This window comes from Apium graveolens, chromosome 3 (genome assembly GCF_009905375.1).
Source record: "Apium graveolens cultivar Ventura chromosome 3, ASM990537v1, whole genome shotgun sequence".
Lineage (NCBI taxonomy): Eukaryota > Viridiplantae > Streptophyta > Magnoliopsida > Apiales > Apiaceae > Apium > Apium graveolens.
In genome coordinates, this window is record NC_133649.1 from 289,988,406 (window position 1) to 290,060,494 (window position 72,089).

General features: G+C 33.9%; 2 protein-coding genes across 2 annotated transcripts; one reads left to right on the plus strand and one right to left on the minus strand.

The window, feature by feature from the left end:
* Nucleotides 1-20,454: 20,454 nt before the first annotated feature.
* LOC141715146 (secreted RxLR effector protein 161-like) lies at nucleotides 20,455-21,144 on the minus strand. The gene has a single exon (XM_074518627.1). The coding sequence runs from the start codon at nucleotides 21,142-21,144 to the stop codon at nucleotides 20,455-20,457; it is 690 nt and encodes a 229-aa protein (XP_074374728.1).
* Nucleotides 21,145-28,602: 7,458 nt separating this feature from the next.
* Nucleotides 28,603-29,724, plus strand: LOC141715147 (putative F-box protein At2g02030). Its single transcript, XM_074518628.1, has one exon. It carries the CDS (start codon nucleotides 28,603-28,605, stop codon nucleotides 29,722-29,724), a length of 1,122 nt encoding a protein of 373 aa, XP_074374729.1.
* Nucleotides 29,725-72,089: the final 42,365 nt, after the last annotated feature.

Here is a 72,089-nt window from a genome sequence, read left to right on the forward strand (position 1 = left end):
TTCACTGAGGGGCTTTAGCTTCATCCATGACCTCATAAATTAGGTCGAGGGCTAGCCTCATGCCTTCTTTGTTAGTATCTGGCTTGCAAGCTTCAACTTTTGGTTATACATATGTAATTTCCAGCAGCACCACTACCTTAGCTCCATAAGCCAGCATGACTGAGGTTGTTTCGGTCGTGAACTTGAAGGTAGTTCGGTAAGCCCATAAAATAGGCAACAATTCGTCCACCAACGTGTTCCTCGAGGGTTCGACCCTTAATAAGTTCGACCTATATGTAGTAAATCTTCAGATTTTGAGCATGCCAAGCTCGAGGTACTTCTTCTCCATCCATGGTTTCCAGCTTGTAATATCCTCTTTCTTGAATACTCTTAATCTTGTATGGTCCTTCTCGATTCGGGGCGAGCTTTCCTTTCTGCCCTATTGTGGCGCCTAGAAACCCGGGGTCAGGAGTCCCAGAAGCCACGCCATCTAAACTCACACAACTCACACTATAATATGTAAATACTCACGCTTCATGACCCCACACTTATCACACACACACTTACAGGTTATTGTCTTGGAAACGAACCATCATCACTAGAGAAATTTAATTACAACCCAAATATAATTAGTCTTACCGGGGATTGACCTTTAGGTAAGGTTAGTCCGCCGGCCAAATATACGTTTCTTGTTTCTTATCTTACATAAACCATACTTATAAATAAGCCGAACTATAAACAACTGAAAACTAATCCAGCTTATTCTGACTACCTGAGGTACAGCACCAAATAATCTACGGAACAGCTGGCCATTTCCTACCCGTTTCCTGGCCGTGGTTCTCATGGCAGGCATCTTGATTCACTGTTGTGTTGTGTCAATTTAAGAAAACAAGTGTGAGCTATAATGCTCAGCATAATAATGTACAGTATGGAAATGACTGTATGAAATCATCATATATTATATATATGTTTTATTCAAAAATAGTTTTCCTTGGTGTTACACACCTTCTTACGAAAACAATTCTTTAAGGGGGTTTTTATAACCTGCGAATACCTTGATAGTAATCTCAGCACCTAGGCTTGGGTTACGGTATTGCATCTCAATTCTAATTGGAAGAATTTGGACATTCACTGGAGCCACCGCATATGATGATCAGTCGTACTAAAGAAATAGTAACCTTTTCTACTAGTAGAAGGACGAAACCGTCATCTCTCGGGTATCACCTGGCCGCATATGGGCTATGTGTCCTCATTTCGGGTATACACACACTTCGCAGGTCCATAGGTACATATTGTACCGTCTCCTACGGTACCAGTAGCCTATCCAATACACGAAGTACTTGGATTCTACCCCTCCCTTGTCCTTTAGGAAATCCTATCATGTCTTGAGAACTCAAACCGCATCGAAGTTCCTCCAAGCGTTTTGCTTGTTGATAGGCATAGCTTTACTGTATATATATATATATGTACTTCCGAAAGTTTCAGAGGAAGTACTAAGGATGTGAGTTGACCGTTGTCAACAGATAATCAACAACGGGAAAAGTTTCTCCATGAAACTATATTCAAAATATTAATAAGTCGGGATAATATTCACCGACGATCTGAAATTATTTGAATGATACTTCTAAATCAGAAAGTATGTTTTATATCAGGATCTATGATTTTTAAATCAATAATAATCATTTAATAAATAATAACTAATTAGATAATAGTCTATAATTAATTAAATGATAATTGATATTAATCATACCTCGAATGAGTTTACTCTCTAAAAGATTTATTTAAATAATATTCCTCAACTAGTTTGTGTCTACATAATTAATAATCTATAACAATTAATCGGGTTTGAAATAAATCAACGTTGGAGTATACTACTCTTATAATAAAGGAATACGTATATAATATTTATTATCTGAACAATAAAATATAGTTGAGGGAATATGATCGTTGGAAAATCGTTTTAATAAAAGTTCGAGGTGTTTTAATGTTTCGTAAATGGACGATGAGTCCCTTTAAAATATACTATTATGGACTTATACCCATCCTATAATATCTCCGAAATGATTTTCGGGTTTTATCTTAAATCCCGACCGATCCTCGGTCTTATATAATACGTCACGCCTAAAGCGAAATAACATTTCACGATATATTCTTATCGTACAACATCGCTATATTATGCGAAAATTCAACAACTATGTATCATGGAAAACATGGTATTTAAGCGATGATAGTAAAACAATCCTTTCACAACACAGCAATAAAAATGGAGTTGGGTTTGTAATTTTGCCTGGGTATCTCGAGGTGGAGGATGCTCTAGGTTCCGCTCGGAAATCTATAACCATAAACACATTTCATTTTGTTAGGTTCCGTTCTAATTTACGGCAACTCGCACTCACGCGCTACTTATTATGCACCCTCTCAACTCATACTACCCCCAACATTTCTTTTAAGTCATAATCACATTATGGTTACTTCATTTTCCTAAGTATCTTGGGTTCATTCTCATTATCGTCGTCGGCTCCGCTTAAGGATTCTTGCGGTTTCTACTCGCACGGTCTCGGCTCCGACATTTTTATAAAATTGAGAAATCATTATTTTTACTTGAAATTTTTATTGCAGTTAGGAAACTCAATATTTTACTCTCTGTAAAAATTTCATGATTTATGAATATTTTTAAGTCTATACTTTATATTTTCAAAATTCGTAATTCGTAGCAGTTTTTGTCTCGTAAATCCTTTTTACTAAAACGACCATAATGTTTGATCCGTACATCGGAATCAAGCAATTCAAGCGCCTAAACGATCCTTATAACATTTTATATCCTAAAAAAGGTTATTTTTCAAGAATATACAGTTTACAACTTCGGGACTTTTTGCAGAAACTTAAAGTTATGGTTTGTTGGTTTAAACGAAGTTACGTTTACGATCGGGGTTTCGTTTACGCCCTAACTATCAACACAACCACCAAAAATCATCATATCATCATCAACACACAAAATCCTCTCAAGAACATCATGTTCTTGAGGCAACAACAACCAACCTTAAATCTACTTAACTTAATCATCAAGATTTCATCAATAACACTTAGTAAGCTAGGTTTACTACCTCATACTAAATGGATCTTAAAAATGAACCTTAAATAAAGTTGGGCCAAAGATTTTTACCTTTCTTTAAAGCTTGAGATGTGTTCTTGAGGATGGTTGAGGCTTGGAAGTGCTTGGTATGATTTTTAGAACCCAAAACCACCATTGAAATCAAGAAACCAAATAGGGGTTACTATTCACACTATTCACTAGTGACTTTCTTGAATTTATTCCACCCATCAAACCTTAATAAAAAGAGATGAAAGAATTTTCATACCTTAGTTTAGTTTCTAGGAGCCTTGGAAATTAATTGTGTGATTTTACAAGAGCTTGAACTTGGAGTTTTGAATTCCAATTCTCCCTTTTTCTTCAATATAGCCGAATGGAACAAAAATGGGGATGGGGGGTATTTATACTACTTGGTTGCTTCTCTTGGATGATTGGATAGGCTGCTTCTTGGAAGGTGACTTGATATCTTTGCAACTTGATTTTATTCTTCCTAGGATAGAATTCTAGGTTTATTCCTTGTTGCCAAATCCATGGACATATCTTTGTAGCTTGCTAGCTTACAAGCTAACTAAAAGGTTAGCTTCTTAGCACACTATTTGCTAGCTAGCTTGGTCATCCTATGGTTAGCTCACTATTTGATGAAGTAACCATGGTTACTTCCTTACCATGGTTTAGTTAGTGCGTTACGTTTATTTAATCGTTTACGCGTTCGCTCGGTTACTTAAACGTTCTCCGTAGTACTTACTCGTAATAGGTTCGCGATATAATTCCTTTCGTATTTATTCCTTATATTGTTATTTATCCTACTTGAATATAAATCCGTAAGATTTTAATCTCGTAATTATATTGTGATTCCCGTAATCCTCGATAAGTCGTAAATACGGTCGTTTTTCAAAGTTCATTTTCTTCGAAAACTAATAGCGTTTATATACACTCATTTGGTACGTATAGTCGTAATATAAATTCCGAAACTCATTTTCTCATGCACTACATATTGTGGGCTCAAAAGTTTTTCCCGTCTGTCAAGGTTACTATTCATTAAACGTTTTACAAGGTCTCAAAAATTTGAGTTATTACAGTCTTCCCCTCTAACAAGGATTTCGTCCCGGAATCAATTAGAAAATAAGTGGGGATATCTATTCCTCATTGTGTCTTCAAGTTCCCAAGTTGATTCCTCAACATTTTGATTTCTCCACAAGATCCTCACTAGCTTCACCATTTTGTTCCTCAGCACTTGTTCTTTCTGGTCCATTATCCTTACTGGCTGCTCGATGTAGGTCAGGTCTGGTTGTAAATCTACCTGCTCGTACTCTATTACATGTCGTGCATCGGCATGGTACTTTCTCAACATGGACACGTGGAATACATTGTGTACTTGTTGCAAATTAGGAGGCAAGGCGAGCTCATAAGCTAGAGGTCCTATTCTCCTCAAAATTTCAAAGGGTCCTATGAATCTGGGACTCAGCTTCCATTTCTTTCCAAATCTCATCACTCCTTTCCACGGGGATACCTTTAATAGCACAGAATCTCCTACTTCATATTCCCTATCCTTCCTGGTCTAGTCGGCGTACTTCTTTTGTCTGTCCTGGGCTGCTACCAATCTTTTCCTGATGAGTCCTGCCATTTCTCTGGTCTGCTGGACTAACTCTGGTCCTAATATCTTGTGTTCTCCGACTTCGTCCCAACACAGGGGAGAGCGACATCTTCTCCCGTAAAGAGCTTCATACGGGGGCATTCCTATGCTAACGTGATAGCTATTGTTATAAGCAAATTCGATCAGGGGTAAGTGGTCATCCCAATTTCCTTTGAAATCAATGGCACACACTCGTAGCATATCTTCTAGGGTCTGAATAGTCCTTTCGCTTTGTCCATCGGCCTGGGGGTGGTAAGCGATACTCATGTTTAGTCTGGTGCCTACACATTCCTGGAAGCTTCTCCAAAATCAGGAATTAAACCTCGGGTCTCTATCTGACACTATGGCTACAGGAACGCCATGTCTCACTACAATTTCCTTCAAGTAAATATCTACCAACTTGTCTACGGTGTACCTTTTGTTGGTTGGTAGGAAGTGTGCGGACTTGGTTAGTCTATCAATGATAACCCATATATCATCGTGATTGGTCTTTGTCCTTGGTAAGCCTGTCACAAAATCCATGGCTAGATGCTCCCATTTCCATTCCGGAATTTCAAGGGGTCGTAATAGTCCACTAGGTCGCTGATGTTCCGCCTTCACTCTCTGGCATGTCAAGCACTTGCTGACCCACTCTGCTACTTCTCTCTTCATGTTAGGCCACCAATAATATTCCTTAAGGTCACGGTACATTTTCGTACTTCCTGGGTGGATTGAATATCTAGAGCTGTGCCCTTCGTGCAGCAGCTCATCCTTCAATTCTTGCACATTCGGAATCCAAATCCGGGATGCATACCTCATGATTCCTTTCTTATCCTTCTCGCATCTCATTTCTTCACCGGTCAATGTCCCTTTTTCCTCACTCATCTTCTTTTCCTGACATATTCGTATCTTTTCAGTCAGTTCTGGTACTAGCTTAATCTCAAATAATCCTTCTGTTCCCTTATCGGTCACTCTCACGTCAATTTCCATCTTCTCAAATTCCTTAATCAACTCCTCCGATGTCATTATCATCTTGAGTCTTTCCTTCCTACTAAGGCGTCAGCCACCACATTGGCTTTACCCGGGTGATACAAAATTTCACAGTCGTAGTCTTTTATCAACTCTAACCATCTCCTCTGACTCATGTTCAGTTTCTTTTGAGTAAAAATATATTTGAGGCTTTTATGGTCAGTATAGATCTCGCATTTCTCACCGTATAGGGAGTGTCTCCAAATTTTTAGGGAAAACACTATGGTTGCTAATTCTAGATCATGCGTAGGGTATCTGCTCTCATATTCCTTCAATTGTCGAGAGGCATACGCTATAACTTTGTCGTGCTGCATTAGTACACATCCTAATCCTTTAAGCGATGCGTCGCTGTATATCACAAACTCTCCCTTTCCATTGGGAAGAGCGAGCACTGGTGCTGACACCAGTCTCCTTTTCAGTTCTTGAAAATTCTCCTCACATTTCTATGTCCATACAAACTTTTCTGCCTTCCGGGTAAGTCTAGTCAGTGGACCGGCTATCTTAGCAAAGTCTTGCACGAATCTTCGGTAATATCCTGCTAAACCCATAAAACTCCTAACCTCTGTTGGGGTAGTTGGTCTTTCCCATCTGGATATCGCCTCTATCTTGGTAGGGTCAACTAAAACTCCTTTGCTACTCACCACATGTCCTCAAAACTGAACTTCTCTCAACCAAAATTCGCACTTCGAAAACTTGGCATACAATTTCTCATTCCTCAAGATTTCTAAGACTATCCTCAAATATTCTGCGTGTTCTTGCTCTGTCTTTGAGTAGATCAGAATATCATTGATAAAAACTATCACACATATATACAGGTACTTTTTGAACACTCTGTTCATCAAATCCATAAAGGCTGCGGGTGCATTGGTTAACCCAAATGACATAACTAAGAACTCATAGTGTCCATACCTAATGCAAAAAGCAGTCTTCGGTATATCTTCCGGTTTGATTTTCAACTGGTGATATCATATTCTTAAATCTATTTTGGAAAAATGTACAGCTCCTTTGAGTTGGTCGAATAGGTCATCAATTCTGGGAAGAGGGTACCTATTCTTAATAGTCAGCTTATTCAGCTCTCGATAGTCTATGCATAATCTCATGCTACCGTCCTTTTTCTTTACGAACAGTACTGGCGCTCCCCATGGCGACACACTGGTCCTTATCATTCCATTGTCTAATAATTCTTTCAGTTGAGAAGCTAGTTCTTTCATCTCAACTGGGGCTAACCTATATGGGGCCTTGGATACTGGTGTCGTTCCTGGTGCTAACTCTATAGCGAACTCTATTTCTCGGTCAGGTGGTAATCCTGGTAAGTTTTCTGGAAATACATCCTCGAATTTGTTTACTATGGGTATGTCATGTATATTGGGGACTTCCTTCTTGGTATCTATCACATAAGCCATATAGGCCTCGTTACCTTTCCTTAACAATCTTTTTGCCTGAAGCATGGTCAGAAATTTATGGTTCTGTCATTGACCTTTAAACACTACTTCTTTTTCATTCTGCACTCTTATCTTTACTTTCTTTCGTTCACAATCTATTTGCGTTCCGTTACTGGATAACCAATCCATTCCTAAGATTACATCAAATTCTCCTAATGCGAATGGGATTAGGTCGACCTCGAAGATCTTCCCTTCTAATTTCAACTTGCATTTAGGGTGTACTTGATCTACAGGGATTATTTCTCTGTTTGCTATTTCCACTCGCAATGTCTCACGTAAGGGTATGACATTAAGTTTTAACTTTTTAGCAAAATCTTGAGATACAAAAGACTTGGTTGCTCCAGAATCAAATAGGACATTTGCATATTTGGAATTTAACAAAAGGGTACCTGCTATCACGTCAGTGTTTCGGACAGCATCTTGAACAGTCATGTTGAAGGTCCTAGTAGCTGGGGGTCGGTTGGATGCAGCTTTGCTCATCCCTGATGCTGGGGACTTCAACATTGGGCAATCCTTCTTCATGTATCCTACCGTTCCACATTGGAAACACGTTACAATAGACCGGGTGCAGCTGTTGGCAAGGTGTCCGATTTGGTCACACCGGTAACATCTCAGAGGGGCTCTTGTCTGGGTACACACTCCAAGGTGCCTCTTCTTACAGGTTTGACACTCTGGTATTGGGGCACGTGGTTGGATATGAAATGTTGCCCTAGATTGTCCGCCGCCTTGGCTAACGCTCTCACTCGGGGCCTTTCTGAATTCAAGGCCTTGTGCAGGTTGGGACACCGTCCGTGATGAACCTGCTTGGAATGCTCCTGTTCCCGGTTCCTATCCCTTGACTTCCTATCTTTCTTTTCCTATTTTCATTTTCTTTCACAATCTGCTCACTGTCAGCTTCAACAATCGAGTCTTTCTGTACTAAGGTGGCATAGTCTGTCAGCTCTACACTGCTACGCGGTTCTGTATCCACTGTTTCAGACCAAGCTGAAACCTTTGCGCTTTCTTTTCTTCGGTATTCACAAACTCAGGAACAAATCTAGACAACTCAGTAAATTTGGCCTTATATTCTGCCACAGTCATCTTATCATGTTTCAACTCCAGAAACCTAATTTCCATCCGGGTTTCCATAAACCTAGGGAAGTACTTGTCTAAGAACAGTCGGGTAAATCTATCCCATGGAATCACAGCATCTGTTTCTAGATTTCGTTTGGACTCCCACCAGTAGTTAGCTTCTCTTTTCAGCATGTAAGAAGCGAGAATGGTCTTATGTCGTTCCTCAACACCTAGTATCTCGAAGGATTTTTCTATTTCTTTGAGCCAGGCCCGTGCTTCAACGGGGTTGGCAGATGCTAGAAACTCTGGGGGTTTGAGAGATTTGAAGGCTCTAAAGGTAGTAGCTGCAGTCTGTTGGGCAGCATGGAGTTGTGGTGGAATAGGCTGTTGGTTCCGATTTGCTCTTAGCAGTTCCATAAATTCATTCATGGGGTTCCCTCCCTGATGGGTATCCTCAGCCTCTTCTTCTACATATTCTTCCTTATCATATTCATTATAGTCTAGGTCTTCTTCACTTTCCTCATTTACTACTGGGTCACCTCGTTGTTGGTTAACAGATTATGCGGGCTGTGCCCTGGTTCCTCTTCTACGGGGTGGCATTGTTCTGATAAAGAAAATTGGTCACATAATTATAACAGTTGGGTTATTTTGTTCATATGTAAGCATGTCATTTATTATCTAACAGGTTTTATAAGGTGCAATAATATAGACATCATTTCTTAATAATTGCTTAGATATATATTAATAAGATCTCCCATTTATATCTTGGGGGATGAAACAGCTAGCCGAGTTCATACATGCCTGATTATAATCTATCACTACTAGTTCTGAATACTGAAATGAAAATACATAAGTCGTGTACCCTGAAAGGCTAGGAATGCTATCTACTACTAGCAATCCTATCAAAATTGGTGACAAGTCACCCAGCCTTCTTCAAGGTCTAGATCTAGTCACTAGTCTCTCAGTCACTATCACTGGAGTGAGGTCATGCACCCTCCTCATCGCTCCTGCAATCATCATCTCTGCATCAACTACTGGGATGTATCCTCCCACTGATGTCATCCTCATCTGAACCCTGGTGCAGAGCTCGATCCCATCGATCTCTCTGCGGGCTATGGCTGGGGAAGCAGCTCTGAAATCTCCTGGGTATCCTAGTCGGGTGGCTCTCTCAGCTGTCAGTGCTTGGCGTAACTCCTCAATGCGAGCAGATGTCGCAATGATCTCAGCGTTAAGTTGACCCACTATCCAGTCGTGTACGGCTACATGCATGGTCGCCGGTGGTGGTAGAGGTGAATCTGGGTCGCTAGAGGATATGTCATGGACCTCATGGAACTGTGCGCATATCGCCTCCTCCTCATCATCATCAGTATAGGACATAGGACTATGGATCCCTGGGGGTACATCTCTACATCTCTCCATACTACGCCATTAGCTACGGGGACAGGTTGCTCAGTCTCCTCCTCTAGGACATCCTCAGTAGGGTCATCGTCTGAATCATCAATGGGTGGGCTCTCTGGCTCGGGAATAGGGTCACGCTCAGGAATCATGATATCATCAACAAGATCAACCTCCCTCCGAGGCTCCACTGGTACCTGACACAATAGGCAAGGTGTTACTAACTTAGAGTTGGAATTCCCTTGAGGGTAAAACAGTCAAGACTACCCGTGTAGCCCGACGACGAACTCGACTTAAGCTCTAATTGATTATTTTATTATTCTTAGGTCTACGTATTTTATATCCTATCATTTCCAAGATTTGATAACCTAAGGCTCTGATACCATTTCTGTGGTGGCCCAAAACCCGGGGTCAGGAGTCTTGGAAGCCACGCCATCTAAACTCACACAACTCACACTACAATATGTAAATACTCACGCTTCACGACCCCACAGTTATCACACACACACTTATAGGTTATTGTCTTGGAAACGAACCATCATCACTATAAAAATTTTATTACAACCCAAATATAATTAGTCTTACCGGGAGTGACCTTTAGGTAAGGTTAGTCCGCTGGCCAAATATACGTTTCTTGTTTCTTATCTTACATAAACCATACTTATAAATAAGCCGAACTATAAACAACTGAAAACTAATCCAGCTTATTCTGACTACCTGAGGTACAGCACCAAACAATCTACGGAACAGCTGGACATTTCCTACCCGTTTCCTGGATGTGGTTCTCATGGAAGGCATCTTGATTCACTGTTGTGTTGTATCAATTTAAGAAAACAAGTGTGAGCTATAATGCTCAGCATAATAATGTACAGTATGGAAATGACTGTATGAAATCATCATATATTATATATATATTTTATTCAAAAATAGTTTTCCTTGGTGTTACACACCTTCTTACGAAAATAATTCTTTAAGGGGGTTTTTATAACCTGCGAATATATGTACTTCCGAAAGTTTCGGAGAAAGTACTAAGGATGTGAGTTGACCGTTGTCAACAGATAATCAATAAGGGGAAAATTTTCTCCTTGAAACTATATTCAAAATATTAATAAATCGGGATAATATTCACCGATGATCTGAAATTATTCGAATGATACTTCTAAATCAGAAAGTATGTTTTATATCAGGATCTGTGATTTTTAAATCAATAATAATCCTTTAATAAATAATAACTAATTAAATAATAGTATATAATTAATTAAATGATAATTGATATTAATCATACCTCGAATGAGTTTACTCTCTAAAAGATTTATTTAAATAATATTCCTCAACTAGTTTGTGTCTACATAATTAATAATCTATAACGATTAATCGGGTTTGAAATAAATCAACGTTGGAGTATACTACTCCTATAATAAAGGAATGTGTATATAATATTTATTATCTGAACAATAAAATATAGTTGAGGGAATATGATCGTTGGAAAATCGTTTTAATAAAAGTTCGAGGTGTTTTAATGTTTCGTAAATGGACGATGTGTCCCTTTAAAACGTACTATTATGGACTTATACCCGTCCTATAATATCTCCGGAATGATTTCCGGGTTTTATCTTAAATCCCGACCGATCCTCGGTCTTATATAATACGTCACGCCTAAAGCAAAATAACATTTCACGATATATACTTATCGTACAACATCGCTATATTATGCGAAAATTCAACAACTACGTATCATGGCAAACATGGTATTTAAGCGATGATAGTAAAACAATCCTTTTACAACACAACAATAAAAATGGTGTTGGGTTTGTAAACTTGCCTGGGTATCTCGAGGTGGAGGATGCTCTAGGTTCCGCTCGGAAATCTATAACCATAAACACATTTCATTTTGTTAGGTTCCGTTCTCATTTACGGCAACTCGCACTCACGCGCTACTTATTATGCACCCTCTCAAATCATACTACCCTTAACATTTCTTTTAAGTCATAATCACATTATGGTTACTTCATTTTCCTAAGTATCTTGGGTTCATTCTCATTATCATCGTCGGCTTCGCTTAAGGATTCTTGCGGTTTCTACTCGCGCGGTCTCGGCTCCAACATTTTTATAAAATTGAGAAATCATTATTTTTACTTGAAATTTTTATTGCAGGTAGGAAAATCAATATTTTACTCTCTGTAAAAATTTCATGATTTATGAATACCTTTAAGTCTATCCTTTATATTTTCAAAGTTCGTAATTCGTAGCAGTTTTTGTCGCGTAAATCACTTTTACTAAAACGACCATAACTTTTGATCCTTAAATCGGAATCAAGCGATTCAAGCACCAAAACGATCCTTATAACATTTTCTATCCTAAAAAAAGGTTCTTTTTCAAGAATCCACAGTTTAAAACTTCGGGACTTTCTGCAGAAACTTAAAGTTACGGTTTGTTGGTTTAAACGAAGTTACGTTTACGATCGGAGTTTCGTTTACGCCCTAACTATCAACACAACCACCAAAAATCATCATATCATCATCAACACACAAACTTCTCTCAAGAAAATCATGTTCTTGATCCAACAACAACCAACCTTAAATCTACTTAACTTAATCATCAAGATTTCATCAATAACACTTAGTAAGCTAGGCTTACTACCTCATACTAAATGGATCTTAAAAATGAACCTTAAATAAAGTTGGGTCAAAGATTTTTACCTTTCTTGAAAGCTTGAGATGTGTTGTTGAGGATGGTGGAGGCTTGGAAGTGCTTGGTATGATTTTTAGAACCTAAAACCACCATTGAAATCAAGAAACCAAAGAGAGGTTACTATTCACACTATTCACTAGTGAGTTTCTTGAATTTATTTCACCCATCAAACCTTGATAAAAAGAGATGAAAGAATTTTCTTACCTTATTTTAGTTGCTAGGAGGCTTGGGAATTAATTAGGTGATTTCACAAGTGCTTGAACTTGGAGTTTTGAATTCCAATTCTCCCTTTTTCTTCAATATAGCCGAATGGAACAAAAATGGGGATGGGGGGTATTTATACTACTTGGTTGCTTCTCTTGGATGCTTGGATAGGTTTCTTCTTGGAAGGTGACTTAATATCTTTGCAACTTGATTTTATTCTTCCTAGGATAGCATTCTAGGTATATTCCTTATTGCCAAATCCATGGACATATCTTTGTAGCTTGCTAGCTTACAAGCTAACTACAAGGTTAGCTTCTTAGCACACTATTTACTAGCTAGCTTGGTCATCCTATGGTTAGCTCACTATTTGATGAAGTAACCATGGTTACTTCCTTACCATGGTTTAGTTAGTGCGTTACGTTTATTTAATCATTTACGCGTTCGCTCGGTTACTTAAACGTTCTCCGTAGTACTTACTCGTAATTGGTTCGCGATATAATTCCTTTCGTATTTCTTCCATATATTGTTATTTATCCTACTTGAATATATATCCGTAAGATTTTAATCTCGTAATTATATTGTGATTCCCGTAATCCTCGATAAGTCGTAAATACGGTCGTTTTTCAAAGTTCGTTTTCTTCGAAAACTAATAACGTTTACATACACTCATTTGGTACGTATAGTCATAATATCAATTCCGAAACTCATTTTCTTATGCACTACATAGTGTGGGCAAACAGCTTCAACAAGAAGGAGCAGAAAATGAGGAAGATGAAGAGTATCAAAAGTTTTTCCCATCTATCAGGGTTACTATTCATTAAACGTTTTACAAGGTCTCAAAAATTCGAGTTATTACACCTATACCAGAAAACCTTCCTTAGGACAAAATCTTCTTGCTTGAAGAATCTCTCTTTTACCCTTAGGTTGTAGTAGAACGAAGTATTTTTCTGATATTCCACTATCTTCGCATGTGCCTCATCCCGCACTTCATCAATTAGATCCAGGGCTAACCTTCGCCCTTCCTCATTTTCCTCAACATTGAAAGCTTGAATCCTAGGGGAGGAATGTGATATCTCTACAGGAACAACTGCTTCTGCCCCATATGCTAACATGAAGGGAGTTGCTCCTGTCGTGACTCTATAGGTAGTCCTATAGGCCCATAGTATTGGGAGTGTTTCATCCATCCGGTTATTTCTCAACTTTTCGATCCTCTTCTTTAGTCCATCCAGGATTATTCGATTAGCCACTTCCGCTTGCCCATTGGCTTGCGGGTGAGCCACAGAGGTGAATCGTAATTCAATTTTATTCTCTTCACAATACTTCTTAAATTCCTCATTGTTGAACTGTGTTCCATTGTCAGTGACTAGGATGCGGGGAATTTCATACCGGCACATGATATTTTACCACAGAAATTGTGCAACCTACCTGGTTGTGATTTTGGCCAAAGGCTTGGCTTCAATCCATTGGCTTGGCTACAATCAGGAACTTCCTTTATGCCGTGGCCATGGGGAAAAGCCCCAGTATATCCATCCCCCACATAGCAAAAGGGATGGGTGAGCTGATGGAGGTCAGCATCTCGGGGGGTTGTCTGATGACAGGTGCATGCTTCTGGGAGCGGTCACACTTCTTCACATACTCTTTGGTATCAACCATCATTTTCGGCCAATAAAAGCCTAAATGGGTTATCTTATGAGCTAGCGCTCTGCCCCCCAAGTGTTGCCCACATATACCTTCACGTACTTCTTCAAGAGCCAATAGTGCATCATCGGGCCTGAGACACCTTAAGTAAGGAACCACATAAGATCCTTTATAATAAATGCCATCTATCAAAAAGTATCTTAGTGCTCGAACAGCCAACTTCCGCTTCAGTAGCATCGTTTGGAAACCAACCGGTTTGAATATGAGTCTTAATGGGATCTATCCATGACGTCCCCAGACCTATAGGAGCTACAAGCTTAACATCAATGTTCCGTGTCTTCAAAACGCGGAAGTATATACTTCTTGAACTTTCCTCTATCTCAGATGAAGCAAACTTGGATAGGGCATCTGCCTTGGCATTTTCCTCCCTCAGAATGTGCTCAACATGGCATTCATCGAATTGGGTCATCACAGCCCTTATTAGGCGGACATACTTAGCCATTGTATCATCCCTTGCCTCAAATTCTCCCTTTACCTGGGATATGACCAACTTCGAGTCTCCACAGACTTTCAAGTTCTTGACTCTCAGTGTCCCTGCTAGGCCAAGGCCAGTTATCAGAGCTTCATATTCTTCCTCATTATTTGTAGTCGAAAAGTCTAACTTCATGGCATACTCAATCAAGAACCCATCAGGGCTTTGTAAGACCAAACCTGCTCCACTTGAATTTGTTTTTGATGCCCCATCAAAATAAAGAACCCAATATTCCTTCTCCTTATCATCCTATTCTTTGTCCCCCTTATCAACTTCTTTATCTTGAGGTATGGTATCCTCCTGGTCCCCGACTTCTTGGTTGGATATGGTACATTCCACCACGAAGTCAGCCAATGCGCTTTTATTACCATTCATGGCTTATACTTGATGTCGAATTCTCCTAACTCTATTGCCCACTTGATCAACCTCCCACTAGCCTTGGGACTATGAATGATATTTCTCAGGGGCTGATTTGTTAGCACCTCAATTTGATAAGCCTGGAAGTAAGGACGTAACTTTCTTAAAGCCATCACCAAGGCTAAAACAAACTTCTCAATAGTTGAATAATTCAACTCAGCTCCATGCAGAATTTTGCTGACATAGTATACGGGTTTTTGGATTTTCAGTTCCTCCTTAACCAACACAGCGCTCAAGGCACTCTCTGAAAGGGCCAAGTACAAGTATAAAACTTCATTCAAAGCTAGTTTGGCCAACAACGGGGCCTCAGCCATATATTTCTTCAATTTCTCGAATGCCTTCTGGCTTTCCTCAGTCCATACAAAATCTTTAACCTTCTCTAGGGATTTAAAGAAGGGCAAGCGTCTCCGGATTTAAAGAAGGGCAAGCATTTGTAGGAAGAAGGGACTGCCTTGAAGGCATGTAACCCTGTTCTTCCCATGATAGCGTTGTAAGTTGAACTAGCCTTCACCACCACAAAGTTCAACATCTGTGTTGCTTACGTTGGTTCCTGACCTATGGTTGTTGGCAACTTAATTATCCCTTCTATGGGGCATTCCACTCCTGCAAATCCATATATCGGCATATCGGTTGGGGTCAATTGAGAATCATTATAATCCATCCTTAGAAAGGTGTCATGGAGCAAGATATCCACTGAAGCACCATTATCTACAAGGACCCTCTTCACCGGGTTGTTCCCTATTATTGGTGTTATGACCAGCGGGTCGTCATGAGAAAATTTCACACCCTCTAAGTCAGAGTCATCGAAAGCATTGTTACTCCTATCCTGGCCCTCTTCAGGGCTTTCCCAATAATATGCATAACTTCTCGGGTATACGCTTTCCTAGAGTTCTTGGATAATCCAGCAGCGGTTGGTCCTCCAAAAATTGTGTTTATTACAGGCCCTCGGGGTCGCGGTCCTCCAAAGATCGCTTTTATCACCGGTCCCCTAGGTTGGAGATTTCACCCCTGATCTTCTTGATCTCTTCTTCGATTGTCAAAGTTCTTTCTCATGTTTACTTGCTCTTATCTAGCTTGGCAGGATCAACCTCCAAGGGTTTAGGCCAACGAATATCTTGATCTTTCTCAATTTCCATCAAAATCTGGCTTTTAGGAGCATTCAGCTTAGCATATTCAGTGAACTTTCGTCCAGGTCCTCCCTTCTTCGGGGTCGGGTCATTACTTTGCTCAGTTCTAGGATACTTGTCCTTTGTAATATATTCCAGATCGGTTTTCCGCTTCTCGCCTCCATCGGGCTCATTACTTACTACGGTCTTCCTCATGCTTTCTTCCACTTTGATGTACTTCCCGGCTCTATCTTGGAGCTGCAACATGCTTTCAGGGGGGCGCTTGGCCAAGGACATCTTGAAGAACTCATTCCTAGTTCCCTGTTGCAGTGCTATCATAGCCACCTTGTCTTCAAGGTCCGGGACTTTTAAAGCTTCCTTTGTAAAATGATTCAGGTAATCTCTCAAGGATTCCTTCGCTCCCTGCACAATGCTCATGAGGGATGCTGAACTTTTCTAATGCACTCTCCCGCCGATGAACTGCTTAATAAAAGCCTGACTTAATTCTCTGAAGGACCCAATAGAGTTTGGGGGCAAACGACTATACCATCTCTGAGCCATACCTGACAGGGTTTGAGGAAAGGCCCGACACTTAATAGCGTCATTCACGGGCTGCAACAACAGTGCATTGGAGAATGTCCTGACATGATTAGCGAGATCTCCCGTGCCATCATAGGTTTTGATAGTGGGCATCTTGAACTTCCTTGAGATATGGGCATTCATTATCTCTTCAGTGAATGGCGGAGTAGGATCATCGGGATCTCCAAGGGGAAGAAGATTGTCTGGATCAGCCCTTGGGATAACAGCCCTTCTCTGTATTGGACCATCCAGGTCTATGATAGAAGGATTTCTCCCCCTAGGTGGCAATGGGGGCCTGGGAACCTGGTGCGCCTCCAAGTCACGCTTTATCCGTTGAATCTCAGCCTCATGGGCCTTGATTCTCTCCTGCACTTCTTAGGGATTCACCCCTTGGGTGCTCCTTGGACGTTGGTTACAATCAGCCATCAGCTCTTTGCCAACACGCCTCCTTCTTGGGGCCACTTCATCATCCGAAGATTCGGAGTCTCTCTCAGTGTAATGACCAGAAAATTCCTGATCCTCAGGGATAGGAGCCAACCCTTGTATGTAGGGAGGTGTTCGCCCTCGTGCTTCATCCCGTCCAGCATGTCCACTCTCTCCAACCTCGGGGTGAAGGGGCATCCCATAAGGGGGGTTAGTAATCATAATAGTTGAGTACTCATACCTGACGGGTCGAGAATTCACAGGTGTATGTAGCTGTTGAAGTTGGGAATTCGTCCCTTGAGTAGCCGAGGGAATCGTCCCTTGTGGCTGAGGTTCAGTTGCCCCTACCTGGGCTCCTCCTTGGGTGGCGACATAGGTTGAATGCGGAGGTACCTATATGGTTGACGCAATCGTTTGGGTTGTCCCTGCGGGTGTTCCTCCTTCAATGGCACTGATTGTTCCCCGTGTTCTCGCCATGGTTGTTGTTGTGCTTTCCCATAGACGGCGCCAAATGTTATGGATAAAAATCTAAGGTTATTATTTGCTGTATTTATTACTAAGGTTCGGGAGCTCAAGGCCTTTAATGGCTGCTCTCGTGTTTCGTAGCTTAACTCTGCCTTTACGAGATGCCTTCGTATCTCTGTGAATTAGAGAATCAAGCCAAAATACGTAGTTCTTGGTGATACTTGCCCTCGAGGCTATGGCGGCGAGGGCTCACCAAGGACGTAGTGACTTTCATGTCCTCCAAGGACTAAGTTTAAAACGTAGTTCTGATTGAGGGGTAGATCCCTTTATATAGATGTTGAGAGTCCTGGAATTGGACTAGGGATAGGAGAATTGTTGATCAAGTTCTCAGACTTTGGATAGACTTTGAAGTCCTAGAATAGAGGAATCAGATTCCTAGTTGGTGTAGGTGCCCTTGAGGCTATCTTTTATGGAATTACATCATCGTTAGGACTTATTTAATGAGCTGGTAATCCTCCCTATTTATTAATTACGAAATTAATAAATAATCAGGGCTTTGGGCCTCACTAAATGGGCTTCGTTATTGGACCGTATCTGGTCTAATTAATTCAACATTTATTATATTTCTAGGCTAACTTTAGGCCCATATCAGTTCTGTCAGTGGGATATTGCTTTGTCATTATCTATATGTGATTACTAGTGTATGGGATTGAATTGTGTGGTTAGTTGGTTGTATGATTTTATTTTGCTTTCAAAAGTGATTTTATTACACTTTTATTTTTCATAAATATTTGGATTATTTCTAAAATTATTTTTATGGTTTTATAATTACAATAATTATTTTTGGGATTTTATAAAATCTGAAAATCAATTATTTCATCAATGATTTTCTGATTCCATTTATTTGTAAAATCCGTATTTAATTCCAGAATTCTTCAAAAATAATGAAATTCATATTTATTTAAGTTTGGAATATTCCGAGAATTTTAAAATTATTTTGTGAATTTTTGGGATTAAATTCACCTATGCATTTATTCGTAAAATCATTGAATGTAGGTCTGAGGCGCGATTTGAAAGTGCTTTAAAAGTTGTGGAAACTTTATTTTATTAATTTTTAATTATTTCGGGAAATTTAAGACTATTTTGAATTTGTTTCGATATATTACCACTTGCTAAATATATCGTTACAATTAGAATTTACTGCCAGAATTGGGGCTTTCAGACAGATGAAAAAATATAAATACGTGTTCTTTTATTGGACACATGTTTCGATTGTAGGATGCAGCCCTTATTTTATAATTATTGACTTTTATCATCAATCTCTCCCTCACCTCGATCTCTCTCGATCTATCCAATTTCCTCTCTCAAATTTCTATTTTTATCTCTCAATTAATCCCTCAATCTTCCTTTCTTCCCTGTTCCTCCCCTTTCCCCCGCTTCTCCCTCTTCCTTTCTTGTTCCCGGCGCCGCCGGTGCTCTGTTTTTCGGCGATTTCACCGCTTCTTTATTCCGGTCGTCTGTCGGTGTCACGTTGCCGCCTTGTTTCTGTGATTCCCGGTTCGTTTCCGGTTATTATCCCCGGACTGGCTTTCTGGTTATTTCCATTTTACATGTATATATACCTTGTAACACCCCTAGATGCGGGGTCGGAAATTCGGGTCGTCACGGTCTTTCTTTCCATAAATATCACTTAACTTAATTAAAAATAAATAACCTCATGCTGTGACCCCATAATAATAAATATTTAGAAGTCAATTCTTTTTAGAATTTGTTTATTCGAATTAGTAGGGAAGATAATAAATATTTAGAAGTAAATGATATTTATAATTTGATTATAAGATTAATTGGAAAGATAATAAATATTTAGAAGTCAATCATATTTAGAATTTATTTGAACAAATTTTACCTTTTACTCAACTAACTTAAATTGTAATTTTCTATTTATATTTGAAATTCAAACATATTATACAAATGAGTATATACATTCGAATTAAAATGAAAGATAATAAATATTTAGAAATTAACTATCTTTAGAAATTAATTAAACATATTTTACCTTTTTCTCAACTAATTTAAACGATAAACCCCTAAAGATACAATCTTTTGATACGTCTCACCGTCAGGCGTGACATGGGTATACTAGATGGCAGAAGGCGTATCCAACGGGATACATAGACAAGTAGGAGTAGACAAACGAACCAAGTGCACAAAGTGTTGATGAGGTGTGTATGTGCAGACGGCTTTGACCTAGGCGTATGCATCAGATACTACAATGTGGAAGCTTATCCATCTGTTTTTTTATTCTTCTCAATTGTTAAAATTGCTTTAACTGTTATAAACCTTGACCAAAAATATTAGTTATGTTTAATGTAGAGGAATTATAGGAAAATAGAAGATATGGAGAGAAAGTTGTATCTCATTTCATTAGCTAAATGAGCTATTTATAGTAGTTGGTTTACAAGTCTTACTAAGTAAGCTATTCAAATCTTCTTCATTAAATATTACAAAACTTCCTCGATAAGCTTTACAAGTCTTCCTCGATAAGCTTTACAAGTCGTCCTGATTAAGTTTCTTTCTTAAGAAGTTGTGCAAGTCTTCCTCAGCAAGATTTGAGAGACTTCGATATGCTTTGACAATCACTTTATATTTGTTCTAATATTTTAACACTCCCCCTTGATTGTCAAATGTGAGTTATTACAAAGATTGACTGCCTCGTTAAAACCTTGCAAGGAAAAACCTAGTGGGATAAAAATCTTGACGAAGGAAAAAGAGTACAACCTCCCCCTGAATAAAATGTCTCACATTTTGACATTTCGATGTAGCAAACTTTTTAACCTCCGCATACCCATATTATTTCTCAGCTTCTCAAATGTTGATGTAGGTATTGACTTTGTAAGTATATCCGCCAGATTATCGCATGAACGAACTTGTTGGACATCAATATCACCATTTTCTTGAAGTTCATGAGTGTAGAAGAATTTTGGCAATATGTGTTTTGTTCGATCCCCTTTAATATATCCTTTCTTAAGTTGTTTGACGTAGGCCGAGTTTTCCTCGAATAAAACTGTAGGATTATCTGAAATACTTGATAATCCACATGATTCTCGAATATGTTGAATGACTGACCTTAGCCAAATACATTCTCTGCTTGCTTCATGAATTGCTAATAACTCTGCGTGGTTTGATGAAGTTGCAGCCATAGTCTGTTTTGTAGACTTCCAAGAGATAGCAGTATCATAATATGTAAATAGGTAACCTGTTTGTGATCGCCCAAAGTGAGGATCTGACATGTATCCAACATCTGCATATCCAACTAGACGTGATCTTGAATTTTTTAGGAAGAATAGTCCAAGATCGGTGGTCCCTCGAAGATATCTGAATATATGTTTTATTCCATCCCAATGCCCTTTAGTAGGGTCATAACTAAATCTTGCCAACAGGTTCACTGCAAATGCAATATCAGGTCGTGTGTTGTTTGTAAGATACATGAGTGCGCCAATTGCACTGAGATATGGAACTTCAGGTCCAAGAGCCTCTTCATCTTATTTTCTAGGACAGAAATGATCCTTTTCAACCTCGAGTGATCGAACAACCATTGGTGTGGTTAGTGGATGAGCTTTGTCCATGTAGAACCGATCAAGAATCTTTTAAGTGTAGTTTGATTGATGAACAAATATTCCTGAAGATAAGTGCTCCACCTGTATACCTAAAAAAAATCTTGTCCTTCCAAGATCTTTCATTTCAATCTCATTTTTCAAATAGTTAGCAGCATTATTAATATCTTCAGTAGTACCGATAATATTCAAATCATCCACATATACAGCAATAATAACAAAATGAGTTGATTACCGTTAAATAAAAATGCAAGGACACACTTGATTATTAACATATCCATCATTCAATAAGTATTCAATAAGCCTGTTGTACCACATACGACTAAATTGTTTCAAACTATACAATGATCATTGTAATTTAACATAATATAAATGTCGAGGCTTAGTGTCCTCAATATTAAAACCTTCAGGAATTTTTATATAAATATCACTATCAAGTGATCCATATAGGTATGCTGTCACAACGTCCATCAAATGTATTTCTAGTTTTTCCATACAAGTCATCCATTAGAAAATGAAAAGTAACTTCATCCATCACATGAGAGTATGTTTCCTGGTAATCAAAACGAGGTCTTTGAGAGAATCTCTGGGCTGCTAGACGGGCCTTATATCTCACAATTTCATTTCTTTCATTTCATTTTCGTACAAACACCCATCTATTTCCGATAGGGACTAAACCAGCTGGTGTTTGGACTACAGGTCCAAATACATTTCTCTTGCGCAAGGATTGCAAGTCTTCTTGAATCGTAATTTTCCATTTTGGCCAATCATCTCGGTGTCGACACTCTTCCACACTTCGTGGTTCAGGATCGGAGGTCATAATAATATCAGATGCCACGAAAAAAGCATATACATCATCAACCTCAATACTCCCACGATCCAGTAATTTCGCGTTATGGACATAATTCATTGAGATATCATAATTTTCAGGTACCTTTGCTTCTGTGGAAGCATTTGTCAGTTCTGGGGCAACATTCTCTTCTGGAGGCAATCCCATGTCTGGGAGTTTTGTTACAGCCACTTTAGGGGCTTGAACTTTTTCAGGAGGCAATACCACTTCTGGGGTATTTTCTGAAACTTTTACAACTTCTGGGGCAATTCCAATCAATTTCTGTTTTCGTGGTACAATACCTTTTACACCAATTGGTCTACCACGCTTCTGGCGTGGCTTTGAATCACCAATCAATTCTTCAGGAATTCATTTCTTAGTAGGGATTTCAACTCATGCTGGAGCATTAACAGCAGGTATATGTGACCTTATAATATGTCTAGAGTCACTAAAGGCATCCATCATTTGATTAGCAATATTTTGCATATGAATATTTCTTTGAACTTCATATTCACATTCATTAGTACGTGAATCAATAGAATTTAATTCTGATGCATTCCATGATATTTCAAAATTTTTATTTATGCAAATCATTATATCCCCTAATTTAGGGAACATGGATTCTTCAAAATGGCAATCAGCATAGAGAGCAATAAAAACATCACCATTTAATAGTTCCAGATACCTTATAATAGACGGAGAATCATAACCAACATATATACCAATTGTTCTTTGAGGTCCCATTTTAGTTCTTTGTGGTGGTGATATAGGAACATACACAGCACAACCAAATATTTTTAAATGAGATATATTAGGTACTTGACCAAGAACTAATTCTTGAGGGGATTGTTTGTGGTAAGAATAAGGCCTTATTCTAATTATATTTGCAGCATGAAGTATTGCTTGACCCCAAACAGATATAGGTAACTTCGCCCTTAGGAGTAAGGGACGGATAATAAGTTGAAGTCTTTTAATTAAGGATTCTGCTAAACCATTTTGTGTATGTACGTGAGCCACTAGGTGTTCGACTGAGATTCCTACTGACATACAATAATCATTAAAAGTTGCAGATGTAAATTCAGGCGTATTATCTAGTCGGATTGATTTAATGGGATGGTCAGGAAATTGAGCTCGAAGTTTAATTATTTGGACAAATTATTTGGCAAAGACTGTATTTCGGGTTGTAAGTAGACATACATGAGACCATCAAGTTGACGCATCAATTAAAACCATAAAGTACCTAAATGGGCCAGAAGATGGATGAATAGGACCACAAATATCACCTTTAATTCTTTCTAAGAATTTCGGGGACTCAGTTTGAAGCTTAACTGGGGATGGTCAGACAATTAGTTTTTTTAAGGAACATGCTGAACAATGAAGTTCATCTTGGGATATTATCTTTTGAGTTTTAAGAGGATGTCCCACAAAATTTTCAACGATGCGACACATCATAGATACTCCTGGATAACCGAGTCTTTCGTGCCAAAGGGAAAGTAGTTTTGGGTCTATGACTTTGGGGATGTTGACACTATGACATTCAAGAACTCGTATACTCGTAACATATAATCCTGAAAAAACCGAGTGAAATTTTTCTAGGACCCTTTTATTGTCAACGGTGTTTGAGGTGATGAGAATGTATTCTTTTTCATTCTCATTAGTAGTTTCAACGTGAAACCCATTAAGACGGATATCTTTAAAACTCGGTAGGTTTCTAGTTGACTTGCTAGAGTGTAAAGCCTCTTGTATGTGTATGTGTGTCTTATTTGGAAGAAGAAAACTAGCTTTCCCGAAACCTTCTATAATATTTGATGTACTCGATACCATCCAGACACGTGAGTTGGTTTTAGTCAATTGTGAAAAGTATTTCTGACTCTGTAAAATAGTGTGTATGGTTGCGCAGTCAACAATGCATATATCTTCCATCTCTATACATATATAAATGAAAAACATTTTTATTAAAAATACGCCGAGTACATAGAACAACAACATGAAACAAGTACATAAAATGAGTACATAATGGAAATAAGAAAAACACAAAGGAAATAAGTAAAGTAGGATAATACATATGAACTCTAGTCGTCTAAACCATAATAAAGATTAGCACCAGTGTCTATTTCATTTGAGGCCTTATTGACTAATTCATTAACTAGATTATAATTAGCGAAGTTGGTTTCTACTCTCTTTCCATTATTTCTTTTGGATGACTCGTAGAGATCAATAAGATGTTTGGGTGTGCGACATACATTGCCAGTGCCCCTCAGATCTGCACCTATGACAAATATCTCGGTTCTCTCCTTCTTGTTCTTGGGGTGCCTTTCTTTTATTTGGCACTTCACGTTGCCATTTCTAGTGGCCAGAGTTGTAACCATCACCTTCCCACTTCAGGTGGCTAGAATGATATTGATTGCGAAACCAGCCACGAAAATTTCCACGTCCACAGTTTTGTCCATAACCCCGTCCTCCTCTATGCCCTTTCCCACGTTCATTCTTCAGGAATGACGTGTTATGTACTTCAGGTAACTGGGCAGAGCCTGTGGGACGTATCTGATGATTTTTCAGTAGCAACTCATTATATTTTTTAGCCACAAGAAGGAGAAATACTAGCTCGCCATATTTTCGAGAATTCCGCTCCCTATATTGTTGATCCAGGATCATAGTGTTGGGGGTGAAAGGTTCAGAGGGTCTTTTCAATCATTTCAGCATCAGTAATATTTGCACCACATAAAATTAATTTTCAGCTTATCTTGAAAAGAGCAGAATTATATTCAACTACATATTTGAAATTCTGTAACCTTAAATTAATCCAGTCATATCGGGCAGATGGAAAGTGAACAAGTTTCTGGTGATCAAATCTATTCTTGATATTATTCTAAAGGGTGAGTGAATTTTTGATACTGAGGTATTCAGATTTTAGATATTCGTGGATGTGATGCCTAAGAAAGATAATTGCTTTTTCATTTTGTTCAACAGTTTGGATTTTGTTGGGTCAAAAGTATCTTTTAGGCCATTAGCACTACGGTGTAATTCCGCATCAAGGACCTATGACAAATAATTATTCACCGAAACATTTAAGGCAACAAAGTCTAATTTTGCAAGATTCGCCATTCTGAATAGATTTTAAATAAGATATAATATGTCAAATAATATTTAAATATGCAAGTTAAAATAATAATTTTATAAAAAAGTTACGACGGCATAGCAGGCCAGAAAACTTTTGATTATTACTTGACGGCAGCGCCATCTTTATAGTAGTATTACATGACGGCAGAGCCATCTTTATAATAGTATTACTTGACCGCTGAGCCATCTTTATAGTATTATTTGACGGTATAGCCATATTTATAGATTTCAATCAGTAACATAAATATGTAATAATAATTAGAATAAAATGAGTAAAAGAAATCGTACCTCTTTTATGAAATAGTTTTAGTTGATAGAGACTCGTGGGTCAGAATAAGTTGTAACTCTTTCGAGAATAAAACTTCAGTTGGCATAGACTCGTGCTGATAACGTGTTATAAACCTTGACTGAAAATATTAGTTATGTTTAATGTAGAAGAAGTATAGGAGAATAGAAGATATGGAGAGAAAGTTGTATCTCATTTCATTAGCTAAATGAGTTATTTATAGTAGTTGGTTTACAAGTCTTACTAAGTAAGCTATTCAAATCTTCTTGATTAAGTATTACAAAACTTCCTCAATAAGCTTTACAAGTCTTCCTCGATAAACTCTACAAGTCTTCCTGATTTAAGTTTATTTCTTAAGAAGTTGTGCAAGTCTTTCGCAGCAAGATTTGAGAGACTTTCTCGATACGCTTTGACAATCACTTTATATTTATTAAAATATTTTAACACTAAATTTTTTTTGATGGAGCAGGGACAAATCAATCAATCATCAATATCTTAATATATATATTTATATATATAGAGAGAGAGGTCAACCTCCGACAACTCTAGATACACTTCAATCATATTTTTTTTAGACCTCTTAAATTTTAATTCAAAAACCTAAAACTTCGGTTCTACGTTTTAGAAAATAAAACTTAAGTTCATATAGGAGTAGACACAAAATTCTAGTTTATATAGAATAGAAAACTTCCTTATTTATGTTCTATATTTCAAAAAATAATATTCAAGTTCATATAGAATTAGAAATAAAATCTGAGTTTATATAGAAGTAAAATTTTATTAAAATTATATTCTATTCAAGAATAGAATAATTAAATATCATATTAAATAAAACTTATTATCCTAAATTTTAATTCAAAAATTTGAAATTTTCATATTTAGTTCTTATATTTTAGAAAATAAAATTATATATAGAGTAGTAAACTTCCTTATTTAGGTTTCTTATTTTAAAAAATAAAATCCATGTTCATGTAGAAGTAGAAATAAATTTTATCTAAATTATAATAAAAAATATTATTAGTATTATGTTTGATGGGAGGACAGATTAAACTAATTTTTATCTTAGTTATAATATTTTTATAGTATTATTATGTTTAACAGAAAGGCGGTCCACCTAAATCTTATCTAAAATTTAATAATTTTTTCGTCAGTATTGTGCTTGACGGGAGAGCGGCTCATACTTATTTTTATTTAAATCACAATAAATCTTTATTAGTATTGTGTTTGACGAGAGAGCGGTTCAAACTAATTTTTATCTAAATGATGATATTAGTTCATATTAGATATTATCTAATTAGTCTTTTCTTTATTGCAATAGGCGTTGTCTTAACAAAATATCATAATTAGTACAATTATTATCGAGTTAAGAAGACTTGATATAGATTGGTATCATTTAAAAAATATACATTATTTTGTTTTATTATGTATATTATAACGGGTGTCGGTTCAATAAAACGTGACACGAAATGGTCAATAATTAGTTTTTTTATTAAAGTTCATATTTTTCTTAAATAATCTTCATATAATTTTTTTAAAAAAAAAATTTTTTTTAGGGCGGCAGTCCGACTAAATCTTATCTAAATTTTAATAATGTTTTCGTCACTATTGTGCTTGACGGGAGAGAGGCTCAAACTTATTTTTATTCAAATCACAATAAATCTTTATTAGTATTGTGGGCTCAAACTAATTTTTATCTAAATGATGATATTAGTTCATATTAGGTATTATCTAATTAGTCTTTTCTTTATTGCAATAGGCGCTACCTTAACAAAATATCATAAGTAGTACGATTATTATTAACTTAAGAAAACTTGATATAAATTGGTATCATTTAAAAAATATACAATGTTTTGTTTTATTATGTATATTATAACGGGTGTCGGTTCTATTGAACGTGGCACAAAAGGATCAATAATTATAAATAATTATTTTTTTATTGAAGTTCACATTTTTCTTAAATAATCTTCATATAAAATTTTTTAAAAATATTTTTTTAGGGCCGCTTTGCAAATCGCGGCTTTATCGAGTACTAGTATATATTTATATTATACTATTTTAAGCAAAATATATGATAATTTGGTTGGTTGGTTAACACCTTCCAAAAAAGATTATTAACACTTTCCAAAATAATAAAATATACATATAATTAATTTAGAAACACGTTAATTATGTATAATTAAAGGTAAAATTATATATCATACATAATTATCAACACTTGCACACTACCATCATAGCAAAAACTCTACTAAAGCAAGTCTTACCAGACCCTCCATATATTTCACATGTTATTAATTAATATATAATAATTCAATTAAATTACTATTATCAACCTCTTCACTATATTTCTTATATTTACTTTGTAGGAGACATGTCTACATATCTATTGTTTATAAAGAAAAAAAGAAGTACAATGAGGATATATAAACCAATTGTACATCTATATGAATTAAAGGAAAATGAAAAAGAAATTTAAATTTAGTAAATTTAACTGTTGAGAATATATATGCCTTCTATAAGACTATAACAACTATAAAAATTGTTAAATGGAGCTTTTAGCAGGGAAAAATTAAAACTTTTAAGAAAATAAAAAGTTTTGTTATTAACTTTCTTAATTTCTTAAGATAGAATAAAATAAATTAATTTTCAATCAGAAATAACACAAAAGGCCATTATAGTTGAGAGATAAACAAATTGAAATAAAAAAAAATTAAATATATAAAAAATAAAACATTTAATACTTGCTAGATAGCGCGTACATCACATGGGTTATACGCTAGTATATATATATTATAAAAATTATAATGGGCCCAAAAACACATTTAAAAAAATACATAAAAATTTGAATATATAGCTCGATTCTGATTTTGTGGAGAATATGATAAATTAATTAATGTTTGTTTGTCATACCGTCCTAGGGGTTACGATAATTAATGTCACAATATAAACACATAAAAATTTGAATATCCAGCTAGATTAATCTGATTACGTGGGAGAACAGGGATAAATGAGTTCTTTTTCTACCAGGCTTCTGTTTGTCATGCCGTCCTAGGGGTCTATATAATTAATGATTTACGTCCTACCCTTTGCAGTGAAAAACATGGCCACTAACATTAATCTTCTTCCTCAACTTCCAGCAGATATAATTGAATTTCAGATACTAAGTAGGCTTCGTGTGAAATCACTTCTACGGTTTCAATCAGTTTGCAAACCCTGGAAGTTGCTAATATCGAGCAACCCATATTTCGCTAAGACACACCTCGACAACTCCAACCACGACTCTATACTTCTTAGGAGACGCAGGTCTGAGTTTATGCCATGGGGTGATGATGGCTTTGACCTGCATGCGCACACCATGATAATCGGATGCATCAATGGCTTGGTATGTTTCTTTAATTGGCGATCGGGATGTTTGAATGAATTGGTAAGTGCAATTTGGAATCCTGCTACGAGACAATGCGTGCAGATCCCTGCTCTCACTGATAAAACCGATGGAACGCCTTATTGTGTTGGATTTGGTTTTGATTTGGTTGCCAATGATTACAAAGTCGTTTACGTAACAACTATATGGGGACAACCATTACAAGGTTTTATCTATTCATACAATCCTGATCGTTGGAAGAAAATTGCACCCTCTAACTTCGTCTACCATGGTACTCTACTTAACTCTAACCAGCCTGCAAGGGTCAATGAATCTCTTTATTGGCTGAATCGGCGAGCCAATGGCATTAAAACATGCTTGACTGTCATCTCATTTGATGTTCGACATAAAACTTTTAGGTTGTTGCCTGATTCTTTTGACAGAGAAAGTAAAAAGGATAAAGTTGTTTTAGTGAATATGAGGGATTCTGTTGCTGTTATCTTCTACGACTGGACAGCACTTTTTGGGGGCACAATTGATGTTCATATCTTCAGTGAGAGGTGTGGCGAATGGAGCAAGATGTGTATTGAAGGTCTTGAGTCTACTTTTGTTGTGGCAGAAAAGCTCCTAACTTGTTTCCCAAATGGTGATATTTTATTTGAGGGCCCTGATCTCGATTTATACTGCGTCAGTCCAGAACTGGGTACAATCAAGGATCTTAAGAGTCCAGAAAAGAAAGGAAACGAAGGTAAATACTACTTCGATGGTTCAGCTTACTCCGAAAGTCTGATTTTCCTTGAAGGAATGAAGCCCTGGTGTGATCACCTAGACGTTGAAGGTTTTAGCCTTGAAAAAGATTAACAGTTGTTTGTTTATATTCTTTTATTGGTATTTCAACAATTTAGGAACAATGGATAAGCCACTATAATTAGTTTAAGGAGTAAATAACACAAGTGTGGCTATTGTATATACGCATTTTCGAAAAGTTGACTGAATTTTCAAATTCCCAGAAAGGTGGTTGATTTTCCTTTCCAGCTTTTAAAAACGTGTCTGCCGTCAAATAACCCTAATGGTTCTGACAGAGCGGAGGGTAAAATTGGAATTTTAATATTTATAATTAAATTAATAAATGATTTAAGGTAAAAAATTTAAATGAATTGGATAGATCCAAATGCAATAACTAGAAATAATAGAAAAATAAAAGAATATAATTGTTTATTTACATGAATTATTAAAATTATGATTTATATTATATATCTGTGTGCCTTCCCTCTTTAGGGTTTCAGATAAAAAACGATCCCCCGCGAATCTGGTATCAGAGCTAGAAAATAGGCCGGAAAAAATGAACAGTAAATTACTGTAGCAAAATTTCGGAATGAATAGTAACCGATGAATAGTAAAAAATGAATAGTAATTATGAATAGTAAAAATTAAATATTAAAAATTAAATGAGACCTCCAGCAAAATTACTAAAAAATAAGAATAAAAGTTATAAATCTAAAATAATAGCAAATCTATTAATTTATTTTATAGTAGAGAATAAAGAAACGAAACAAATGTGTGAGAAAAATCTATATGGACAATTAATATATTTATATAAATAAAATAGATATTATATTTATGGAAGATTATAAGTTAGAAAGTATTAAACTAATAGCAGATAAAAACTTTACTTTTAATAAAGATATAAATCAACATATTGAAAGTTGTAAAATAAGTATGCAAATAATAAATGAAAAATCAGATATTATAGTTAGGTTACGAACAATGTTGAAAGAGAGAGATGAAAAAATTAGAAGACTGGAAGAAGAAAAACTTTTAATAAAACGAGAAAAATTTATTAAAGAAACTAATTTAGAAATTCAAATAAAAGAATTAAAAGAAGTATTAACTCAACAATATAAATTAATAAATGATTTAAGGCAAAAAAATTAAATGAATTGGATAGATCCAAATGCAATAACTAGAAATAATAGAAAAATAAAAGAATTAACAAAAAATCAAGAAAAACTAGAAATAGAACTAGATAAATTGCAAGAAAGAAAAAATGAAATTGAATGAACAAGAGAAAATAGGGATGAAATAATAAGATGTTATCAACAACTTGGAAATATGATAATAACATTTAGAAATAATAAACTAAGAATTCAAGGACTTAAAAGAATAATTTTATCAAGTAATATAACTGGATAATAATACAGTTTGAAAAATGTCATTAGAGAAACCAAGTGAAACACAAGATGTATATTATCAAATGGATGAATACGAAGAAGGAACATCACAAACTCTAAGTTTTAAACCAGATATATATAATCAAATCCAAAGTGAAACAGAAGAACTAACAATAAAAAAGATATTCAAAACATCATATTTTGAAAGAAATAAAGAAGTTAGATATATAGTTCAAAAACATGAAAATATAATAGACATAGATACAATAAATGGAAAAGCAAAAATAAATTTAATAACAGATGGTTTGATAAAAAGAGAACTATCTAAATTAAAACAAAAAGAAGCAAATAAACTAAAAAATATTTATTTTGGAGCAATAGAATTTACAATAAAAGCATATTTTCAGAAAAATATTGATACTCCTATACAAATATATGTACTAGACGATAGAATAATAGGAAATATACAAGATTCATTAATAGCAGTGGTAAAAGGAAACTTAATATATCAGAAATTAAAATTTATAATACAACCTGATTTTAGCATATCATTAAGAGATGAAAATAAAGAAAGATCTTTAACATTATATTATAAATTAGATGGAATAAAAATGCAAAAGGGAAGTAAAGTAATTAGTATAGAAACTAAAATAGTATATGCTATGACTGGAAACCATCATGTAAAGAAACAAACGGAATTAGGAATAATAGTACCAAAATTATATAATGATATATTAGAAAAAATTGAACATAAAGAATAATCTCAAATAACAATCCCAGAAGAATTTACAATAGACTTTAGTAATAGACAAATAATTCCAACACAAAGAATTAAACCAATATTAGAAGGATCTAGATTAAGTTTTAGAAGAGAACACAACCCTATAAAATTAGTTAGATCAATGAGTATGACCAGTAGAAAATTAGATTTAATAAAATTACCGTGTTACGAATCAGATAAATTACGAATAAAAACAATAATATTTAATGGAATATTTGCCAAAGAAGTCATAACAGAAATAAATACCGGAGCAACAAAAAGTCAAATACATATAACTGAAGTTGACTCAAACAAATGTGAGGAAATAGAACCTCAAATAATAACTGAACCAAATAGTTCGAGAGAAACAATAATAACAAAAGGTATAAAAATTAAGATTAAAAATTTTAGACTTAGAATATAATATAAGCCTAGGAGTAATAGAAAATAACGTTAGTTATCAACTATTATTAGGAATGGATTTCTTAAATGAAATAAAATATAATATAACCAATGAAGGAATAGAAATAAATGATCAGAATAAATTAAGATTTATAGACAGAATATGAACCCTGAAAAGGAAATAAATGAAAAGAAAGATGAAATAGAAACTATTAATAGGATAATAAAAGAAACATTAATTATGTCTCAAGAAAAAGAACTACAATACTTAAAAGAAAAAGAAAAACTAGAGGAAGAAGTAAAAGAATTAGAGAAAATAAAGGGTAAGAAAAGAAAAATATGGATAATTAAAGGAGAATGGAGAAAACGAGTCTATAAATATGAATAATACTGAAAACCAAATAAAAGATATTTGGAACGAAATATTTATAAAGGAAAGTTTAAACGCTATATTAAAAAAGATGGAAGAAAATCAAGAAATTAGTAGAAAGATAATTAAGGAAGAAATAACAGCGTTATAAAATATATCAGAAATCCCAATCTTTAAACAAATATTAGATAAGTTAACTATTATACAAAATAGTTTAGAACAAAATAAAGAAAAGAAAATAATTAAAGACGAAACAGAAGAACCAGAACTAGTACCTATAACAGTAATAGGAAGAACTAAAGAACCTATATTAATGGATATAAGCAAATCAAAACCGAAAATAACTATAGGGGTTAAAAGAACAATAAATGGTTTAGCAGAGCTTCATAAATCAGGAAAATTCTAGGAAAATGTCTATAACAGAACATAGTGCTATAACATTTCTTAAAAAACATGGAAAAGAATTACTGGAAAAAGAAAGACAAAAATATGAACCTATAAAACAAGGAATAAGAGAAGATGAACTAAAAGAATTAAGAAAAGAAAATGCTAAATTAAAAACTAAAACTAATATAGAATGGTTAAATAAATATAAATTTTATAAAAAAAAATATAAAACCCAAAAGAAAGAATTAAAAGAAACAAAGTTAGAAGTAATAAATGTATTAAAAGAAATAGATAATTTAAAAAATGAGATTAATCAATTAAAAATAGAATTAAAAGAAAATGAAATTATTAAGTCTGACGATAGTAATTCAGAAACGAACAAAGAACAAGATGAGAGCAGTAATACAAGTAAATCAGATAGTAATCTAGGAGAAGAAGGATTAAATTACTTAGAAGAATCAGATAATGAGGAAAAGGAAATAGTAATAAAAGAAAATAAAGAAATATTAGAAGCCCTCAGAAAAACCGTAAATGCAATAATAACAAATGAATAGAAAAGCGATGAAAGTGATATTGAAGAAAGAGAAACTTCACATAAACAAACAAATTATGAAACCGAATCAGATAACGATGCATACCCAGAAGAAGAAATAGAAGATCATATAATAACTAAAAATAATATTAAAATGCCAGGAGATATACCTATAGGACAACAAAATGAAGTACAAGATTTCATAGGATCAATACACCAAGGAATAAATATAAATGGATATTTTCTAGATTTAGATAATGTCTACGACGATCAAGAAATAAGTAGAAGAATAAAAGACTGGAATTTAGGGATGTATATAGCCTTAATAAATTCAAAAAATATAGAAGATCTGGATTATGTTTTTGAACTAATATCAAAAACAATTATAGGAAAAGCAGCATTTTGGTTAGAAAATATTATTTATGAATTAAAGGGACAAGTAAGAACGTATGCTAGAAGCTGGAAAGATACGTTAAACGCATTTGATATATTATTAAAAAGAGAATTTCTAGGAGAAAGATGGTTTGTAGCTCAAGAAAATATAACAGTAGAAAGAAAATTAGAAATAACAATGTATCTAAATAATATGAAATGTTGTAGGATTAGTAAATTACCAGAATATACTATAAGTTTTACTAAATTCTTTTATGAAGCTAAGTTTTTACCTAATGAAAGCTTAGTATATCAACAACTGTATTATGATCATCTACCTTCACCTTATAATACCGAAATAACTAAAGAATATAATAATCTAGAACCTAAAGAAAATACATTAGGAGAAAGAATTAGATTATTAAGAGCATATTTAACTCGAAATTGTGAAGAATATAGAATTCAACAGAAAATTAAAAAGGATAAAAAACAAGGATTAAGAGAAATCTGTAATTTTACGGAGAAAAAATTAATATTTGGATGTGATAATCAAGATTATAAAACTACAAAGAAGTATAGGAAATATAGGAAACTAGATTATAATAATCAAAATGAATATTATAGAAAACAAAATAAAACCTATAGACCTTATAAACCATTTAATCGAAGATTTAAAAGAAGAAAATTTAAAAAATATAGAAATACTCCTGAAAATAGAAAGAGATTTAGATATAAGAGAAAGTTTAGAAAAAGAAATAAAACAAAAATAGCAGATTGTAAATGTTGGAATTGTAATGAAAAGGGACATTATGCGAATAAGTGTCCTAAATTACAGCAAAAAGGAGTAAAATACATAGATACCACCGAATTAATAATGAAACTAGAATACATAAGAGAAGATAACAATAACTGGTATGATGAAGAAGTATTCTATATAAGTGAAACAGAACCACAAGAAATAAATTACATAAATGAAAATGATAGTAATAATGAAAGTTTAACTACTGAATAGAATAAAATGGTAGCTATATATATTGAAGCACAGGTAGAATATAAACCTACGAAATATATAAAACAAAAGATATTTATAGATAGCGGAGCAGATATTTGTTTAGCTAAAGAAGAAGTATTTACTCAACACAAATGGAAACGTACAAAAAATAGAATAATAGTAACAGGATTCAATAACCATAAAAAAGAGATAGATATAATAGCAGAAAATGTAAGATTTATATTAGGAAAAATAAGATTTAGGTTACCTATAATATACCAAGAAAATAATATGAAACAACAAATGTTACTAGGAAATAACTTTTTAGATTCTTTTAAAACTCAAATAATAAAACAAGATAGGATAAGTTTGCTAACACCTTGCGAAAAATGGATAGTATTAAAAAGAATAATACCTGTAAAATCAATAGAAATAAGTAATATTAAAACAGAAAGAAAAATGAATTTAGAACTATTAAAACAAAAATATTTAAAGGCCTTAGAAATAAATTTTGGAGAACATCCAATGAAGTTATGGGAAAAAGAAAAAATATATGCTGAAATAAAACTAATAAACCCTAATGATATAATTAGAAACAGACCAATAAGATATAGCCCAACAGATCAAAAGGAGTTAGGAGTTCAAATAAAAGAATTATTAAACTTAGGACTAATACAAGAAAGTAAAAGTCCGCATAGTAGCCCAGCGTTTTTAGTAAGAAATCATAATGAAGTAAAAAGAGGAAAAGCTAGAATGGTAATAGATTATCGAGAACTAAATAAAAAGACTATATTTGATGGATATTTTTTACCATATAAAAGAAATTTAATCAACCAAACAAGTAATAAAAAATGGTTTAGTAAATTTGATTGTAAAAGTGGATACTGGCAAATAAAATTAACTAAGGAATCTAGATGTTTAACAGCATTTAGCGTTCCACAAGGACATTATGAATGGATAGTACTACCGTTTGGATTAAGAACAGCTCCACAAATATTCCAAAGAAGAATGGATAAAATATTTAGAGAAATGAATGATTTTATTCTAGTATATATAGATGATATATTAATATTTAGTGATAATTTAACATATCATTCAAAACATCTAGATATATTTATTCAGACTATTAGAAAACATGGAATATTATTATCAGAAAAGAAATCAGAAATATTTAAACACAAAATAGAATATTTAGGATATATTATAGACTCTGAAGGAATTCAATTACAAGAACATATATCAACAAAAATAAAGAATTTTAAAGAAATTTTAGAAAATAAAAAAGAAGTACAACAATTCTTAGGAATAGTAAATTACGCTTCAGATTATATAAAAGATTTACCAAAATTAAGAAAACCACTACAAGATTTAATAAAGAAAAATAAAACTTTTGAGTGGAAGGAAGATCATACAAATGCAATAAGAGTATTAAAAACAAAGGTAGAAAATTTACCTAAACTACGATTACCCAAAGATAGTGATCAGTTAGAACTATTTACAGATGCTAGTGATATAGGATGGGGAGCAGTATTAGTAGCTTTTGAAAAAGATGATATTGATAAAGAAAACCCTTTAACATGTGGATATGCAGCTGGAACATGGAAACCCAATGAAAAGAATTATCATATTAATGAAAAGGAACTATTAGCTGTAAAATTAGGGATTAAAAGATTTCATTATCATTTACTACCTGTAAAATTTGTTGTAAGAACAGATAATACTCAAGTAAGATCATTTATATTCAATAAAATTGACCATTTACCAGAATTAAATAAAAGAAGAAATTGGCAAGCATTTTTTAGTTATTATGATTTTATTGTAAAAAACATATCAGGTACTAAAAATATTCTTGCAGACTATCTTAGCAGGGAAAATGGAAAGTATTAGCAGTATTATGATACAGATGGGAGAAGTAATTCAGAAGATAAAGGAAAAGAATGACCAGATAAACTCTATTAACGAGGAAATCAGCCAACTCACTACTACTTTAGAAGGAAAACTCAGAATATTAAACAACCTACAAAAAACCCCAGAAACCTTTGTATCAAGATTAGCCAATACTCCTACTATCAAAACAATAACCATACCAGAAAATACTATCAACATCATTACCCTAAAAGATCGTGTAACCTTTACCAAAGAATATACCGAGTCCTTTGAAAAGGTACAAAAGTACTATGATTATAAAACCAATACTACAATCCTGAGAAATGGGAAATTTGGAAAATACCCAAGGTATATCTGTAGGGAAAACGCAGATTCAACTGTAGTAAAAAACCTATTACTCTTAGGATTTATTGACAAAATAATGGTAGATGAAACCTTATCAAGTATAGCACAACTACCATCAACTATAACACAAAGCCTTCAATCTTACATGAATTCATACGGACCAGGAGGAATTTATGGTATACAGGTTTTTGATGCCTGTACTGACTTAACAGGAAAACCCATATTACTCTGTCAAATTTTTAAGTATGGCAGGAATACTACTATAGAAGGTGAAAATACTAGCCTAAAGACGGACATGGCATGTACAATAGAACAATTTGGCGACTGGTTGTGTAACAAGAGAGCAATCGGCATAGCAACATTGAAGTCTAAACTTGAAGATATGATACGAGGAGGAAAGGCATGTGTCATTGGCACAAGTAAAGGTGGATTAGCAGAAGAAATACTAACTATTTACTATAATAATGATATAATTAGCAGGGATACTACAGCTTTGAACGAAATGCATGCAAGATTATCGGATTTAAAGCACAATCATGCTCAGAAGACGAAGGAAATTTATCAGAATTTATCAGGCCAAAGACGGAGACCAGTGGCAACTCTAAAGAATATAGCAACAAAAGAAGAAGGATGTTCTGATCCCTTTGCATAGATATTTGTTAGGCCCTGAAAGGGTGACCTAACCATATAATACAATGTAATACTATTTGATGAGAGTTAGGCCCAATAGAGTTTGGTGACCTAACAATGTAATAATAACGATGAATTAATAGGCCCAATGAAAGTTGGTGACCTATGAATATTACAATGATATTTCGGCCCAATGAGAATTGGTGACTGAAAACATATTACAATGATATTTCGGCCCAATGAGAATTGGTGACTGAAAACATATTACAATGATATTTCGGCCCAATGAGAATTGGTGACTGAAAACATATTACAATGATATTTCGGCCCAATGAGAATTGGTGACTGAAAACATATTACAAATGATACTACGGCCCAATAAGAATTGGTGACTGTATATAATATTACAAATGTTTTTATAACCCAAATGATATTTGGAAAAGGAAAAGGACAGCAGCAACAAAGAAGAAAGATTACTAGAAGAAAAAGACAGCAGCAGAAAAGACAAGAACATTTACCAGAAATTTTATCTCTAAAAGTCAAAAAGAAGGAGGAATGGCAGACAAATTACGGAAAGTGGATTCAGCTTTTGAAAAAGAGGAAAGAAAAAGAACGGAGGAAATTAAAAGGGAATCTTAGAAATAGAAATTAGTAGAAACAACAGAGATTGGAAAAACTCTATAAAAGCCATCTTGTAAACCATGAAGAGGATATCGAAAGTTTTCATTAATAGAAATGGCTGATTATAAATTTTCTATGAGTAGCTAAACCCTTTACTCTACAATCTCTATACAAGAAAATATTGTGAGATCGAAGTAAATATTATACTATGTCTATGTTTAGTAATCGTTAAGACAGATATAATATTTTATTAAGTATTTTAGAGGATATCCCAGGCGATCCCAAGGTGAGGCTATATCCCGAAGCAAGGAAGCGAGAAGGGAAGGAGAGCCAAGACAGGTTGACAGCTATAGGTGATCTAGGATACTTATAAGGTATTATTCTGAATTTATGATTGCTAAATTATGATATTAGTAGAATGTTTATGGAACAGATCATAATATGAGTATTGTTATGAGGTTGTAGACATTTAAATGAAATGAATTCATTTTTGGATTTAATCATGAATATAATTGTTTATTTATATGAATTATTAAAATTAATAATTCATATAAATAAACAATTATATTCATGATTAAATCCAAAAATGAATTCATTTCATTTAAATGTCTACAACCTCATAACAATACTCATATTATGATCTGTTCCATAAACATTCTACTAATATCATAATTTAGCAATCATAAATTCAGAATAATACCTTATAAGTATCCTAGATCACCTATGGCTGTCAACCTGTCTTGGCTCTCCTTTCCTTCTCGCTTCCTTGCTTCGGGATATAGCCTCACCTTGGGATCGCCTGGGATATCCTCTAAAATACTTAATAAAATATTATATTTGTCTTAACGATTACTAAACATAGACATAGTATAATATTTACTTCGATCTCACAATATTTTCTTGTATAGAGATTGTAGAGTAAAGGGTTTAGCTACTCATAGAAAATTTATAATCGGCCATTTCTATTAATAAAAACTTTCGATATCCTCTTCATGGTTTACAAGATGGCTTTTATAGAGTTTTTCCAATCTCTGTTGTTTCTACTAATTTCTATTTCTAAGATTCCCTTTTAATTTCCTCCGTTCTTTTTCTTTCCTCTTTTTCAAAAGCTGAATCCACTTTCCGTAATTTGTCTGCCATTCCTCCTTCTTTTTGACTTTTAGAGATAAAATTTCTGGTAAATGTCCTTGTCTTTTCTGCTGCTGTCTTTTTCTTCTAGTAATCTTTCTTCTTTGTTGCTGCTGTCCTTTTCCTTTTCCAAATATCATTTGGGTTATAAAAACATTTGTAATATTATATACAGTCACCAATTCTTATTGGGCCGTAGTATCATTTGTAATATGTTTTCAGTCACCAATTCTCATTGGGCCGAAATATCATTGTAATATGTTTTCAGTCACCAATTCTCATTGGGCCGAAATATCATTGTAATATGTTTTCAGTCACCAATTCTCATTGGGCCGAAATATCATTGTAATATGTTTTCAGTCACCAATTCTCATTGGGCCGAAATATCATTGTAATATTCATAGGTCACCAACTTTCATTGGGCCTATTAATTCATCGTTATTATTACATTGTTAGGTCACCAAACTCTATTGGGCCTAACTTTCATCAAATAGTATTACATTGTATTATATGGTTAGGTCACCCTTTCAGGGCCTAACAAATATCTATGCAAAGGGATCAGAACATCCTTCTTCTTTTGTTGCTATATTCTTTAGAGTTGCCACTGGTCTCCGTCTTTGGCCTGATAAATTCTGATAAATTTCCTTTGTCTTCTGAGCATGATTGTGCTTTAAATCCGATAATCTTGCATGCATTTCGTTCAAAGCTGTAGTATCCCTGCTAATTATATCATTATTATAGTAAATAGTTAGTATTTCTTCTGCTAATCCACCTTTACTTGTGCCAATGACACATGCCTTTCCTCCTCGTATCATATCTTCAAGTTTAGACTTCAATGTTGCTATGCCGATTGCTCTCTTGTTACACAACCAGTCGCCAAATTGTTCTATTGTACATGCCATGTCCGTCTTTAGGCTAGTATTTTCACCTTCTATAGTAGTATTCCTGCCATACTTAAAAATTTGACAGAGTAATATGGGTTTTCCTGTTAAGTCAGTACAGGCATCAAAAACCTGTATACCATAAATTCCTCCTGGTCCGTATGAATTCATGTAAGATTGAAGGCTTTGTGTTATAGTTGATGGTAGTTGTGCTATACTTGATAAGGTTTCATCTACCATTATTTTGTCAATAAATCCTAAGAGTAATAGGTTTTTTACTACAGTTGAATCTGCATTTTCCCTACAGATATACCTTGGGTATTTTCCAAATTTCCCATTTCTCAGGATTGTAGTATTGGTTTTATAATCATAGTACTTTTGTACCTTTTCAAAGGACTCGGTATATTCTTTGGTAAAGGTTACACGATCTTTTAGGGTAATGGTGTTGATAGTATTTTCTGGTATGGTTATTGTTTTGATAGTAGGAGTATTGGCTAATCTTGATACAAAGGTTTCTGGGGGTTTTTGTAGGTTGTTTAATATTCTGAGTTTTCCTTCTAAAGTAGTAGTGAGTTGGCTGATTTCCTCGTTAATAGAGTTTATCTGGTCATTCTTTTCCTTTATCTTCTGAATTACTTCTCCCACCTGTATCATAATACTGCTAATACTTTCCATTTTCCCTGCTAAGATAGTCTGCAAGAATATTTTTAGTACCTAATATATTTTTTACAATAAAATCATAATAACTAAAAAATGCTTGTCAATTTCTTCTTTTATTTAATTCTGGTAAAGGGTCAATTTTATTGAATATAAATGATCTTACTTGAGTATTATCTGTTCTTACAACAAATTTTACAGGTAGTAAATGATAATGAAATCTTTTAATCCCTAATTTTACAGCTAATAGTTCCTTTTCATTAATATGATAATTCTTTTCATTGGGTTTCCATGTTCCAGCTGCATATCCACATGTTAAAGGGTTTTCTTTATCAATATCATCTTTTTCAAAAGCTACTAATACTGCTCCCCATCCTATATCACTAGCATCTGTAAATAGTTCTAACTGATCACTATCTTTGGGTAATCGTAGTTTAGGTAAATTTTCTACCTTTGTTTTTAATACTCTTATTGCATTTGTATGATCTTCCTTCCACTCAAAAGTTTTATTTTTCTTTATTAAATCTTGTAGTGGTTTTCTTAATTTTGGTAAATCTTTTATATAATCTGAAGCGTAATTTACTATTCCTAAGAATTGTTGTACTTCTTTTTTATTTTCTAAAATTTCTTTAAAATTCTTTATTTTTGTTGATATATGTTCTTGTAATTGAATTCCTTCAGAGTCTATAATATATCCTAAATATTCTATTTTGTGTTTAAATATTTCTGATTTCTTTTCTGATAATAATATTCCATGTTTTCTAATAGTCTGAATAAATATATCTAGATGTTTTGAATGATCTGTTAAATTATCACTAAATATTAATATATCATCTATATATACTAGAATAAAATCATTCATTTCTCTAAATATTTTATCCATTCTTCTTTGGAATATTTGTGGAGCTGTTCTTAATCCAAACGGTAGTACTATCCATTCATAATGTCCTTGTGGAACGCTAAATGCTGTTAAACATCTAGATTCCTTAGTTAATTTTATTTGCCAGTATCCACTTTTACAATCAAATTTACTAAACCATTTTTTATTACTTGTTTGGTTGATTAAATTTCTTTTATATGGTAAAAAATATCCATCAAATATAGTCTTTTTATTTAGTTCTCGATAATCTATTACCATTCTAGCTTTTCCTCTTTTTACTTCATTATGATTTCTTACTAAAAACGCTGGGCTACTATGCGGACTTTTACTTTCTTGTATTAGTCCTAAGTTTAATAATTCTTTTATTTGAACTCCTAACTCCTTTTGATCTGTTGGGCTATATCTTATTGGTCTGTTTCTAATTATATCATTAGGGTTTATTAGTTTTATTTCAGCATATATTTTTTCTTTTTCCCATAACTTCATTGGATGTTCTCCAAAATTTATTTCTAAGGCCTTTAAATATTTTTGTTTTAATAGTTCTAAATTCATTTTTCTTTCTGTTTTAATATTACTTATTTCTATTGATTTTACAGGTATTATTCTTTTTAATACTATCCATTTTTCGCAAGGTGTTAGCAAACTTATCCTATCTTGTTTTATTATTTGAGTTTTAAAAGAATCTAAAAAGTTATTTCCTAGTAACATTTGTTGTTTCATATTATTTTCTTGGTATATTATAGGTAACCTAAACCTTATTTTTCCTAATATAAATCTTACATTTTCTGCTATTATATCTATCTCTTTTTTATGGTTATTGAATCCTGTTACTATTATTCTATTTTTTGTACGTTTCCATTTGTGTTGAGTAAATACTTCTTCTTTAGCTAAACAAATATCTGCTCCGCTATCTATAAATATCTTTTGTTTTATATATTTCGTAGGTTTATATTCTACCTGTGCTTCAATATATATAGCTACCATTTTATTCTATTCAGTAGTTAAACTTTCATTATTACTATCATTTTCATTTATGTAATTTATTTCTTGTGGTTCTGTTTCACTTATATAGAATACTTCTTCATCATACCAGTTATTGTTATCTTCTCTTATGTATTCTAGTTTCATTATTAATTCGGTGGTATCTATGTATTTTACTCCTTTTTGCTGTAATTTAGGACACTGATTCGCATAATGTCCCTTTTCATTACAATTCCAACATTTACAATCTGCTATTTTTGTTTTATTTCTTTTTCTAAACTTTCTCTTATATCTAAATCTCTTTCTATTTTCAGGAGTATTTCTATATTTTTTAAATTTTCTTCTTTTAAATCTTCGATTAAATGGTTTATAAGGTCTATAGGTTTTATTTTGTTTTCTATAATATTCATTTTGATTATTATAATCTAGTTTCCAATATTTCCTATACTTCTTTCTAGTTTTATAATCTTGATTATCACATCCAAATATTAATTTTTTCTCCGTAAAATTACAGATTTCTCTTAATCCTTGTTTTTTATCCTTTTTAATTTTCTGTTGAATTCTATATTCTTCACATTTTCGAGTTATATATGCTCTTAATAATCTAATTCTTTCTCCTAATGTATTTTCTTTAGGTTCTAGATTATTATATTCTTTAGTTATTTCGGTATTATAAGGTGAAGGTAGATGATCATAATACAGTTGTTGATATACTAAGCTTTCATTAGGTAAAAACTTAGCTTCATAAAAGAATTTAGTAAAACTTATAGTATATTCTGGTAATTTACTAATCCTACAACATTTCATATTATTTAGATACATTGTTATTTCTAATTTTCTTTCTACTGTTATATTTTCTTGAGCTACAAACCATCTTTCTCCTAGAAATTCTCTTTTTAATAATATATCAAATGCGTTTAACGTATCTTTCCAGCTTCTAGCATACGTTCTTACTTGTCCCTTTAATTCATAAATAATATTTTCTAACCAAAATGCTGCCTTTCCTATAATTGTTTTTGATATTAGTTCAAAAACATAATCCAGATCTTCTATATTTTTTGAATTCATTAAGGCTATATACATCCCTAAATTCCAGTCTTTTATTCTTCTACTTATTTCTTGATCGTCGTAGACATTATCTAAATCTAGAAAATATCCATTTATATTTATTCCTTGGTGTATTGATCCTATGAAATCTTGTACTTCATTTTGTTGTCCTATAGGTATATCTCCTGGCATTTTAATATTATTTTTAGTTATTATATGATCTTCTATTTCTTCTTCTGGGTATGCATCGTTATCTGATTCGGTTTCATAATTTGTTTGTTTATGTGAAGTTTCTCTTTCTTCAATATCACTTTCATCGCTTTTCTCTTCATTTGTTATTATTGCATTTACGATTTTTTCGAGGGCTTCTAATATTTCTTTATTTTCTTTTATTACTATTTCCTTTTCCTCATTATCTGATTCTTCTAAGTAATTTAATCCTTCTTCTCCTAGATTACTATCTGATTTACTTGTATTACTGCTCTCATCTTGTTCTTTGTTCGTTTCTGAATTACTATCGTCAGACTTAATAATTTCATTTTCTTTTAATTCTATTTTTAATTGATTAATCTCATTTTTTAAATTATCTATTTCTTTTAATACATTTATTACTTCTAACTTTGTTTCTTTTAATTCTTTCTTTTGGGTTTTATATTTTTTTTATAAAATTTATATTTATTTAACCATTCTATATTAGTTTTAGTTTTTAATTTAGCATTTTCTTTTCTTAATTCTTTTAGTTCATCTTCTCTTATTCCTTGTTTTATAGGTTCATATTTTTGTCTTTCTTTTTCCAGTAATTCTTTTCCATGTTTTTTAAGAAATGTTATAGCACTATGTTCTGTTATAGACATTTTCCTAGAATTTTCCTAATTTATGAAGCTCTGCTAAACCATTTATTGTTCTTTTAACCCCTATAGTTATTTTCGGTTTTGATTTGCTTATATCCATTAATATAGGTTCTTTAGTTCTTCCTATTACTGTTATAGGTACTAGTTCCGGTTCTTCTGTTTCGTCTTTAATTATTTTCTTTTCTTTATTTTGTTCTAAACTATTTTGTATAATAGTTAACTTATCTAATATTTGTTTAAAGATTGGGATTTCTGATATATTCCATAACGCTGTTATTTCTTCCTTAATTATCTTTCTACTAATTTCTTGATTTTCTTCCATCTTTTTTAATATAGCGTTTAAACTTTCCTTTATAAATATTTCGTTCCAAATATCTTTTATTTGGTTTTCAGTATTATTCATATTTATAGACTCGTTTTCTCCATTCTCCTTTAATTATCCATATTTTTCTTTTCTTACCCTTTATTTTCTCTAATTCTTTTACTTCTTCCTCTAGTTTTTCTTTTTCTTTTAAGTATTGTAGTTCTTTTTCTTGAGACATAATTAATGTTTCTTTTATTATCCTATTAATAGTTTCTATTTCATCTTTCTTTTCATTTATTTCCTTTTCAGGGTTCATATTATGTCTATAAATCTTAATTTATTCTGATCATTTATTTCTATTCCTTCATTGGTTATATTATATTTTATTTCATTTAAGAAATCCATTCCTAATAATAGTTGATAACTAACGTCATTTTCTATTACTCCTAGGCTTATATTATATTCTAAGTCTAAAATTTTTAATCTTAATTTTATACCTTTTGTTATTATTGTTTCTCTCGAACTATTTGGTTCAGTTATTATTTGAGGTTCTATTTCCTCACATTTGTTTGAGTCAACTTCAGTTATATGTATTTGACTTTTTGTTGCTCCGGTATTTATTTCTGTTATGACTTCTTTGGCAAATATTCCATTAAATATTATTGTTTTTATTCGTAATTTATCTAATTCGTAACACGGTAATTTTATTAAATCTAATTTTCTACTGGTCATACTCATTGATCTAACTAATTTTATAGGGTTGTGTTCTCTTCTAAAACTTAATCTAGATCCTTCTAATATTGGTTTAATTCTTTGTGTTGGAATTATTTGTCTATTACTAAAGTCTATTGTAAATTCTTCTGGGATTGTTATTTGAGATTCTTCTTTATGTTCAATTTTTTCTAATATATCATTATATAATTTTGGTACTATTATTCCTAATTCCGTTTGTTTCTTTACATGATGGTTTCCAGTCATAGCATATACTATTTTAGTTTCTATACTAATTACTTTACTTCCCTTTTGCATTTTTATTCCATCTAATTTATAATATAATGTTAAAGATCTTTCTTTATTTTCATCTCTTAATGATATGCTAAAATCAGGTTGTATTATAAATTTTAATTTCTGATATATTAAGTTTCCTTTTACCACTGCTATTAATGAATCTTGTATATTTCCTATTATTCTATCGTCTAGTACATATATTTGTATAGGAGTATCAATATTTTTCTGAAAATATGCTTTTATTGTAAATTCTATTGCTCCAAAATAAATATTTTTTAGTTTATTTGCTTCTTTTTGTTTTAATTTAGATAGTTCTCTTTTTATCAAACCATCTGTTATTAAATTTATTTTTGCTTTTCCATTTATTGTATCTATGTCTATTATATTTTCATGTTTTTGAACTATATATCTAACTTCTTTATTTCTTTCAAAATATGATGTTTTGAATATCTTTTTTATTGTTAGTTCTTCTGTTTCGCTTTGGATTTGATTATATATATCTGGTTTAAAACTTAGAGTTTGTGATGTTCCTTCTTCGTATTCATCCATTTGATAATATACATCTTGTGTTTCACTTGATTTCTCTAATGACATGATTTAAGGCAAAAAATTTAAATGAATTGGATAGATCCAAATGCAATAACTAGAAATAATAGAAAAATAAAAGAATTAATAAAAAATCAAGAAAAACTAGAAATAGAACTAGATAAATTGCAAGAAAGAAAAAATGAAATTGAATGGACAAGAGAAAATAGGGATGAAATAATAAGATGTTATCAACAACTTGGAAATATGATAATAACATTTAGAAATAATAAACTAAGAATTCAAGGACTTAAAAGAATAATTTTATCAAGTAATATAACTGGATAATAATACAGTTTGAAAAATGTCATTAGAGAAATCAAGTGAAACACAAGATGTATATTATCAAATGGATGAATACGAAGAAGGAACATCACAAACTCTAAGTTTTAAACCAGATATATATAATCAAATCCAAAGTGAAATAGAAGAACTAACAATAAAAAAGATATTCAAAACATCATATTTTGAAAGAAATAAAGAAGTTAGATATATAGTTCAAAAACATGAAAATATAATAGACATAGATACAATAAATGGAAAAGCAAAAATAAATTTAATAACAGATGGTTTGATAAAAAGAGAACTATCTAAATTAAAACAAAAAGAAGCAAATAAACTAAAAAATATTTATTTTGGAGAAATAGAATTTACAATAAAAGCATATTTTCAGAAAAATATTGATACTCCTATACAAATATATGTACTAGACGATAGAATAATAGGAAATATACAAGATTCATTAATAGCAGTGGTAAAAGGAAACTTAATATATCAGAAATTAAAATTTATAATACAACCTGATTTTAGCATATCATTAAGAGATGAAAATAAAGAAAGATCTTTAACATTATATTATAAATTAGATGGAATAAAAATGCAAAAGGGAAGTAAAGTAATTAGTATAGAAACTAAAATAGTATATGCTATGACTGGAAACCATCATGTAAAGAAACAAACGGAATTAGGAATAATAGTACCAAAATTATATAATGATATATTAGAAAAAATTGAACATAAAGAAGAATCTCAAATAACAATCCCAGAAGAATTTACAATAGACTTTAGTAATAGACAAATAATTCCAACACAAAGAATTAAACCAATATTAGAAGGATCTAGATTAAGTTTTAGAAGAGAACACAACCCTATAAAATTAGTTAGATCAATGAGTATGACCAGTAGAAAATTAGATTTAATAAAATTACCGTGTTACGAATCAGATAAATTACGAATAAAAACAATAATATTTAATGGAATATTTGCCAAAGAAGTCATAACAGAAATAAATACCGGAGCAACAAAAAGTCAAATACATATAACTGAAGTTGACTCAAACAAATGTGAGGAAATAGAACCTCAAATAATAACTGAACCAAATAGTTCGAGAGAAACAATAATAACAAAAGGTATAAAATTAAGATTAAAAATTTTAGACTTAGAATATAATATAAGCCTAGGAGTAATAGAAAATGACGTTAGTTATCAACTATTATTAGGAATGGATTTCTTAAATGAAATAAAATATAATATAACCAATGAAGGAATAGAAATAAATGATCAGAATAAATTAAGATTTATAGACAGAATATGAACCCTGAAAAGGAAATAAATGAAAAGAAAGATGAAATAGAAACTATTAATAGGATAATAAAAGAAACATTAATTATGTCTCAAGAAAAAGAACTACAATACTTAAAAGAAAAAGAAAAACTAGAGGAAGAAGTAAAAGAATTAGAGAAAATAAAGGGTAAGAAAAGAAAAATATGGATAATTAAAGGAGAATGGAGAAAACGAGTCTATAAATATGAATAATACTGAAAACCAAATAAAAGATATTTGGAACGAAATATTTATAAAGGAAAGTTTAAACGCTATATTAAAAAAAATGGAAGAAAATCAAGAAATTAGTAGAAAGATAATTAAGGAAGAAATAACAGCGTTATGGAATATATCAGAAATCCCAATCTTTAAACAAATATTAGATCAGTTAACTATTATACAAAATAGTTTAGAACAAAATAAAGAAAAGAAAATAATTAAAGACGAAACAGAAGAACCAGAACTAGTACCTATAACAGTAATAGGAAGAACTAAAGAACCTATATTAATGGATATAAGCAAATCAAAACCGAAAATAACTATAGGGGTTAAAAGAACAATAAATGGTTTAGCAGAGCTTCATAAATCAGGAAAATTCTAGGAAAATGTCTATAACAGAACATAGTGCTATAACATTTCTTAAAAAACATGGAAAAGAAAGACAAAAATATGAACCTATAAAACAAGGAATAAGAGAAGATGAACTAAAAGAATTAAGAAAAGAAAATGCTAAATTAAAAACTAAAACTAATATAGAATGGTTAAATAAATATAAATTTTATAAAAAAAATATAAAACCCAAAAGAAAGAATTAAAAGAAACAAAGTTAGAAGTAATAAATGTATTAAAAGAAATAGATAATTTAAAAAATGAGATTAATCAATTAAAAATAGAATTAAAAGAAAATGAAATTATTAAGTCTGACGATAGTAATTCAGAAACGAACAAAGAACAAGATGAGAGCAGTAATACAAGTAAATCAGATAGTAATCTAGGAGAAGAAGGATTAAATTACTTAGAAGAATCAGATAATGAGGAAAAGGAAATAGTAATAAAAGAAAATAAAGAAATATTAGAAGCCCTCGGAAAAACCGTAAATGCAATAATAACAAATGAAGAGAAAAGCGATGAAAGTGATATTGAAGAAAGAGAAACTTCACATAAACAAACAAATTATGAAACCGAATCAGATAACGATGCATACCCAGAAGAAGAAATAGAAGATCATATAATAACTAAAAATAATATTAAAATGCCAGGAGATATACCTATAGGACAACAAAATGAAGTACAAGATTTCATAGGATCAATACACCAAGGAATAAATATAAATGGATATTTTCTAGATTTAGATAATGTCTACGACGATCAAGAAATAAGTAGAAGAATAAAAGACTGGAATTTAGGGATATATATAGCCTTAATGAATTCAAAAAATATAGAAGATCTGGATTATGTTTTTGAACTAATATCAAAAACAATTATAGGAAAGGCAGCATTTTGGTTAGAAAATATTATTTATGAATTAAAGGGACAAGTAAGAACGTATGCTAGAAGCTGGAAAGATACGTTAAACGCATTTGATATATTATTAAAAAGAGAATTTCTAGGAGAAAGATGGTTTGTAGCTCAAGAAAATATAACAGTAGAAAGAAAATTAGAAATAACAATGTATCTAAATAATATGAAATGTTGTAGGATTAGTAAATTACCAGAATATACTATAAGTTTTACTAAATTCTTTTATAAAGCTAAGTTTTTACCTAATGAAAGCTTAGTATATCAACAACTGTATTATGATCATCTACCTTCACCTTATAATACCGAAATAACTAAAGAATATAATAATCTAGAACCTAAAGAAAATACATTAGGAGAAAGAATTAGATTATTAAGAGCATATTTAACTCGAAAATGTGAAGAATATAGAATTCAACAGAAAATTAAAAAGGATAAAAAACAAGGATTAAGAGAAATCTGTAATTTTACGGAGAAAAAATTAATATTTGGATGTGATAATCAAGATTATAAAACTAGAAAGAAGTATAGGAAATATAGGAAACTAGATTATAATAATCAAAATGAATATTATAGAAAACAAAATAAAACCTATAGACCTTATAAACCATTTAATCGAAGATTTAAAAGAAGAAAATTTAAAAAATATAGAAATACTCCTGAAAATAGAAAGAGATTTAGATATAAGAGAAAGTTTAGAAAAAGAAATAAAACAAAAATAGCAGATTGTAAATGTTGGAATTGTAATGAAAAGGGACATTATGCGAATAAGTGTCCTAAATTACAGCAAAAAGGAGTAAAATACATAGATACCACCGAATTAATAATGAAACTAGAATACATAAGAGAAGATAACAATAACTGGTATGATGAAGAAGTATTCTATATAAGTGAAACAGAACCAGAAGAAATAAATTACATAAATGAAAATGATAGTAATAATGAAAGTTTAACTACTGAATAGAATAAAATGGTAGCTATATATATTGAAGCACAGGTAGAATATAAACCTACGAAATATATAAAACAAAAGATATTTATAGATAGCGGAGCAGATATTTGTTTAGCTAAAGAAGAAGTATTTACTCAACACAAATGGAAACGTACAAAAAATAGAATAATAGTAACATGATTCAATAACCATAAAAAAGAGATAGATATAATAGCAGAAAATGTAAGATTTATATTAGGAAAAATAAGGTTTAGGTTACCTATAATATACCAAGAAAATAATATGAAACAACAAATGTTACTAGGAAATAACTTTTTAGATTCTTTTAAAACTCAAATAATAAAACAAGATAGGATAAGTTTGCTAACACCTTGCGAAAAATGGATAGTATTAAAAAGAATAATACCTGTAAAATCAATAGAAATAAGTAATATTAAAACAGAAAGAAAAATGAATTTAGAACTATTAAAACAAAAATATTTAAAGGCCTTAGAAATAAATTTTGGAGAACATCCAATGAAGTTATGGGAAAAAGAAAAAATATATGCTGAAATAAAACTAATAAACCCTAATGATATAATTAGAAACAGACCAATAAGATATAGCCCAACAGATCAAAAGGAGTTAGGAGTTCAAATAAAAGAATTATTAAACTTAGGACTAATACAAGAAAGTAAAAGTCCGCATAGTAGCCCAGCGTTTTTAGTAAGAAATCATAATGAAGTAAAAAGAGGAAAAGCTAGAATGGTAATAGATTATCGAGAACTAAATAAAAAGACTATATTTGATGGATATTTTTTACCATATAAAAGAAATTTAATCAACCAAACAAGTAATAAAAAATGGTTTAGTAAATTTGATTGTAAAAGTGGATACTGGCAAATAAAATTAACTAAGGAATCTAGATGTTTAACAGCATTTAGCGTTCCACAAGGACATTATGAATGGATAGTACTACCGTTTGGATTAAGAACAGCTCCACAAATATTCCAAAGAAGAATGGATAAAATATTTAGAGAAATGAATGATTTTATTCTAGTATATAGATGATATATTAATATTTAGTGATAATTTAACAGATCATTCAAAACATCTAGATATATTTATTCAGACTATTAGAAAACATGGAATATTATTATCAGAAAAGAAATCAGAAATATTTAAACACAAAATAGAATATTTAGGATATATTATAGACTCTGAAGGAATTCAATTACAAGAACATATATCAACAAAAATAAAGAATTTTAAAGAAATTTTAGAAAATAAAAAAGAAGTACAACAATTCTTAGGAATAGTAAATTACGCTTCAGATTATATAAAAGATTTACCAAAATTAAGAAAACCACTACAAGATTTAATAAAGAAAAATAAAACTTTTGAGTGGAAGGAAGATCATACAAATGCAATAAGAGTATTAAAAACAAAGGTAGAAAATTTACCTAAACTACGATTACCCAAAGATAGTGATCAGTTAGAACTATTTACAGATGCTAGTGATATAGGATGGGGAGCAGTATTAGTAGCTTTTGAAAAAGATGATATTGATAAAGAAAACCCTTTAACATGTGGATATGCAGCTGGAACATGGAAACCCAATGAAAAGAATTATCATATTAATGAAAAGGAACTATTAGCTGTAAAATTAGGGATTAAAAGATTTCATTATCATTTACTACCTGTAAAATTTGTTGTAAGAACAGATAATACTCAAGTAAGATCATTTATATTCAATAAAATTGACCCTTTACCAGAATTAAATAAAAGAAGAAATTGGCAAGCATTTTTTAGTTATTATGATTTTATTGTAAAAAACATATCAGGTACTAAAAATATTCTTGCAGACTATCTTAGCAGGGAAAATGGAAAGTATTAGCAGTATTATGATACAGGTGGGAGAAGTAATTCAGAAGATAAAGGAAAAGAATGACCAGATAAACTCTATTAACGAGGAAATCAGCCAACTCACTACTACTTTAGAAGGAAAACTCAGAATATTAAACAACCTACAAAAAACCCCAGAAACCTTTGTATCAAGATTAGCCAATACTCCTACTATCAAAACAATAACCATACCAGAAAATACTATCAACACCATTACCCTAAAAGATAGTGTAACCTTTACCAAAGAATATACTGAGTCCTTTGAAAAGGTACAAAAGTACTATGATTATAAAACCAATACTACAATCCTGAGAAATGGGAAATTTGGAAAATACCCAAGGTATATCTGTAGGGAAAACGCAGATTCAACTGTAGTAAAAAACCTATTACTCTTAGGATTTATTGACAAAATAATGGTAGATGAAACCTTATCAAGTATAGCACAACTACCATCAACTATAACACAAAGCCTTCAATCTTACATGAATTCATACGGACCAGGAGGAATTTATGGTATACAGGTTTTTGATGCCTGTACTGACTTAACAGGAAAACCCATATTACTCTGTCAAATTTTTAAGTATGGCAGGAATACTACTATAGAAGGTGAAAATACTAGCCTAAAGACGGACATGGCATGTACAATAGAACAATTTGGCGACTGGTTGTGTAACAAGAGAGCAATCGGCATAGCAACATTGAAGTCTAAACTTGAAGATATGATACGAGGAGGAAAGGCATGTGTCATTGGCACAAGTAAAGGTGGATTAGCAGAAGAAATACTAACTATTTACTATAATAATGATATAATTAGCAGGGATACTACAGCTTTGAACGAAATGCATGCAAGATTATCGGATTTAAAGCACAATCATGCTCAGAAGACAAAGGAAATTTATCAGAATTTATCAGGCCAAAGACGGAGACCAGTGGCAACTCTAAAGAATATAGCAACAAAAGAAGAAGGATGTTCTGATCCCTTTGCATAGATATTTGTTAGGCCCTGAAAGGGTGACCTAACCATATAATACAATGTAATACTATTTGATGAAAGTTAGGCCCAATAGAGTTTGGTGACCTAACAATGTAATAATAACGATGAATTAATAGGCCCAATGAAAGTTGGTGACCTATGAATATTACAATGATATTTCGGCCCAATGAGAATTGGTGACTGAAAACATATTACAATGATATTTCGGCCCAATGAGAATTGGTGACTGAAAACATATTACAATGATATTTCGGCCCAATGAGAATTGGTGACTGAAAACATATTACAATGATATTTCGGCCCAATGAGAATTGGTGACTGAAAACATATTACAAATGATACTACGGCCCAATAAGAATTGGTGACTGTATATAATATTACAAATGTTTTTATAACCCAAATGATATTTGGAAAAGGAAAAGGACAGCAGCAACAAAGAAGAAAGATTACTAGAAGAAAAAGACAGCAGCAGAAAAGACAAGGACATTTACCAGAAATTTTATCTCTAAAAGTCAAAAAGAAGGAGGAATGGCAGACAAATTACGGAAAGTGGATTCAGCTTTTGAAAAAGAGGAAAGAAAAAGAACGGAGGAAATTAAAAGGGAATCTTAGAAATAGAAATTAGTAGAAACAACAGAGATTGGAAAAACTCTATAAAAGCCATCTTGTAAACCATGAAGAGGATATCGAAAGTTTTCATTAATAGAAATGGCTGATTATAAATTTTCTATGAGTAGCTAAACCCTTTACTCTACAATCTCTATACAAGAAAATATTGTGAGATCGAAGTAAATATTATACTATGTCTATGTTTAGTAATCGTTAAGACAGATATAATATTTTATTAAGTATTTTAGAGGATATCCCAGGCGATCCCAAGGTGAGGCTATATCCCGAAGCAAGGAAGCGAGAAGGGAAGGAGAGCCAAGACAGGTTGACAGCCATAGGTGATCTAGGATACTTATAAGGTATTATTCTGAATTTATGATTGCTAAATTATGATATTAGTAGAATGTTTATGGAACAGATCATAATATGAGTATTGTTATGAGGTTGTAGACATTTAAATGAAATGAATTCATTTTTGGATTTAATCATGAATATAATTGTTTATTTACATGAATTATTAAAATTATGATTTATATTATATATCTGTGTGCCTTCCCTCTTTAGGGTTTTAGATAAAAAACGATCCCCCGCGAATCTGGTATCAGAGCTCTGCTTTCCTGATTCTTTCTCCATTGTCATCTTTTACAACCCAAAAATCAAAACCCTCTTGAGCTAAACTACATCACAATATCACAAACTAGAAAATCAAATCAACCCCTAAATATGCAGTACAAAACAATCCTTAACATCAATTACGTTTAAATAATTAAATCCGGCGAATTCTTTGAAATCGGGAATCACAGAATCGATCCAAAACTGGATTATACTTAACACATATTCATGATCAAGACTGTAAAGATTGGTACACGAATTTAAATCGTCAAACAAGCAGAGTTTCATCCAGAAAATTAAGAAAAAGAGCGGCGGTGGCTTTCCGGCGACCTCGAAATCGGACACTAAAAATCGACATACAAAACACACCCACACAACTACAAGCATCTCTCTATCATATACTTTACTCTCACCTCTTTAATTAAGAATCAAACCCAACAAAAACACAACTTCTAAATCACGGTTTCTCATCAAAATCCACCAATTTTTTTTTATCTTTTTCATAAAAAACCCACTCCAAATGGCAAAAAGAAAGACTTTGAAAATTGAAAGCACAACATGAACACAGTTACTTCAATCTCTCCCCTTCTCCGTCTCCGAACAGTAACCACCACCGTCGTTGCCGTTGCCGCGGCGGCTGGTGATGACCTCCACCGAGACCTACCTTTATCCCCAGTTGACAGATAGCACAAACCCTCAATTCTTGGGTGCCGAAAAGAAGTCTTCTCATTTCTATTTCCTTGATTTAGGAAATAAAAATGATTTTACTGTGTCTTTTTTATATATTTAAGCTTTTAACCTAAATAGAGGTGTATTTTACCTAAATACCCCTCCAGTTTAATTTTTTTAATTAAATTAACAGAGCAAATTTAACGGAGTTAACGGTAGACACAATTTTGAAAGGTGAAAAGAAAATCCAGCCACCATTTTATTAACTTGAAAATTCGACCAATATTTTGAAAATACGTGTATATTTTAGCCACGTCCCTGTAATTTACTCTAGTTTAAGTAGTTATGTCTTTGAAGATTAAATTTAATACATTTCTACATTTATTTATCTTTCCAAAAACATTTCTCTATATCTCAGGAATAAGGTTATGGTTTGCCTACATCTTTACCCTCTCCTCACACCCTGGTCCAAAGCTCCTTGAGCGCGATGTATCAGATATGTAGTATCTTAATTTTTTATCTTATTTGGTTGGTCTTTATACATGTATCTTAACAGAAATATGTTCAGTTTAATCTGGTATAATTGTAAATGTATCTTACTCTAACTGATTTGCAGTCATTCGCGCATAATTTAAACTTTTGTGAATGATTCTCTAGTTACTGATATTAAAGGACAACACTACACAGCTATTGGTTTCCTACCACCCTAATGCTAACATGTCGTTTCATTCTAAAAAATGCCAACAGTTTCATTGTATGCCATGAATTAGAAGTAATTAACATAGTTAAGATCTGCAGGCTTTTAGTCTTAAGTTATGTTGTTATGTTGTCACGTTGTTTAGCTAAATGTCAAAGCTCATGTACCAGATCTAGATATTTTTCAATACTTTGGGTCTGTTTGGTATTGCTTTTGTAGACAGCTACAACCGTTTTTTGCCGAAAATCTGTCAAAAAAGTGTTTGGTAAATTCTAAAAGTTGCTGTCTGGAAAAGCGTTTTTGGTTGAAAAGCTGCTGTTAGCAAAAACATGTCCATCATACTTTTCGAAAAAACTGTTTTCAGCTTTTGCAGGAATTAGCTATCAGTTTCACCGTCAAACCTTCTCAAAAATATTAATTTTATATATTATATCTCAAAATATGTGTAATTAAAAAAAAATTACCAAACAGTCATCTAATTTTCCTGACAGCACTTTTTCCACCGGCATTTTTTCTCAAGCAGAGCAATTTTCAACAGCACTCCCAAATAGAGCCTTCATCCAAATAGAGCCTTTATCTGCAAAGCTGACTGCACGCCCATATAAAATCGCATTCATCAGTGTTTTAGGTATGGCCCCCAATTAAGCTTATATATGTTGTTATTTGAACTCTAAGCCAAAATCAGGTCATAATATAACAGCAACTCTATTAAGAATGACGCGATGATTGAAGATTATAGTGCAGATGACCAAACGTATAGTGTAAGAAAGTGAGTAAACTGCTGCTGAATCACTGCACAAATTGAATGTGCTTTTCTCGTTTTCAGCTCATGTTCACTGCAAATTTTTTTGGGGCCCCTGCAATGAGGGACAAATAAACAAAATTCATGCTATCCAGTGAAAAACAATGTTGGCACCAGTAAAGGCACAAATAAACTTAATTCTAGTTCCAGTTATCCAGTGAAATTAAACTGCTGGCACCATTGCTTATGTTTTAGGAAAAAATGTTGTGCGAGAACATATATAGGAGTGAAGCTCGACACTTGGAGGAGTTCACATTTACAATGCCATCAAGGAAAAATCAGCAAGGAACAGGCCGCGATGGAATGAATAACTTCTCAAATGATGCCACTGAATTAAAGAAAACTTAATGAATCTGGAAGAATCCTCGCATTCATGAAGAAAAATGGCAGTGGCCTATCCGAGGAAAATTAAATCGTATCGCAGAGTATAAAAGCAGTGCTCGGGGAAGTTGATTGCATAATCAGTGATTCTGATATCTCAATACTGGAAGCTAGAACAACTATAGTTGGCTGCATCGATAGATTCACGTGTTTCTTCACATGGAATTCGGAAATCACTTCAGAAATAGTCATGATGACCCTAAATTCGAGTCATTTATTTTTCTAACCTAAGTAGGACAAATATGTTCTATTTATTGGGAGTCCTAAATGGGCTTTCTCCCTTCCTATTGGGCCTCTATTAGGCACTCTATTACAAATTAATAATCTATGACCCAACATTTGTCCCGCGCATACATAGTTGCAATACCTTTAAATTTGATGTTTGTATTCTTAATTACACCTGCGTATACAAAAACAAAAATAACTAGTAATAACGAAAGACTGATGTTATTGAAAATTTTGATTAATTCTTGTTGTTATTTTTAATTTACACATATTTTATATTATTAATATTAATTTTTATCAGACAGCATGGGGTAAGAATAAATAATAAAAAATAATCAGGAGCTTGTGTTAATTTTGAATATGGGTAGTCTCTTCAACTTCCCTTCCTCGTACTAAAGGAGAACCGCAGTATTTGAAGAGTTGCAGATTCTCTCCAATGTCTCCTCAGCACCTGTAAGTCCTCTTTTCACTTATCTTATTCTTAGTTTAATCGCAAGTCTTCATCTTTTAGGTTATTAACTTCGCGGGATTCTAGGGTCTTGATCGTTCGGTTTTTTTTTATTTGTTCAATCCTCCAGTTCTTGATTTAATTTCTATGGTCGATTTAGGTTCCTCCTCCTCTAAAACCAATCTTTTTCGAAATCCCGAAAAGCGTCCTTTAGAAGAAGGTGACGAAGAATCGGTTATAAATTTAGATAACTTAGAGATTCCAAATTTTGATTCTTGCAAATCGTTTGATTTTATGAATGAGGAAGAACTTTTTCCTGATATTGAGATGTCCCTTAAGGTTTCTCCCCCCTTAACCCCCCGTACTCTAGCTTATAGAGAGAGAGTTCTTGAAGAGAGTCGAGAATTGGGGATCCTTGAATTCCCTCACGGATGTAATCTCGACTACATTAGCCACTTCTCTAATCACAAATTGAATATGACTAAGTTAGGTTCTTGGGTAGACCTAAAAAACGGATATAGGTTGCGGATCCCGACGGCCGATGATAGAATGTGGGTGATGCCGGAGTTTGGGATGCACGGTGTGCCGCTGATTATGTTTGAATATGGTCTTAGGCTTTCGATGCATCCCTTCCACCTAGCCATGTACGAGGCTATAGGCTGTGGTATAGCACATTTGTCCCCTAACTCGGTCGCCCATATTAGCGGTTTTATAGCCCTATGTAACGAGCGAGATCGGATTCCTTCTGTAAAGTTGTTCTTTGCAATATATTCTATTAGATATCGTAATGGACAAGTGTATTTTGATACTCAAAGTAAGCGCCCTAAGATTGTTAGTGTCAAGTCTTTTAACTCGGTTTATCACCCTAAGTGGGTGTATATAGGTGGGAAAGATTTGGAATTTGTAAGACCTTGTCGGAAAGTTACCCAGTCGACCCTCGAGTATCTTAACAATCTTGATAAGTATGATGCTACATATCTTGACGGGTTCCAGGGGTCGAGGCCCATTTATACTCATAATGATTTGAAAGACTGTAAATTTCTAGAGGATCATCATCGTAAGAAATTGTTCTTTAAATTTTGGGGAAAGATTATTATATGTCTTATTTCTTTTCTTCTTTCAATCCTTAATTTTAATGGGTCATTTTCCCTTAACAAATAATTTCTTATTTCAGTCGCAGGCGCGTCTTTGAAGTAGTTGTTAGAAGGCGGCTTTTCGGTTGAGATGGACAAAGCCATGATGATGCTGGTGAAGAAGTCCAAGGCTGATGCTATTGATATGCCGAGGGTAGATGAGAATGTTTCTTCAAGAACTATTTCTATCGAGCTTTTAGACGATCGTGGGAACAAAGTTGTTGGGGGTTCCGAGCGTGTGGCTTGTGAGAAGACTGGAAATTCTTCTCAAAAGAGATCGAGGAGTGGAGCTGTTGGAAACAGAAAATTTGAACTTGAAATTGGAAGTGGAGAAAGGGGTCGAGGAGATAGCCGGGGCCCTTGGTGATGGGTATGGCCGTTGTGTTAAGAGGATGGAGGCTACTGGCTTCGACGTGTCTGGACATGGCTTTACAGAGTACTTTCGGGATTATGCTGAGGAGCATAAAGAGGATGAGGCCAATGGTGTACTTGTCGACCCTTGAAGGCGAGGGATGCCTCGTTAATTATGTAACTTCAGATATTGGTTTAATTTGGTTGGATATTTATGGTTTGCATTTTGATGAAAATACTCTAGTCTTCATCTTTTAAGATGATGATATGCGGTCTTACTGCTGTGAGTGATTTGATTTTATTGTGACTTTTTGATTTGATGTTAACGGTTTAACTTTTCCCGCGATATTGTTTTGTTATATCAATTTCACAACTTTGCTTTTGTCTTAATTTTTTTTTAATTTTTATGCAACTCTTGTAGCTCGTCTTTGGTTTGGTATTTGGATTTCATAACTTAGTGTATGCATTTTTCTTTAACCTTCATTGCTCGTCTTTGTTTTTTATTTTTTTTACTATATCACTCTTGGGCGACATAAGATGTCTTGATTTGCTGGTTTCCGCTATCTTCAAATTTAAAATTTACTCATAAGTAACGTTTTTCATTGATAAACAACAAAGATAATTTTTTTTGTTTTAACGGGAATCTCATATCAACCCCTTTTCATTAAAACTAATTCATATAGTCTAAATTGACTTTCTTGTTTTCATTCTCATTACTTAAACAACTTAACTACTGATAAAATTTCTTCAAGTGAATAGCGTTCCAAGAATTTTTAAGAGGGGTACCGTCAAGCATCGAAAGCCGATATGTCCCTGGTGCAACGACCCCTGACACTTGATATGGTCCCTCCCACGGGGCCTTGAACTTCCCTGTTATAGTTGGTTGGGACACTGCCGACTCTCGAAGGACTAAATCCCGAACAGAGAACTGCTTAACTTTTACTTTCTTGTTAAAGTAGGACGCTGGCTTGTTGTTGAAGAACTCTTTTTGATGTTTCGTCTCTGACTTCTTCCATATGAACATTGTGGAGCTGAATACCTTCTCGCGACGCTTCAGGGTCAAAGTGCTCGACCCTTGAAGAATTTAGGGACACTTTGACAAGTGAGACAACTTTCGAGCCAAAAGCCATCTTAAAAGGTGATATTCCCTTTGAACTCCTAGGGGGCGTTCTATAAGACCAGAAAACATTTGGCAATTCATCGACCCATGGCCTTGGTAAATCATCGACCCTTTTCTTGAGTCCTTGTAGGATTATTTGATTAGAAACTTCAACTTGTCCATTGGCCTGAGGATAAGCTACCGATGACTTGATGTGTTTTATCTTGAGCTGCGAAAGTGTTTCTGTGAACTTCTCTCCCATAAATTGGGTTCCGTTGTCATTTACAACGATTCCTGGTATCCCAAATCTGAACACAATGTATTCCATCAAAAATTCAATCATCTCCTTCTCGGGAATCTTGGCCAGAGGTTTAGCCTCGATCCATTTTGTTGCATAGTCGACAACCACAACAATGTACTGGGCCTGATTCTTAGACTTTGGGAAATGGCCCACGATGTCAAAGCCCCACTGAAAGAAGGGGCATGGGTTGATAATCGGAATCATTTCCACCGAAGGTTGATGAGACACCGACCCATATAACTGACATGACTTATATTTCCGTACAAAATTTTCACAATCAGTTCGCATTGTAGGCCAAAACATACCTTGCCTTATTATCTTAAGGGCTAAGTTTTTACCCCCCAGATGGTCCCCACAGATTCCAGTATGTACTTCAACCATTGATAAGTTAGATTCATCTGGCCCTAAGCTTTGAAGTAGTGGTTCTACAAGACCGCGACGATATAACTTATTTTCTAGGACACAATAGTTCTTTGCCTTGTATGATATGGATCTAGCTTCACCTTTATCTTGTGGCAGCTTGTTCTGTAAAATATATTCCAAGATAGGTTGACGCCACTCTGCAGTAGAAGAGATTTCATTGACTTTTAGCATGTCGGAGGGCGAAAAGTCCATATCAATAAATGGGACCCTTATTTCCTCGACATAAATTGCTCCTGTCGTTGTAATGACAGATGACGCTAATTTGGACAAGGCGTCGAACCATTGATTGTCTTCCCTATAAATGTTTTTGATCGTCCATGATGAAACTTTCTCCAGCAAGGACGTAGCCATTTTCAAATATGTCGATATTCAAGCGTCCTGTGCTTTGAACTCACCTTGTAACTGTTTTGCGACAAGCTGCGAATCACCAAATATTTCTAAAATTTTCGCCTCCAACTCAGTCGCTAGGCACAACCCTGGTAACAAAGCTTTATACTCGGCTACATTGTTTGTTACTGGGAATGAAAATTTCAAAGCCTGATGTATTTTGAAACCCCCAGGACTGATTAAAATGACACATGCGCCCCATAATGATGACGTTGATGATCCGTCGAAGTAAAGAGTCCAAGCCTTTTGTGGAAATGATGTTTCTTCAGTTATAGGATTGTCAAATTTGCATTCTACGACAAAATTCTATAAGATTTGGGACTTCACCGCACTCCGGGGTAGATATTCAATGTGAAATTGGCTAAGTTCTACCGTCCAAGCAGCGAGGCGCCCTGTCATGTCCGGTTTGTGCAAGATACGCTTCAGGGGTTGATCAGTCATGACTTTTATCAGACGGCCTTGGAAATAATGACGGAGCTTTCTGCTTGCTACCACGAGAGCATAAACTAATTTTTCCATATGTGGATAACGAGTTTCAGCGTCTTTTAGAGTATGGCTGACGTAGTAAACTGGGGCTTCATGTCCCTCGACATCTTTGACCAAAACAGAGGCTACCGATCCATCAGAGGCTGAGATGTGTACTTTTAGAGTTTCACGAGGCAATGCTCTTGCTAAAACTGGTGGGCTTGTCAAAAAAGTTTTCAGCGCTTCAAAGCTTTTTTTAAATTGGTCATCCCATATAAACTTCTTGCTCTATGAAGCTTCTTTGATAACTTTGAAAAGGGACTACATTTTTTTGGGGCCTGTGGTATAAAGCGCCGAAGGGCCGCTATGCACCCTGTGAGACGTCGAACCTCCTTAATGTTCGATGGGTCTTTAATCTCTGATATGGCTTTAATTTGTGAGAGGTTAGCCTAGATCCCTCGTTGGGAGACCAGAAATCCTAAGAATTTTCCTGATGTTAAGCCAAAAGAACATTTTAACGGGTTTAACCGCATGTTATTACGCCAAACGTTCTCGAAGGTTTCTCGGAGGTTAATAGCATGACGGCTTGAGACTTTTGATTTAGTTATCATATCATCGACATACAACTCGAGGTTTCGACCCAACTGATTTTTAAATATTTTATCCATCATGCGCTGAAATGTTGCACCAACGTTGATTAACTCAAAAGGCATGTTCCGATAAGCAAAGACCCCTCGGTGTGTGATAAATACTGTTTGTTCCCAATCTTGATCATCCATCCTAATTTGGTTATATCCTGAGAATGCGTCCATGAAAGATAGCAATTCATGACCACCCGTTGCGTCGATAAGTTGCTCTATATTCGGCAAAGGATAAAAATCTTTGGGACATGCTCTGTTGAGGTCGGAGTAATCGACGCACATTCGCCATTTCCCATTACTTATCTTTACTAGAACGACATTAGCAATCCATGTAGGAAATTTTACCGGCTCAATGAAACGGGCTGCTAAAAGCTGATCAAGTTCTTCGTCAATTGCTCGACGCTTTTCTTCTGAGAATGTGTGCTTCTTTTTCTTAACAGGATTCCTTAGGCGGTCGATGTGTAGGGAGTTCCTCGCTACGTCAGTTGGAATTCCTGTCATGTCGGATGGTGACCATGCAAATATATCTGAGAATTCCCGAAGCAGCTTTGTTAATTCATCTTTAGTCTGAGGATCTAGATCTTTCCCACTTTAACCACTTTACCCGGGGATAGCTCGTCTATAGCCACGTCGACCATTTCACCGACAGGTGAAAAGGAATGATCCATTGGGATGTCGATGATGCTACTGGGGTCTATCTGAACGACCTCGTTGACAGTTTAAGAATCACTGTCTTGCTTTTTGGGAACGACGGTAGTAAAGTAGCATTGTCTCGACACCGCTTGGTCTCCACACATCTCCCCTACTCCAAACTCTGTCAGGAATTTCATCTTCAAACGCGGAATCGACGTAATGGCTTCTAATGCTGAGATTGTCATTCGGCCTAGAATGGCATTGTGGCTTGAGTTTGCACTGATTACGTGGAACTTAACTAGTTTCCATACTTGGCAAGGCATCGTACCGAAAAGCACCGGCAAGTCAATTGTTCCAACAACTTTTACCTCGTTACCCGTGAAGCCATAAAGAGGCGAATGGGTATTTTATAGTTTTCTGTCTCATGTGTCCATTCGCACGAAGGTGTGATGATAGAGGATATTGAATTAACTACCATTATCGATGAGGATCTTTTTTACTGTATTAGTACCGATTTTGGCGGTGATAACAAACGCATCTTGATGACCTCTTATGACATTTGGAGAATAATCCTCATCTGAAAAAACTATGATGAGAGAAGGAGATGGTTTGTATTTCTTGGGACATTGAGGATTAACATTACACACCTCTCGGGCGTAAGACTTTCGAGAGTTGTTTGACATACATCCGGCGGCGTAACCCCCGAAGATTACATCGATTACTCTGTCATCTTGTCTGTGCTGAGTTTGGTCCTGTCCTTCGATGTAATGGTCAAAATGGCCTTTTCTGATTTTGAATTCAATGAGATTGCTTAGTTGGTAGCATTGTTCTGTAATGTGTCCCATATCTTCATGATAGTCACAGTAACGAGAGCTCGGAGGACGTCCCAGCTTTATCGGCCTCGGAGGTCAGAAGTTAGGTTTTGTCTTTAAAATTGCCAAAATTGTTGCTTTATCGACTGTGAGTTTGGTAAACTCTTTGTCTTTTCTATCATGGGTCTGCCATTTTCTATCTGAGGTAGATCGTCGCTCATATTCTTGAGCTCTCGGGGTTCGACATTCCTCTCTTCCAACATCTCTTCTCGGCGATGGACGTCGAGGGGATTTGGGGTCATACCTTCGAGGTTTCGGCGATCGGGGACTATGAGTTCTTGACCTGTCATACTCATAGCTAGAGCGTCGTGGAGATCTTATGCTACCCACTACTACTTGGAGTATCATTAGATGTTCAACAATTTGGAATGCTACATGCAAATGTTGGGGATGTTTTTCTATGAGTTCTTCTAGCAAGATACCATGTCGGCTTCCATCAATGCCTGCTGCTAAATACTTTACCACCAAAGGTTCCTCTAGGTCGGTTATCTCAGATATGGCTTGACGAAAGTGGCCTAAGTAGCTTCTCAAGGATTCACTAGGCTTTTGACGCATCGTAATCAAAGACGTCGTGATTTTTCCCCCTTTGTAATTTCTTGAAAATCTTGTCTGAAATTTAGTCTTCAATGTAGTCCAAGAGTCGATCAATCTCGACGGGAGATTGATATACCCACGTAGGGCTGTGCCCTGTAAGCATGTAAAGAAAAATTGGCAACGAGCGACTTCTGAGAGTCCATAAAATGTCATTCGATCGTCAAAAGTATTAAGAAAACCAGATGGGTCTGTAGATCCATCAAACTGTTCGAGTGCCGGAGTTTTCAAAGTCCTGTCTATCTTAGCCTTTTCGATGCTTCGAGAGAGAGGGCTTTCCGCAGGGGCTTCAAATCTCGACTGAGTTTTAACTAGATCTCATAACTGGGCCATATCTTCCTGCATTTTCAAAAACTCCTTATGTGATATCGAGTATGTTGACATCGAACCTTGCGGGGTTCCTCCTTAAGAGACTGTCTTGGGGCGCCGGGGTTTCGAATATATAGACTCAGTAGAAACTTCCTCTTCATCATAATAGTAATCCTCATCATCCTCCGACAACTCCAAATAGCCGAGTTCCTCATCACCGCCTTCCTTAATCGATGCCTGTTCTAACTCCTGTTGCAAATGTTGAATTTCTCTTATTTTCTCTAACTTCACCTCTAATCTTTTGGTTTCAGCCTCTAACACCTTGAATTCTTCATCCGAGCCTTCCGTACCTTCTAACTCTTGCTCTCGTAATAGCTTCTTCTGCTTCAGCTTTTGTAAATGCAATCTAGCATCACTAGAGAGCACCTGCTTTCCCTTTTCAATTAAAACACGGGAGCGAGTATCCTTAACGATCCTCCTCTTACGTTTGACTGGTGGTCTCTGTACCTGAGAACCTTTAGGTGGTGGGTTTTCCTCCACCGAAAACAACCGTCTTGGCTTGAGGGTCGATGGTGCTTTCTCTTTTTCCGATGGAGCAACATGTTCTGACTTATGCACATTTTGAATCTCAGCAGTGTTTCCACATTTCTCTGGTTCCGCCTCTTCAATGATCATGTTGGAGTATCAAATTTAAGAGCTCCTTCTAGCGCCAAATGATGACCCTAAATTTGAGTCATGTTTATGTGAGGAACGATCTCTTTATTGATACTTATTTTTCCAACCTTTTACAAGTAGGGCAAATATGCTCTATTTATAGGGAGTCCTAAATGGGCTTTCTCCCTTCCTATTGGGCCTCTATTGGGCTCTCTATTACAAATTAATATCCTCTAGTCCTATCTAATATCTTCGCTTCAAGTATTCTATTCTCCGGCCCAACAAGTCATAAAATTTACATTAAGGAATCCTGCAAGAAAACGTGGCTTGAAAATCCCTACTCTAACTGAAGAATCAGGTGGCATTGGGTATTGTGTTGCATTTTATTTTGATTATTCTGCCAATGACTATAAAGTTGTGCACGTTACCACTGTTAAAGAACAACCACTAGCAGCATAATTTTAAGCAGCCTGTAATTTTTAATGGATCTCTTTATTGACCAAATCAAGAAAACATGACAAGAAATGATGGTAGCATCCTCATTGAGATTAGTAGCATGAGATGGTTAGAAACACTTGACCCATCAATTAACGAACTCTCAGACCTATTCCACAAAGTATTTCCTTCCTCGACTCCTCGAGTTACTCCAAAGTATCACACAACAATATCTGGTGTGAAGGATTCCACTAGGAAATGAACCTCATACATATTAGAAAATGAAAATTTGAGGACACATGTAATATGTCGTCTTGATATAATTTCCGGTTAATAACAAGTGGAGGTTGTTCCTTACTATAAGGACATAAATTTTCATATTTGGATCTAAGATATTTTCTTAGTTAAATCCATGTAGAAATAAGAGCATGAATGCTTATTTATATAAGAGTTGTTTCAGTTTTAGCTAAGAAGCATAGTGTGAAATTTATGCAATGTTCAAGACCTGAGGCTAGATGTTCAGGGGCTGATGATGTGCTGAAATAAGTTTTTGCAATGTTCAGGGACTGAGGTTGGAAGCTCAGGGCCTAATTGTATGCTGAAAACGTTTCTGCAATGTTTAGGGCCTGAGGCTAGATGTTCAGGTCCTGAGGTGCTGAAAAGTTTTGGTTTGTTTAGGACCTGAGGCTTATGCTCAGGGCCTGAACTTAAAGCCAATTGCTAAAACTATATAAACATGTTTTGTATAAATAAGTATATTATATATTAATATTTGAGTGAGGATTATTATTATTTTAAGAATAATAATAATTAGACTTTTATACAATATATAATAGATCATATTACATACGTTACTTTGGTAGATAAGAGCAAAAGTTGAAGTGTGTGAAAATCTGAGAGGGAGATAAATTGGGGAAAATAGAAAGAAACCCTAGAACATCATCTCTCTGTCTCTCTCCCACATATACATACATATATTCATTAATTTTTTAGGTGAATTGAGGTGCTGATCGTTGTTAAACCTTCTCATATCTGTGAACGGGTCGCTCTGAGCTGTTTTATCCTGAAAGTGATATTGCGGCAACCCATCACAGCGTAAGTGGGCAATACTCTCTTCAAGAACATTCAAGTCTTCTCGAGGGCTTAGCGACTCAGTTGATTCTCTAATTATGATAAAGCTTAATAGAGCTAAGTGATTTTCTCTAATTTCTTGTCAATTCGGTCTCTAATTATAGATTGTTTGTGCCTTCATGTTTGTTTTGTTACTTGGTTGAATTTGCATGTTCTTGTTAATTTGTTATATATAATTGTCCCATTGTTGCGCGTAGTGTTTGTTCTATTTAGAATTATACCCAACAATCTTGAAGAGAGCAACTGTGTTATATATTAATTTGCAAGATGGTTAACGAAACTGAAGTTCCTAAGACTGTTGAAACTGGTTCTAGTTTTGGCGGTACTGTTTCTATTGATTGGACTACGTACCGTTTTCTCCATCCAATTGATTTATCGGGTATGCCTGATAAATTTAGTGGTGGAGTTTCTTTTTCTCGTTGGCAGAAAAATATGAAGCTCTGGTTAACGGTTAAGGGTCTATGGCCAGTGGTACAGTATGATCCTCCTGTGTTGGATCAAGAGAAAGCTGAATCTATTAAGGCTTATGCTTTATGGGCTGAGAAGGATGGGGTGGCTAGGGCAGCCATTTTGGCAACCTTGGAGAAAACTGTGTTCGATGTTTATTCATCAGATGCCTATACTGCTAAAGTCTTATGGGATAAGCTAGACCAAACCCATAATACTAATTCTCAAGGTCTTGAGAAGTATTCTCTGGCTAGGTTTCTTGATTTCAAATTGGTGGATGGGAAATCCATGACTGAACAGGTTCATGAGTTTCAGATGTTGATTCATGCTTTGGGTGAGTCCGATATGGTCTTGCCTGAGAAGTTTTGAGTGATGTCTGTGATTAAAAAGCTCCCTAAGTCTTGGGAAGAGTTTGCTCTCTCCCTAAAAAGACAGAAAGGAGAGATCACATGGACTAACGTGATGTTGGACATCTCTGTACAGGAGCATCACAAGTCCAAACATGGACATGTGTTGCTTGTGGAACATGGGAGCTCAAAGGTGAATGTAGTAACTGTAGGACATAAAAGAAAGGTGGTCACTAAGAAGGCTAACATTAAACCTGAAAAGAATAAGGCTAAGAAGCCAAAGGTGAATAAACCATGTTGGTCTTGTGAATATATTGGTCATTGGAGTAAGGACTGTCCAAGTAAGAATGCTAAGAAAGCTGGAGTTGTAACTCAAGCAAATACTGTGCTTGGACTTGGAACCACGAGTGGGCTAGTAGCTAACATGGTCATAGTTGAGGTTGTGTTAGTCGCTAAACACGCGCTAATAATACACGCAAGTATACGAGTTAGCAAGTAGTATAGAATCTTTTCTAGTTCATTCTCATAGAGACTGTATTGGTTAACTAATTGATTCACGCACTTAAGCAACAATGTATGGTTATTATTCAATGCTAAGACGATGACAATTTGAGGTTGTTTATAACTAAGAATTATACTAACAATTATAACTATGAGAATTAGATTGATTGAAATAATATATATGACAACATGGGATTCTAACTTCATTAAATACTTCATTCAATAGCCTTATTTCTCTTAACCTTAGCATGTAATGGTGATGACACTAATCAGACAACACGATACTGATAAACGCCAACTTTCGTTTCACGAGTACCATACTACCAGACATCCACAAAAGAGATAGAAGCTGAATAGACACCAATTATATTGAGACCCTATATGTCTATAGAATTTGACAACATAACGGTTTAAGCACAAGTCATCCATCTTGATTACACAGGGCAAGTAAGATGGTTAAAATTACCTACGAATCATGCATAACAATACATGAACCTATGCTAGCATGGCAAGTTCTAAATCCATAAATTCACTTTTGCTTCATTAAGAATTAACACACTATTTTATAAGTTCGCGATGCTCATAAGACGAATACGCACAACCAATACTAGGTTATCATACAATCACCACACACTAAGGCATGTAGACAATTTAACTAAATAAATCCACTAGAACCACACGATAACGATTAGCCCATGATCAGACTCATCATCAACGTGGGTTCCGATGAAAGCATGATAAAACAAATATAATCTTTATAACGAATGAATAACAGGGTATAACACAAGAGTACGGGTTTAGAAAAACAAGAAACGAGCATCCAAAATTACAACTTAAAATAAAGATTCACAAGAATAAACTAGATCATCTTCGCCTTTGTTGATTTGTGCTATAGGTCTCTTGTCGTCTTCTCCATAGCTCTGAAGTATCTCCTTCTTCTCTTCTTATTAAAAATGACTTAAAATTATTTATATAGTAGCCCCTTGCAGCATAGAAGTCTCCCAAATCAAATTAGAATAGAATCAGGAATCTTTCATCCCGACACGGCGCGGCCGCGCGCTTGATCAGCACGGGCGCGCTGGCTTCCTGTTACTTCGGTACGGCCGCGCGCTTGATCAGCACGAGCGCGCTGGGCTTCTGCCACAACTGAATTGGCATCAATGAGCTTTTATTCCAACACCACCTAGACACTATATTGGCATCAAAACAATGCCAATTCACCTGATTCATAAATTAATGTCTGAAATGCAAAAACACTAGAAAACACGTTAAAACACTTAACAACTTGAGTACAAATATATTAATTCAAAGTTTATTAGAGCATTATAAAGTGTCATAAATTCCAGTCAACATACCCCCAAACTTGAATCAATGCTTGTCCTCAAGCATAAACAGACTCAAAGAATAAGAAAACAAAAATGCATGAATGCAACTAATATGAATGCAACGATCCCAATAGAATAACTAGACGAATCGACAAGCAATATATCAACAAATGCAGTTACTCACATGAAGATCAATCAAATCATACAAATCAACTTATAACTAGACACGTGCGTGTGTGAAGATGCTTACAGATATACTATCGCAACTAGATCGACAATCATGACTCACTACTTATCAACACAATCACAAGTTTGTAAATAGAATAAAAGCTAGACTTAAAATAACCTATAACACTTCTTACATTGGAGTTTTATACGGATTCATGCTTTTATTCACAATAGAACAACACACATATGCTTATTTGATCGTGCAATGAGTGAGGTTCACAAAAGACTTATACAATAGTACCCATGAGGCGAGCGTTAGGTTAGCGGATGTTGAGTGGCATTTATGACACTTATTTATGCTCTAATAAGCTTTGAGTTGGTGTATTTGTACTCATGTTATTTGTGTTTTAACGTGTTTTTGAGTGTTTTTGCATTTCAGGCTTTACTTCATGAATCAGGTGAATTAGCATGGTTTTAATTCTACTATGGTGTTAAGCATGTTTTTGAGTAAAATCTTGGAAAATTGGTTCGAAGCTGCAAGGAATAAAGGAGAAGAAATAAAGTTTTTTGGCAGAGGGTCGGCGCGCCCGTGTTGTTGAAGCGCGCGGCCGTGCCATGAAGTAGGAAGTCGGCACGCCCGCGCTGTTGAAGCGCGCAGCCGCGCTGGGTCGGGATACACAAATCCTGATTCTTTTATAATTCGACTTTCTGGACTCCTGGGATGCATGGACTGCTATATAAGCATATCTTAGGTCGTTTTTAATAACAAGAAGTCAGAGACGAACCAGAGTGCAAGGAGAAGACGACAAGAGACCTTTTGGCACAATTCAACAAAGGCAAAGACGATCTAGTTTATTCTTGTGTATCTTTATTTGAGTTGTAATTTGGATGCTTGTTTCTTTTTTTGCTGAACCTATACTCTTGTTTGTACTTAGTTTTATTTATTCGTAAAAAGACTACGTTTGCTATATCATATTTACATCGGAACCCACGTTGATGATGAGTCCGATTATGGGCTAATCGTTACCGTGGGATTCTAGCGGATTTATTTATGGATTTATTTAGTTAAATTATTTTTATGCCTTAGTATGTGGTGATTGTATGATATCCTAGTATTGGTTGTGCATATTCGTCTTATGAGCGTCGAAAACTTATAAGATAGCATGTTAATTCTTAATGAAGCGAAAGTGAATTTAAGGGTTTAGAACTTGCCATGCTAGCATAGGTTCATGTCATTATTATGCATGATTCATAGGTAATTTTAACCATCTTACTTGCCCTTTGTAACCAAGATAGATAACTTGCGCTTAAACCATTATGTTGTCAAATTCTATAGACATATAGGGTCTCAATATATTTGGTGCCTATTCAGCTTCTATCTCTTTTGTGGATGTCTGGTAGAATGGTACTCGTGCAACGAAAGTTGGTGTTTATTAGTTTCGTGTTATCTGATTAGTGTCATCACCATTGTATGCTAAGGTTAAGAATAATAAGGCTATTGAATGAAGTATTTAATGAAGTTAGAATCCCATGTTTGTTATATATATCAATTCAGTCAATCATATTTTTCGTACTTATAATTGCTAGTATAATTCTTAGTTATAATCAACATCAATTTGTTATCATCTTAGCATTGGATAATAACCCTACATTGTTTCTTAGGTGCATAAATTAGATAGTTAACTAATACAGTCTCTGTGGGATCGAACTAGAAAAGATTCTATACTACTTGTGAACTCGTATACTTGCATGTATTATTAGCGCATGTTTAGCGACTAACAAGTTTTTGGCGCCGTTGCTGGGAATTGCAGTGTTAATTTATTTTTTTTG

What these genes read in the sequence shown, in the direction of transcription:
- LOC141715146 (XM_074518627.1), bottom strand. Translation starts at nt 21,144, where the DNA reads ATGTATCTTACAAACAACACACGACCTGATATTGCATTTGCAGTGAAC.
- LOC141715147 (XM_074518628.1), top strand. Translation starts at nt 28,603, where the DNA reads ATGGCCACTAACATTAATCTTCTTCCTCAACTTCCAGCAGATATAATT.